This window comes from Crassostrea angulata, chromosome 9 (assembly GCF_025612915.1).
Source record: "Crassostrea angulata isolate pt1a10 chromosome 9, ASM2561291v2, whole genome shotgun sequence".
NCBI lineage: Eukaryota > Metazoa > Mollusca > Bivalvia > Ostreida > Ostreidae > Magallana > Magallana angulata.
Genome location: NC_069119.1, coordinates 14,343,313 through 14,415,401, shown reverse-complemented (window position 1 = coordinate 14,415,401; position 72,089 = coordinate 14,343,313). Strand labels below are relative to the sequence as shown.

At 33.3% G+C, this 72,089-nt stretch overlaps 3 protein-coding genes and 2 pseudogenes across 4 annotated transcripts in view; 3 read left to right on the top strand and 2 right to left on the bottom strand.

The window, feature by feature from the left end:
- The window catches only part of LOC128162135 (dentin sialophosphoprotein-like), a 5,822-nt gene extending 4,348 nt beyond the window's left edge, over positions 1-1,474 (bottom strand). Inside the window, exon 1 of the mRNA XM_052825329.1 lies at positions 1,462-1,474. Coding sequence (XP_052681289.1) covers positions 1,462-1,474 — 13 coding nt within the window. The remainder of the gene's footprint in view (positions 1-1,461) is intronic.
- A 5,694-nt stretch (positions 1,475-7,168) lies between these two features.
- LOC128162134 (uncharacterized) lies at positions 7,169-20,879 on the top strand (annotated as a pseudogene).
- A 17,007-nt stretch (positions 20,880-37,886) lies between these two features.
- LOC128163154 (uncharacterized) lies at positions 37,887-56,785 on the bottom strand. 2 transcript variants are annotated; one of them, XM_052826685.1, is made up of 2 exons: positions 52,311-54,411; positions 37,887-45,138 (listed from the first exon to the last, which is right to left on the bottom strand). In XM_052826685.1, exon 2 carries the CDS (start codon positions 42,831-42,833, stop codon positions 40,413-40,415), a length of 2,421 nt encoding a protein of 806 aa, XP_052682645.1. In that variant the 5' UTR covers positions 42,834-45,138; positions 52,311-54,411; the 3' UTR covers positions 37,887-40,412. The 2 variants fall into 2 exon arrangements, with proteins under 2 accessions (XP_052682645.1, XP_052682646.1); XM_052826686.1 differs by having other exon boundaries at positions 42,701-45,138; positions 52,311-56,785.
- Positions 56,786-57,297: 512 nt separating this feature from the next.
- Positions 57,298-62,360, top strand: LOC128162133 (uncharacterized; annotated as a pseudogene).
- Positions 62,361-67,052: 4,692 nt separating this feature from the next.
- Positions 67,053-72,089, top strand: part of LOC128162132 (uncharacterized) — a 6,603-nt gene continuing 1,566 nt past the window's right edge. Inside the window, exons 1-3 of the mRNA XM_052825328.1 lie at positions 67,053-67,131; positions 70,105-70,359; positions 70,539-70,610. Coding sequence (XP_052681288.1) covers positions 67,053-67,131; positions 70,105-70,359; positions 70,539-70,610 — 406 coding nt within the window. The remainder of the gene's footprint in view (positions 67,132-70,104; positions 70,360-70,538; positions 70,611-72,089) is intronic.

The following is a 72,089-nucleotide window of genomic DNA, read 5'->3' as shown; positions in this document are numbered from 1 at the left end:
TATTTTGTAAACGACAGAAAAATGTTTTTACCCAAGAGATATTATGAAAACCCAAATATTATAAAACTTAACGAGCTCATGAATACTTTTAATGTAGAAAAACTAAAAAACTTGTCAATATTTATTAAGAAAATTTTCAAAGTCTGTTCTTCCAGAAACCAACTTTAACAACCTATTGTATTGTGATTTTAACTTTTTTTTTTTGTCATTATTACTTTTACTGTACATATGATCCTTGACTGTATTCGTGTACATTTGTATATACTGATTTTGAACCTCAAATACCAGTGAACTGGTCTTGAGCGAATAAAGAATTGAATTGTACCGTGTGTATCAGGTCCTCAGTTTAGTGTATACTATATTTATGTGTAAGTCCCCAAAGTTGTACTGTGTGTATTAGGTCCTCAGTTAAGTGTATATTATATTTATGTGTAAGTCCCAAAGTTGTACCGTGTGTATTAGGTCCTCAGTTTAGTGTATACTATATTTATGTGTAAGTCCCCAAAGTTGTACCATGTGTATTAGGTCCTCAGTTTAGTGTATACTATATTTATGTGCCAATCCTCAAGTTTTACCGTGTGTATTAAGTCCTCAGTTTAGTGTATTCTATATTCATTGTGCAAGTCCCCAAAGTTGTAATGTTACTCAACATGATGGAAACAATTCAAAATTGAGCAATTGGTTAATCAGATGAAATAAATAAACTCATGCAAATATAATCAAAAGAAAAAAAAAACTCTTCACAATGCTTAAAAACTTTAAATTCAGCAGGATTTAGACTGCTACTGCATATATAGCTTTCAAATTGTCATATACAGTCTAGACTGCCATAGCAACTCTCTGTCTTTTATATTATCTTTTAAAAACTATTATTTTCACCATTCATGTCCTAGAAATTACAACTGCTCTATTCCTGAAATATTTAAATTGTTAATGCTAATATGAGTATACAAACCCATTTGTAATCTTTTAATTTCAACTTAACTGCACATGCAGAAAGACATTTGTATCTTTATTATAAAAACATGACTGGAATCGAAAGTTTATCCATGTTAAGCAGCCATTGCAATGTTTGTATGTACCGAGCTTGATATTTTTTCCCTGAAATACACTGGAGCGGGTCATTTTCAGAGAGGTGGGCGGGGATGAGAGTCTAAAAAGTAATTTTATGTTGCCTAATGGCCATGAATTTTAAAATACAGCTAATAATTAAATCCTAGTTTTAAGATAAAAGATACCGTACATAATATTTTATCTATTTGAAACAATGTACTAAGTTAATAATGATTAATGTTGGATTGTCACATAAGACAGTCTAGATTGTATATAGATTGACTTTACTCCAAAGGACAAGTACTGTGAAATCATTAGAATTTGTGGTGGCTAAATATTTGTAGTATTTGTGTGTAGCACTCCCCCACAAATTTACACTCTTGACGAAAACACATTTTGAAAGAGTACCTGGGTAAGTCATCATACTTAAACTGAAAACCAATGCATCTATGAAATTTCATCCCCACAAATGAGCAATAACCCATAGTTCATGAAAATTGGCCCTCACAAATTCAAATAATACCACAGTAGTCTAATGATAACGAGTTACAACCTGTAACAAAACAAATAACAGAATATAATGCACAAAAAATGAAAAACGTTTTAAGGATGTGTATTACATGCACCTCTTTTGGACATCTACAGAAAAAAAATATATGTTGTCATTGGACAGCAAAAAAAGAAGGCCACATGCTATATCTGGTAGTTTTTGCCTGACTTTATGACGTCAGGCATATCAAAGGTTTAAAAGTTGCCTTCGCAGAAACAGTGTAGACACTAAGAGCAAGAAATATCAAGATTTTAAAAAAAAAAAGATTGACAGACAGACTAACAGGGGTAACAACAATAACATTCTTTACAAAGTGTGGGTATAATTATGATTACTTAAAGTGTAAAATACATACAAATTTAAACATCAACATGTGAAAATCTTTCATCGACTATTAAATCACAAAAACTTCCACAATCAACATATGCAATGGAGTAATTACCTTTCCTCTCCAAGGATAGATGTTGCCTGGGCCATAGTCATATACCAGTTCTGTATTAGAGGATAATGGCCTTAGAGAGAAAAAACAAATGACTGGCTTTTCATCAATCTCCATCACTTTTGGTCTACAATTTGGATGGATATGATCATCATTTAACAGACGTCCAAATGATCCATCTTCTTTTAAAGCATCAACCCTTGATGAAAATAAAATAAGCAACATAAATTTGAACCTTGCATAACTGGTATTGTCACAGTGAAAGATATGAAGACAAAATATCTAAAATTGCAAATCACTTCATAAGTTCTACATATATATGTGTATGTAATAAAATATAAAAACAAGGCTTTATATACGTAAAAGGGTATACTGAAACATTTTTAGAGCTAGATAATCACAGTTCACTAGGGCTGTGTATTGGTAAAGATTTTCTGATACATTACGATACTCGCTAGACTTATTGAAAGCAACGGAGGTTGATGCAAACTATCCATGTAAACACTGAGGAGATCCAAAAAAATACAATAAACCAAGAGGTTTCTCACACAGCCCACAGATTTTTGCTCTCTCTGGATTTATCATACGTTTTCAGAACATCTCAGTGATTATATGGAGAATTTACGTCACTCAAAAGTAACCTTCCTATTGCTTTCGACAAGTTTGGCAAGTATCTAGTACATTTTGGAACGATGTGTTTATTATGCGACAGACAGATGTAGTTAGACGATAGGGATAATTCATTTGATCATTTTCCCACCTAGATCTCATCAGAAATCGTTGGAGATATTAATATAGAACTTGTTTAAAAACATATGTTGAAGTAGTGATGTTCTAATCATTAATTATAATCTAAAATTAGTAGATTATTACCGCATTCTAAGTGCTCGATTATAAAAAGTTTCATTACAATTAATTGGTTGGGTTTTTATTTCCCTCTCAACAAGCGCATATCATATAGCAGAATATTTGAGACCCGAACTATCAATACACCAAAAAGGAGCTGCGGTTTAAAAGTGGCTGATATGTCAGACGTGCGCTATCCCTACCCGTGAAATAAAGCACAATCTCTTGTTTGGACATTTTTTTGTTTCAAGAAATTGAGTGTTGAACCGTCTAGCTACTAAAGAACATCTTTTGAATACAGCATTTTTATGGCAAGAAATATTAAATAAATTGAAATATCAAAGGCCTATTAACAAGTCAGTTAATTGTATCTTGTTTCTTTACATTTTTTTTAACACTTAACTAAGAAATATGACAAATTTTGATTATTATCGATAATAAGTTAGTTGCAGAGAGTCGATTATTGATTATGAAAATCTCACCGATTCCTATCACTAGCTTGAAGTGAGGACCTCCTATAAATCCAAGACGGCGGGTGTCGTCCTTTTACTTTTCTAATTTACATTGAATATACTTTTTAACATGATTGAGACTGGGGTTTTCAGTGAATTTTATCTATTGCAATACACACACATTAGATTACCAATTTTAATCAATTTTTCCTTCAACAAATATCTAAAAACTCATTCTCCAACAACCAAGCCCTTGTATTCTTAACATAAACAATTAAACATGGTGAACATGATGTACAAATTAAGCAGCAAAAATTTCTTACCAATAAGGCTTTCCTTTGAATGTAAATTCAAAAATATATGTGTCATCTACATCTGGTTCTTTCTCTAATAACTCTCCTTCATACGGTAATAGGAATTCATTTTGTCCAAATTCTTTCTTTGTAAATACACCTCTTCCTGAAAATAAATAAAGAACTTCCATTAGGGGTTGAAATTTACAAGATATACTTGCTGTATGCAAATTAAAAAATGAAATTGTGCGCTAAAAGAGACATGTGGTTGCCAACTTTTGCGAGTTACAAAATAATGGTCTAGCTTTTTCGGATTTTGAGGTTTATGATTATCCATTCAGATTTTAATTCAGAAGCTTACACTAAAGAAACTGTAGATGTAGAAACATTAGTTAGGGTGTTTTGAACTATCCCAGAATTAACCCTGTTAAACACAATCAGTTGTTCTCTTTTATCTTTATCCTAAAACAAAGTCTCAATACAAACCCTAAAATCATTGAATTTCACAATTACAAACAAGTTCAAACTATACTCAGAAATACTAAATAGAATTCAAATGTTGGAATATTGACAGACTGTTTCCATGTACAAATTGTTAGGTTAAGAAATTATTTATACCTTCACAAATTAACAGAATCATGATATCACTGCATTTTTCACAGCCCCTTAGGCATCTGACAAACACTGCATTTTAACAGCCCCTTAGGCATCTGACAAACATTTTATTATTTTATGTAGTAAAATGATCAATTTTAAAATTATATACAAGAATGGGTTCCTCAAATTATACAAAAAAAAAGATTTTATTCCTATGCAACCTAGTTCAAAATCACTTTATTGTATCTAATTGTTAATGATATAAACAATTTTTAGGATTGGTCTAATGTGTGGAAAACATTTTTTCCTTAAATTTAAATTATTTTGCAGAATATTTTTGTTGTACTTAATCATTAGGGCCTATATATTTTTACAAAGTTCCCAAGATAATTTCATTGTTTCCTGACTTTTTTCTAAACATTTTTAGGGTTTCTAGACCCTTGAGATCAACATGGGACCTATCAATATGTAAACCATCAAATTGAATTAAAATATTTTATCCTGCAACTACTTCTTGCATTGACCAAATAAAGGTAACCCAATAAACCAAAGCTATATTCGGTAAATGCCCCAATATAGCCTCATGCATTTAACTAACGTTCAAATACACTATGACATCATTTTTCTTGCTTGGTTTACGCCATGGTGTCATGGTTTCAACTGCAGATAGGCAGCAAAATCTGACGAATTAAGCTTATTTGAGATGCAAAATGTGGTATTATGTTACAGGATAAACAAAATACATGATGACGTCTTAAAATATGGGCGATATTTGGGCTCAGTCCAAAAACATGAAGAACGCCTGGCAAGCTTTAATTCTTTCCCTTGCCCAAATACCATAGATTACTAATTAAATGGAGGAATTAATAGCCGCGTAAAATCGCAAGAAGCCCCCTCCGCAGAATTTATAGTCTCGTCATTATTTTCTGAGAGTTGAGAACCATAAAAAATATATATTTATTCGTGCAATTTGATTCAAACCAGTGGGATTGCATGGTCATGATCCATCACTTCTAGTGTTGTCAAATTGGTTGGAAATGATAATTGATTAATCGGTCAATCGGTTGTCTCTTACAAACTGATGATCGGCAAATAATTGAATCCATTACAAATTGTGTTCAATTCATTTAAATGAAACACTAAATAAAAGCTAATAAATAGGATGTATGCTGTATTGTTATCAATGAAAGTGTTACATATCTTTTGAGATTAAAAAAAAACTAGTTTGCAACGGTTTTTATTTCACTAAATATATAATTATTTTATTTATCTCAATAGGAACTCAAAAATATTGTTAACAATGAGATTTTTAAATACAATTGAAGGTCAAAGGTGATCATTGCATGCTTTTAACATTAGATTTGTTATCTCTGTCTAAAGATATCCTTGATTCACATTTTGCTTATTTACTTGATATTTGTTAAAACCTCTGGGTTCAAAACTAATGACATTCATTCAACAGTATGAAAAATTTCCAAGTTTTCTCCTTTGAAACACCCCCACAAGCTTATCAGGTTTCAACACACAGCTAAAAAATATGATGTCTATGGGGATTTTGTACTGCAAAGTGACCCGCATGACAATGTTGAAAATTCTGTGAGGTATTTAAAGTGACTTCCGAATGGATGTTAACATTCCCCTTTTGGCCCTATAATTATCTTGTTTACCATAACTGACCTTCTTTATATTTCATGCAAGAAGTAACTGGGAGGCCATTATACAATTGCCCCAAATTTTTTTGGAAGTTTGAATGCAAAGTCTATGAAAGAAACACAAATTGATGAGTACCCGTAATCTTTACATTGCATTGTTTACAGACACAGTTCAAAGTTGAAAACTATCACTGCTCTAAAAAGCGATTTTGTTTACATGCTGAAAAAAATACACATATATGAAAATTGTATGTCAAAATAACTAAACCAAGCTATTCTGAATAGCTTTATTATCTACATAAGTTTTAGAAGCTATACTGGCGTGCGACCAATTCTCGCCAAGTACCATTTCTCGCCAGTACATTGCGACATCATTTTTCATATACCGGTATTATTTTTTGTTTTGATAAAATGACTTCACAATGTACTTGCGAGAAAAAGTACTCAGCGACAACTGTTCGCACGCCAGTATAGCTAAATCAGGAGATTGTGTTGGAGCTGTATAAGCCATAAGAAATAAGTTTTGTTCCTGTGAATTTTTCTGAGTAACAAATGATATTGTTTCAATTAAATTATCTTGACTATTTTCCCTTTCATCTATTTTAATTGCACCTTTATCACAGGTATGTGTATTTCTATTAAAAACTGTCCAAATGTACTGCATAAATATATTTGGACAAACTATAGATAGATGTGGTATGTTCACAATTTTTAAACGTTTTAAATAAATTTCTAAGGCCTATCCCCCCCCCCCCCCCCTGGAAATTAAAATTTCTTAAATTTACACAGTAAGATGACCAAATGTATGCCTTGGAACCCTCCGCCCCAACCCCAGGGAAAACTAGGCCTAGCATACAACCGAGAAAAAATCCTGGATCGCACTTGAGCGTTATGCACAAAGATATTTCTTTCATGATTTGCAAGGGGATTTTAAAAAGTATACATTGTGCATTTCTCGGAAAGTTCACTATACAACCCGTCTTAATAAGATTTTCATTTCTAATGTTATGCAAATCGTTGGAAGAAAATCACCGAGTGCGAGTACCCCCCCCCCCTTCCACAGCACATCGTATTTCAAGTTTACATCATAAATGCCATCGAAACATGTAATCAACATACCTTTATTCGGAGTTTCTTTAATATAAAAGGCATCCCGGTCAATGATTCTTTGACCATGTTGACCTGGCCTTCCCCGTTCCCTCCGACTTCTTCTCGACATACTTTTCCCCCGCTTCAACAAAATGGCATTTCCGTTTTCTATACACACGCGCATGCGCATTTCGAACATGTGTATCGTCAGAGGTGCGTAAGTGAAGATGGCAACTACAATCCGCACGGTATCTGTGTAATCACATGTCTGATGAAAACCCGAAAATGGGACTAGATACTTTTCGATATTTTTTAGGTTTAGAACATGCTATTTTTTTGATTTAAGCAATAAAAAAATATGGGGACTTAAATCAAGTCCCCAGACTATTTGAGGTCCCCATTTTACGACTTGCGTATCTGAGGCAGGCCCCCAGTTTGGCAGAACCACACACGCACACACACACACACACACACACACACACACACACACACACACACGAGTATAGATATACATATAATGTACGCGATGCTATAAATTTAGTGTCTTTGTCTACCATTTAGCAGCAGGAATCCCTAGTAGATAAAACCTTTTGCAAAGTGTAGTCCATATATTGACTTTATATGACTTTATGATATTTTGTTTCTGTATCACAGACACCATGCTTTAATAACGTCATCGTCTGTATTTACTATAGACATATCACTGACTTGACTATATTGTTACAGCATCACATCTTGGCAGAACACAATCACCAACTGCCTTCACCAAGGGACAAACCAGCAACCTCCACCTGACCAATGGTCAATGGATCCTGTTTAAGAGGAAAATAACAGAGTTTGGCGCGAACTTTGACACCGAAGGAGCGTTTGTGTGTCAGACTCCTGGAATCTACGCCTTCACTTTTTATGCTTTGTCCGAAACAGGGAAAGAGCTATGGCTGGAAATGATGAAAAATGGTCAATTAATTGCTTCCAGTGAGTTGTAGTTAAAATGTTATAGTTTCTTCTTCTTGGATGTGTTATTTATCATTCCTTTTCGTATTGATGTGTTGGTGTTTTTCCTACAGTTTATGCTTACATAGTAAATGATTATGGTGCCGCCGGGAATGCCGCCATTTTACATTTGGATGTCGGTGACAGGGTTTACTTGAAGGCTCGCGACAATCGCGATCAAATTTTATATGGACAAGAACACCAGATCTACACTACTTTGACAGGCGAACTTTTGTATGCGGATAATAGTGCATCAGGCTTGAGTTTTATATTCTCTTTCGCTCATTCTATTTCTCTCTTTTTTTCTCTGTTGGTAGACTTCACAATTGTATATTCTAACATTTGATTTTTAATGTTGATCCTGTCAAACTAATGTACAAGTAGATACAAATAAGAAGATATGGTATTGGTATTTTTTTATATTCCTACCCAAGGATCGTAAAATTAAGGAAAATGGTTTACAATAACTGTAATCTTCATTGAATTTGTATTTAACTTAGAAATTGACGCAGTAAACACACACGAAGCTGTTGGGTTTTCAGCAGTGATGACAGTTAACGCTTCCATCAGCGACGGTTCGACTGTTATTTACAACAACGTTATCACGAACGTTGGCCATCCGTACGATACCACGTCAGGCACCTTCACCGCACCTCTTGAGGGAACCTATGTCTTCCATTTCCACGCTTTGAGCCATGTCAACAAAGTGAGTTATACAATGAAAGTATACCATCAAGGGTATTGGACAGACTGCAGTACCCCCAAAATCAAGCCTATTTTTCAAGTAATTTTTTACCCTACTTGCTCAAAGGGAACTTAGATATTGCTGACTCACTCAATGGGATACTTTAACTGTTTTATTGTACAAAACTTCATCAGAAAAGAAGTCAAATTATCAAAATTTAAAAGTTGTCATATACCAAAAAATTATTAGGAAAAAATCAAAACCGTACGGTTTACAAGTCGGTAACATAGTGTACAAGATACGTGTTGATAATGAATATTTTTATTTCTATTCTGAATATTTCGGATCTATTCCTTACATTTTAAAGAAATCGCCAAGTGTTCGGAATTGTCTGTTTTGCAGCGAATCGGTCTGCTTGGGGTGATTTACAGGGAATTAACAAATTATATTGATTTGGTGTTTTTCAGTGAAAAAAAAGTACAAGAATTGCGTAATACGTTTTACGGCGCTACGGTTGTATCATTATATTAAAAATGTATCATTGCCATACATAATAAAATAGCCTGGTTCACCAAATGGATGCAACATTAAAAATAAAATAAATTTTAAGCTTTTTATTTGGTTTTTAACAGTACTTTTATAACTTAAAGCTCTATTATATAAGCAATACCACGAGTGTTTGATTGATGAATGACTAAATTATACCTATTTATTTAAAACGTCTCTTACGCAATATCGTTGAATGAATGTTACTTCAAAGGTCTTTAACATTAAGTGCTAATGTCGTCTGGCATAACTCCCTTTAGAATTGTGTGTCACGGATGATGGAAATCTAAGGAAATTACCAGAGTCATTTAAAATTTATCAAATGTGAGCATTCATATTAATGCAAATGAGGAATAATCATGTTTCCTTTCTTATGCTTCTTAGTCTAAAGAATAAATCAAAGTAAATACTATCGTTCGTCTGAGAAGATCAGTGATTTCCACAGATTCTGGGTATTTGATACAATGCAAAAATATTTCTTCTTCTTTTAATTTATTTATAAATCAAATGTTCATTGGCATTCAAATTTAACTTTGAGTAATGTATGTATATACAGTTTTAAAAGCGTATAATATTTAAAAAAACCAACCAGTTTTATGGTTCTCATTTTACATAGTTTACTTTATTTTTCACGAGAACGCGAGATAAAATGTGACCATCTAGCCTCCTTTAAGAATAATAAGTAATTACAAAAAGATAATCTTTTAGTTTTATGTTCACGGTTGAACGTTTGAATGTTGCAGGAAGCCTGGCTTGAACTGTTTCACAACGACGAATACGTGGTGGCGTCCTATGGGTACGTTAAAGGTTACTACGCCGACTCCGGCAACTCCGTCGTCCTTCACCTTAAAAAATGGGATACCGTCAAGGTTAAGGCCAGATCAGGTTCTGACGTCAGACTGTATGGGAATTATGACGAGTTTTACACAACGTTTTGCGGGGCTCTTCTGGCTCCTACTATCCATGGAGTCGGAAGTAGTACGTCGGTTTGACCAATTCTTGTTGCATTTCTATAGACTATGTTCATGTTCATGTACCTTATAAAAAAGCTGTACTAATCAGTAAAATTTATACCAAATTGTTATTAATTAGTAAACATATTTAAAATTAAAATTTTATGGTCATTTATAGGTCATAATACACTTCAAGAGGTTGCTTTTTCCGTGGGTCTCACCCATAATGAGAGTTCAGCTATCGGTCCTAACATCATGTTCGACAGAGTTTTCACCAATGTCGGCAGGGGCTTTAATGTCAACACAGGAGTCTTCACAGCTTCCGTGGGCGGGATCTACGCCTTCCATTATCACGCCCTTACTCAGCAGGGGCAAGAAATATGGGCGGAGCTCTATCACAACTTCATCTACGTCAACTCTCTATATGCTCATTCTCCTGGAAACTATGGTTCTGGAGGAAATTCGGCCGTCCTGGAACTGATTGCCGGGGATACTGTGTATTTAGACATCAACCATCACAATTCGTTTCTGTTTGGTGACAAATGACATTTACAGCACATTTACAGGTTATTTGTTTGCGCCTAATATTGTAAGCAGTCCTACTGTGGAAGGAAGTTTGATTGGATAAAATTGGAAGAAGGCCATTAATGAAGACCATGTTTTTCGTTCCCACGCTGTTATGACAAAACCTAAATTCTGAAGAAGCTGATGATTGACTTCGTATAAGAAATAATTAAAAAAAAAAAATTCAAGGACGAGCAATCTCATGAATAAGTTGGTTTTTTTATTGCGAAATTGGTATGACCGGTCAGGAGATGACGCTCACTCCTCCATGACACCTGGTCCTACCTCTAATTTGTTTATGAGGTCCGTATTGCTCCTGTTTAGTTTTTAGCAATTTGTTTCCATTGTTATTCCAACAAATTATAGAAAAACTACATAGATGTTGTCTATAAGAACCTCAGACATTATTCAAAGTACTTCTGTGCACAATCCAAATGTTTTTTAACAAAATAGTTTTGCAAATGACAAGGTACATGTAAGTGAGGAAAGGTAAGTTTGATCTGACTATAAATCTGTGATAAACAATTACTACAACATAACATTTCTAATAAGGTAAAATTAGATGGTATAACACGTTTACTTTGAAGAGTTCCATTTGTGTCTACCATCGGGTCTGAATGAATTTATGTGGTGTCCGTCCAACGGGATTATAGTCAACTACTACTATCCGTTTTGGGAGTTGATTTTAATCAACTCTCCTATGCACTTACTCGGACAAAGCGAAAGTGAAACAGTGTTTGGACCTAAGCACAAATCAATACCGCTGACAACACTTAGTTCATGAAAATAATCGATAAATTCGATGCTAAGTATTCTAACGCATTGTTTTTCAAGAAAACTTATTTATTAATACCATAATAATAATAAGATTTTAAATTGTACAAACAGTTTAGATATTTTTTAAAGCCGAATGTACTGCTACGCTAGAGGTCAATGTAGTCTCGTTCAACCAGATGCTTGGCTGTCTCCGTTAATATCCGACAAAACAGAGTCTCTCTTGCTTGTCGGAGATAAACGGAGACAGCCGAGCGTTGGGTTGAAGAAGACAAGAGTTCAATCTTGCCTGGATCCATACAATTTCTCAGAAATATTTCGATTACTGATACTACTTGCCATGCAAAATCACATATTGTTGATTTTAAATAAATGATAATCGATAAAATCAACTCCCGTCAGTACTTCAAGTACTTTGATTATAGTTGGGGACCAACTTGTAGGTAATCGCATATGCTTGTCAAACAGATTTTACGGCTTAAGTATGAAACTCACCGGGAAATACATTAGAATGGCAGACAAACAAACATAGTACTGATATCATGCCTCTGACGTTCAAAGGTGGTCTTATATATTCAGACAAAGCATTATAAACATAAACTCCATTTTCAAAGTAGCAGTCGTGTCCTCACATCCAATATCATCGTCAAACTTATATGTACATGCGGTGTAATAATCCATTTCACTTCCTCTATCAGTTTCATTACAGTTCTCTCTTTAAACAGTAAAATGTGTATCCGCTCCATTTACAAATCTATTGTGAACTGGAAGCTTAAGTCTTGACGGTTAAAATCTTCAAATTTATTGACTGAGAAATATTTAGTCGGTGATCGTCGTGACCGAGGGATAGTCGAGTACTCGGGTACTAATTCCCTTCCCTCTATATATAACAACACCAAGCTAATTATGCTCAACAAAACAGCCAAACCAATAACAAACATACAAGGTAGAAAACCTGCGGAAAAAATATATCTATATGAGATCTTCATCCACAAAAATAATCGCCGTTTTTTTTCAATATCTAAGTGTTTTACAATTCTAGAATTGACGTCTATCATATTTTAACCAAACAGTACTGTAGCGATAATTTACCAAATTAGCATGATCGTTTTCAGTACGTACTGTGTGCGCTTCTTTGAGATATATCACGTGTATGTTTGGAACGTATCTGATAGGTATTAAACAGATTACAGGGCAATAGTTGCTCAGGCGGTAAGTAAGGATATTTAAAAAAAAAAAAAAAAAGAAGCAAACTTGTAATATTCTTGAGTAATGCTCAACACAGTGTAAAAACAATGTGACACTATAACATTGACTTTGCTCTTTATGGCCATTGGGTTGAAATAACACTTACTGCTTTTATTTTTAATATTCGCTACAAGTTGATTGTAACTTGAATTTTCTTCTCGAAACGTTTCTTAAAAAGAGCATCAACTCATTTTGTTTTTACCTTTCTTTGTATAGGATATTTATTCTAAAATTACATCATTTTTTTTTAATAATTCATAATTGTATGAAAGCATTTTTATGACAACCTTTGGATCGAATTGTTTGATACTGTTTGTCAAATTAGCATGAGGTAAAAGTTGATCAGAAAAATGTATTGTTGAATAGCAAGTAGGTTTATCATACATGTTCAACGGATTCATACTTGGGTTTTTGTTGCTCTTTATTGAAATCTATGAGTAGAATCTATGAGGAAAATATTTGGCCTTTAAAGGAAAAAAAAAACAAACGAAATTCATTAGACATACAATATAACAGCAATTTCTAATACATTTGATGCATAAGCAATTCTTTGGATATTAACTGGTGGTTTTTAAAGGCATTATTAAACAGTCTTAAATTAACAAAATTGGAGACTGGTTGGCTTTCAAAACTTGTTTACTTAAAATTTAAATTTGTGTGGGTTGAGATTATTGCAAGGTGTTCAAAGTAAAATGATTTAATGATTGGTATTTGAATTTGAATTAAAATAAAGAATACTGCAAGTCGGCACAAAGTTAAAAAAATATGGTCATGAATCGAAATTACTTGATGTCTGAGGTTATGCCGTCAGGCATATCTAAGGTTTGAAAGTTGCATTCTCCGAAACAGTGCAGATAACGGGAGCAAGCACCGTCATGATATTTCACAAAAAAGATTAATCGGTCCATGTTTCAATTTATGAAAATGTTATATGGGATATGATAACAACAGCGAGCGAAAGTTTGCAAGTAAATAGTATCCACAATCCACGACCGTTAATTATTAATCCAGAAGCTCACAAAGAAAACATGGTTTGTTGTCACACTGACAGTTTTTCTGCTGCCAAATACTTACAATGGAGTTTGTAGTCAGGACAAATTCGGAAAGTTCATTCACATTCCATATATATAGCAACAACGCACTGTTGCGTTTTCCAAAAAATAAGAAGAGAGAAACTGGTGGTTTTTAAAGGCATTATTAAACTTGCACTCATTATTTGCAAAATCTATTGGATATACGGTACTTCATTCTTTTGGATTAATAATTAACGGTCGTATATCCAATATTTTTTGCAAAAAATGAGTGCAAGTCAAACAGCTGATATATATCATAAATTATTAACAATATAATTCAAAGCTTTGATATATTAGTATGTACAATTGATCTGGAAATTGAAACTCTTTATCTTAAATACTGAATGAGGGGTTGTATGCATAAAAGAGATACCCTACGAGCGACATTTTGCAAACTATGACAAAGTTTAACAATGTATTTTTGGATAGACAATTAAATATCAAAATCTTAATTTATATGCAAATATCTGATACATATTAAATAAACATGCAAAACAATAGCATTGTATCCTGAAAACTGTAAGAGAAGTTACCCTTTGGGCAGCGGTCCCTTTCCCCCATTATTTTCACTATAACAGCATTGTAGCAATATACAAATGCATATATCTGGTGTGTACAAACATTTCTCATACCTAATTTTATTTGTACTTGCAATTTTGTTATTTTATATGTCGTTGTTTTTGGTTTGCCTCTGCACAAGATATTGTACTTGATGTAGATATGTTGACAAATACCATCGCAAACATTGTCTGACATAGATAATATGAATAGATACATCTTATTACTGAACCCAAACTGCTGATCTCACAGTTCTGTCTTGTCTTTTCTTTCTCTGGATATCATAAATGTTTACCAACAAAAGCATATGGTACATTACCGCCAGTTTTTTGTTGCCAAATTTTCACATTATCAACGTTAAAACATTTAAATCTACCCTCTCTAACCACGAAAACATAAATTAAAAAATCAGTTTTTTAGTTGTTTGTAATTAAAACAGAGACTACGTCAACATATATGATCATGGAGTTATCAAACCAAAACTTATGATAACAGAGTGTATACAAAACACGGCAGTTGAAATTCATGCAAATATCGTTATTTATACTTTACAGAGATGAGATGTTTGATAATTTATGATAATAATTCTTTAATTTGTTTATCAGTGCATGTTTGTTTTCTTACCTTTAGATGCAGGTGATAAAGGCAACACAACAAATTTAAATCGCATGACTAAAATTGATTTGAAGATATTTAATCATGTAAATAATTTAATTAATTTGAGTAGGCAATGCCTTGTCCTTAAAGCTATATTGTATATCCTTTAAAGGACTTTACACAATGTAAATCAAAAACTGACTATGTTCAAAAGTATAAATTTATAAATAACTTACATGTACCAATACATAATGCCGGTGACACAAACAAAGATAGATGTTGCTGAAAAGAATTCAAGAAACAACGTATGTTAAGAATGAAAAAATACAGATTGAAAAACGAAGTTGACGAACCGGGAGAAAAACATGAAAGTCAGATAACAAGGAATAATGATAAGTAATATTTATCGTTTACAGATTTAATAAAGTTAAAAATAAATAAGATAATACATAATAAAACCTCTAAAGGTAAATGATGCTTTTAGGGTTGAGCAAGTCTATGAAATGTATTTTCTTAGATTTTTTATAACAAACTCTCTCCCTCTCTCTCTCTCTCTCTCTCTCTCTCTCTCTCTCTCTCTCAAAATATCACGATGTTGACAATATTGCAATATATGTGCAGATTTTCTGCGCTCGCTTTATCGGTCGCCCCGCAAAACATAACTGTGGAATTATTAACATTTCTCTTTGCTTAGATATGAAAAATTAAATAAAACAAAAACATCCGGTGTCTATAAATCAGAATTATCGATGGGTTATGAATACATATTTATCTTCGGAAAAATCAATCCCCCAGAAGTCTCATAACTAAATATAAAACACGTTTTTATTGATGGTACATGAGGAAAAATTATATAATTAGTATGTAACCAACATTCTGTACTTTAAAAAAGAATGCAAAGGAAAGTTAACGAAGAGGAGGCATATATATTTGCACAAACTTGTTTTGTAAAATTCTGTCTACAAATCATGATTAATATTCATAAGATGGTCGTATTTAAGATCTAAGGCTTGGTAAGCAGCAATTTGAGAGACGAAGACATGAACCTGCTAGTAGTAATATATCTTCTCATTCCTCTTGCTTTGTGTCAAGACAAATTAGGTAAGTTGGAATTATATACTTAGTTATTTCACTCAGAAAACTATTACTTAAACATCAACGCATTTCAAACTATTGTTATTTCAAAACAGATTTGTTAACAATCATCCGAAATGTTGTTAAATAGTCAACGTTGAAAAAACATAGAGTATGACATGGATTCATAAAATTGTAAACGATTGTTATCATCTGTTTTCAACAAGATTTATGCTATGCTAATCTGGTATGGTATTTCATTTGCCTCGAACCCTAGTAAAAACATCTTTAGCATGATTGTCGTGAACGTAATTAGAATGTCTTTTATTAGTGTGATTTTTGATTTTTTTGATTTTCATGAATTTTGAAACAACATGATGTCAATTTGCTCTCTCGATTTATATTTATCCTATACATGTATTTATTATCAACATTGCGGGTTTTCTTACATCATAGTTCAGTATATTTGAACTGGAGCATTTATCCTAGATGATTTTACAGAATTCTTATTTCCCCTAATTTTATAAATATGTAGGAATACATTTAATAGAACCTTGTCACAGAATTAGACTTAGTCATGGTGTCAATATAATTCAATGATACGCATACAAAAAAGCCTCAAATTTATACAACATTTTTAAATTTCATAAACACTTGCAAACACAATCATATCAGATTTTTAAGTAAACTCTTTTAAAAATTCATACATTCTACAAGGCAGTCTCTCTCTTTCTCTCTCATATATTAATATATTATATTAATAAATGTACCTGCAATATTAGTGAAATCAAATTATTTATAAATTAATGTCTGAGAGTTGAGGCCTTGTTAGATTGGAAAAACATATAAAAAAAATGTAAAAAAAGATATGAAACTTAATATAGTCGGAGCAAAAATGTTAAAAAAAATCTCCCAACACATGTCTAGGCACACATTGTAAAATCTCATCATCAGGTGAAGATCCTTCACAAAATTGAAAAAAAAAATAAGTAGGACAATAAATGATACTTAACCAGATATTATAACTTATGAATGAAATCGTATTACAACCTGGGTGATGATTAAGAGTGGTTTGAAAATATTCATCCACATTCAATTGTGTTATTTATTTTATCGTATATTTGAAGTTCATAGCATATATAATAAATGTTATTTAATATCATAAGTTCATATTATACACTTCCTTATAAATAAAATTTAGTTGTTGTATCGCATACTTGTTGTGTATCAATGCCCATTATGACATTTTAATTGGAACTATACCTTTTCAATTTAAATAACTGAATATAGAACTTAAGTTTTATTTTTATTCTTGTAAACTTACACATATAGACAAGAAAGTTAAGCTTTAAAGGAATATACACATTCAATTGTTAGTACAAACACCTAATAAATCATAAACATCAAATTTAACATCATTCAATGAATCTTTTAGTACCTATCATTGAATTCAGTGCATTGCATCTTTGTAAGCTATTTAAATCAAACTCCACAGATTTATGATGTTAAAAATTTTGCTATATTTGAAGTACACGAATATTTCATTATATGATAAGTTATAATAATAATAATGCTGTTGAAATTTTAAATAAAATTATGAGATGCAGTTGAAAGTTATTTACATTTTTAGCTTCATCATTTAGGATTAATCACTATCAAGGAGGTGCATGTATATATCAATATCATTGTTAATAATTATTCTTTTTTCACAAAATCATTGAAAAACAAATGGTAATCTATTATTATTTTATTTAGACAATCTGGCCTACAAAAAACTAACATGGCAAACGTCCCAGATATATTCCTCAGAAAAGGCAGTGGATGGATTGTACACAGAACGATCGCCGGCTGGAAACCAGTGCGCCATATCTAAACCTTCCCCAACTAACGTCACGTGGTTGGTTGACCTCGGGGGCGTCAGAAGCATATCCGAGGCTCGAATATATTACCGACTCAACGTCGACTCTTCGAGTAAGTTTAATGTTACAATCACTGTATCATATCGAGTAGGTACAATGTTAGAACTGCTGTATTATATCAAGTAAATACAATGTTAGAACCACTGTATTATATCGAGGGCATTCACACTGTTAGAAACACTGTATGTTATCCAAGAAATAAATACCAACGTATATACAGACTTGATTACTTTCTGGTCGAAAAGTTTTCAACATATTGTGGAAGTAATAAAGACTTGCGATTTCTTACATCTTCTTGCAAAAAGTGCGAGAAATTATTCACGATTTATAAATGACTTTTTACAACTTATTTTAATTAATAGAGAGGTTAACAGCAACGACACACCTTAAGTATAAGGTTTTAACTGTTTCGGTCATAAATATGTAAGTATCCAAAGTGATACGGGACTCAAATGTCTGATGGCCAGATGTTCAAACGTCCGCGCTAAAATTTGATGGCGTGGCAAGCCAAATTTAGAATGTTCACAACGAGGTTCACTAGTGAATCTCTACAATACGGCGTTCATTTATTGTTCATTCTACGTTGACAGCAACTATGCTTTCAAGTTGCAGCAGTTCAGACAAAGACTTTGCTAAAGTGGGTGTTAAGATGACGGACATGACAGATATTGATGCGTATTTAAGTGACGGACATAAATTGGTGCGTGGTAAGGTGACGAACAGATCTTCGTGAGACAATCGAAATGTAATGCAACTATCGGAATTCGGTGCAAACATTTAACTTTGAGTCTAATTTAAATCTTCATATCGGAAGGACCCCCCACATTTGTGAAGTTTTCGCGAACGCATATGTACATTTTACAAATATTATCAGTAATATTTTTATTGCTCTTTCACCAAAAGACCAAACCCTGTTTGAAAGCAGATTCAGAAATTTTTCTCTGTTTCTGTCAAACACAACCATCAGAGAAGACGGGTTTATGTGTTTTCACGAAAACGGAGAAGTAAACGGTTCTAACCTTACACTGACAGTACGTTGTGAAGGAACTGGACAATTTGTGATCTTTTACAACAGTAGGGAAAGTAAATCTCCAGGAGACGGGTTTTCAGAGGAAGCTTATATTGAGCTTTGCGAGGTTCAAGTGATCGGTAATTATTTGCTGTTTTCTTGTAAAATTTTATTTAAAAAAGTTTACAGGAAAAAAAATTCAATGAAATAATATTAAAAAAGTAATAGTTTGATATAATTTAATGACTAAATTTCAATTCATTTCCTTTGAACAGGTTGCCCCCTCGGTTTCTGGGGTCATGGCTGTTCCAAACAATGTCCTAAAAACTGTCTTGAACACTGTAGATATTCCACAGGTGAATGCATTGGAATCTGTTCACAAGGTTTCACCGGAAAATCATGTGAAAATTATGAACGAGGTAAATATTTATTTTTCCGTTGATGGCTACCTTCCGTAAGATGTAATTTCTCCCTGGTACAAAGGTGACATGTAAGAAAAAAAATCGGTTAAATGTAACCGCATTCTATTTATGTTGACAGTAAATATGGCTCTACATCGCCCAACCTTTCAGTTGAATACAGTTTCTGAAAGACACCCAAGTTCCAGACTTGTTGACGGTAAACAGAGTGAACTACATATTAACAACAACCAGTGCTCCTCAACATGTAATTACCAGTGTTATGCCATGTGGAGAGTGGATTTACAGAACACCCGACGGATTGAACGTATTGTTGTTTACTCGAGAACGGATAACGTGGAATGGGGTAAGGGAAGAATACATTTAAATTTTAAAATCGGCGAATCAGTTAAATTGTCCTTACAAAATGTACTAAAGTAAGAAGGAAAGAAACTTGATGTGTCAATTCGAAAACACATATTAAGATTTAAAACAACGAGTAAAGACTAATAAAAAAAGGATATATATTTGCTTAGGGATTTTACAAATCGGCAAGTCTATTTCAAACAAATCGCTAAATAATGAGGAGACCAATTAGGTATTGTACCAAACTAGGCATATGTGTATTTTTATATTTATATAAGATAAATATAGAAATACACAAAATTATGCATACTTTGCCAAAATTATTTTCCTCGTTTCATTTACTATTTCATGTTTTGTTCTATTATACTTAAAAAAGCAACAACTTACCAGCAAGTTGTTAAGAATAGCATTATTATTTTCACTATCTTTATTTGCTTTGACTAAAATTAATATTGTTAATGTTCATTTACAAGTCTGTATGTTCTCTTTTTTTTTGTACATATGCATCGAAAATCCGAGATTAACATTTACATTTTTTACCTGATACACAAGAACGTCATATCTATACAAAACAAACATATACTTTGCTTCTGGAATTGTTTTTGTATTTCTTAAATAATACACAGGTTAAGCTTTTATAATTTGTATCTTTCTGTGTGAGCATCCTGACACATATAATTGAATTAACTCCTGCACAATTACTGTAGTACTGCTCTTTTGCAGGCAAAAATAACATAACTTGGTGAAATATGACATAATGTCAATTGTTTCATTCACTTCATTCAGTTATCTACTACCTAAATATCGGTGACATTTATCAAGAGAGCAGTTCCATGGTTATCGTGAATGGGTCTATACATACTAATGACGTAACTTTTGTAGGCGAAAATAACGAATTTGCTCGAAAATTACTCGGATTTTCTATCATCGTGTCCAACACAACCGATCTCAGAGATGGCGTTGTTTGTTATGATAATACGGATTACAACATCAGTACAACTCCGTCGGTGGTGGATATATTCTGTTCCGTCGTTGGACGGTATGTTATATATTACAATGAACGACTACCAGGAGTCACATACCCGGAACTCTACAGTCAGTACGCCTTTGCCGATCTCTGTGAAGTGGAGGTTTACGGTAAAAAAAAATAGCAAACCATTGCTAGAAATTTTAGTTTTATTAAAATTGGTTGTATTCTGTAAAATAAAATTAAATACTGTAAATCATATTTGTACGTTGGTTCAATGTTCGTGTGAAGCCAAAATATTCCCAGTTCGTGGTGACGTAATTTTGTTGGTTGCAAGTTCTATTTCGTAAATAAATAAATACTTTCGGTGGGATGTTTATTCGTTTGCAAGCCACGAACATTGGTCCCCCACAAACGATGAAGATTAAAACGTACATTAAACTATGGTAAAAATGGCATTTTTTAATATTGTAAGTCATTACTTTTTAAAAATAAAAAAATCAGAATAAATACGCGTAGGTAGAAATTGTTGCTCAAAATATCGTATTGTTTAAGGATCAGTGCTTAAAGTTCTCCTTTTCTGTAAGGAGTAGGTTGAGTACTGGGCCTATTTCTATTTGATATTTCAGGCTGTCCCGTTCCTGGGTATGGACATGAAGACTCTGCTTGCACAATTCCTTGTTCTCAGATGTGCAAAAACTGTATGTATTCAGTAGAAGCCATGCATGACTTTTTTAATGTAGACTAGTTTAATGGTTAAATAGTCTTCAGAGGCAGATACACGTAAACATTTCATTCAAGTGTTCTTATAAGGTGAAAAAGGATCTTGAAAAAGAATTTTTAGATTTAATTTTTTTAAATATATATTTTGGTTTAATGCATACATGTTTATGGCATCATTTCTATAAAAATGGTATGCCTTTGTCATAATTAGAGTTTAATCTAAATTCAAAAAATAATTTTAAGAGAAAGTCTCACACAAAAGGGTTTTGAAAGAAATTGTCATGTTTAAAAATCTAAGTAATCTATTTTTAATTGATTTGATATTAAATTATAAACAGTTAAACCAACAAAAAAACTTGTACATTACATAAACAATGAGTTCGGAAAACAAAAACCTTAATAAAGATTATAACGTCAGAATAAGGGCCATTTCGTAAATAAGTGTATAAGTGGTCACAAATTCCAGCATGCAGTAAAATTTGTACTTTGTCACTATTTTTTTCGTCACATTTTGGAGGTTGAAAACAGACAAAAAAGAATTTTAACTTGGTGGAAAATGTATCTTAAAATCAATAAATATAAGATCAAAGTAAACAAACGTTTGCAGATCTGGAAAATTTGAGCTACATGAAACAAACTTGGCTGTCTTCGCCATTTGACGGAAGTAGCGACAAGGCGGTTGATGGTAGATTCACCTCTCGAAGCATATCTGACCAACAATGCACAATATCTCAGCCAAATGCAACAATCACGTGGTGGGTTAACCTTGGAAAAGTTTACATGATCGACCACATCGTAATGTATTTTCGGACTGAAAACCTCGAATGGGGTAACTTGAGTTTTATATTAAAGTTTGACATCAAATGCAATTTAGGTCTATTCGAATATGATGTGATGTTGTTTGTCACAAAAATACAATGTAACTTTCGTCTTTAAAAGGTATCAACAATGGTTATACGGCAGCCTTTCTCGGGTTTTCGCTTTACATTTCGAACACCACCGAGAAGGAAGACGGAATCCTATGTCACCACGATACAACATACACAAGACAAACCATTCCTGATCACGTGTCTATTGAGTGTCCCTACCATGGACAATACGTCATCTTCTACAATGAGCGACTACCTGGAGTCACCTATCCTTCCGGTTATTCTTCCAAGGCTTATGGCGACCTCTGTGAAGTAGAGGTATATGGTGAGTCTTTTTTTGCCCGCCAACATAGTAGGTTACCTTATTCACTGTTTATGGTTAGTTTTCCTTTCAGTGTTTCAATTTTTTTTTTCGCTTAAACTGTTTTAAAAACAACTTTTTTCACAAGTTATAATTAAATATTTGCTTTATTTTCCTGTTTTACTTTTAAAAAAATTTAAAGACTTGTTCATGTAAAATATATATTTTTTAAATATGCTTAATTTTAAAACCAAAAACTTTTGATTCATACATAAAATCAAAGACTTTATGATACAACTTGAATTGAATTAAGATGTGACATTATAGGCGCGTTCGTTTTGAGACTAAATATTCGCATTTTTTTTCTTTTTGTTGCTAAGGTTGTCCCAGTCCTGTGGCGGACATTTCCCAGTGTTCAAATCCATGCCCTGAGAATTGCGAGGAATGCTTTCCTGGAACAGGATATTGCATTAGATGCAAGCGTGGATTTGAGGGCATTGCCTGTGAAATGGGTTAGCTTTTTTTACTCTGAATTCTTAAACGCAACTTATATACATGTAACAAAGGAGCATGTTATGCAGATCACATTTTTCTATTCGTCTTCCTGGGTCTGTATCTGAGTTTTGCCAAGTTTTGAAAGCTCTAGAAATTTGATCTCATACAAGAACTTTCGAGTCTTCCATTCTGAAGGGAGATCCAGATTATAAAAATCTGTGATCAGTCTGTTAAAAAAAGTAATGATGATAAAAAAAAATAACGACGTGAGAAGGTGTCTGACCCCTCCCTCTTCTTTTTAAACAATTTCAATAGCCACATATATCTTATAAGGAGGACAAAAGAAAATCGTGTCTTCTTGCAAATGAAAGGTTTATAAATATTAGGTGAATGGCATAGTTACGTGAAAAAAAACCCCACCTTTCCTGACCTTGTATATTTCGATTTTGTATGGCAGGGTTCAGCCTGTTTGCAACACTAAAGGTGGTATGGGACACTTGTCGATATTAACATTATAATCAAAATGGATAAAAAGTACACGAAAAAAGTACTTTCACTGGTTTAGAACCTCCAAATTTACAATTTTTGATCAAAAAATATGTTTTAAAAAAATTTTGAAAAGGCTAAATTCTAAAAGCTTAAAAGCCCCAGCAAGATTCGAAATTAGGATAAACAGATTTAGAATTTAGGTTCCAACCTATCGCGCTTTGCTGCTAAGAAGAAACTTTTTAAACTTGATTTTATTGTGTATTTCGAAGTACGTCACAACATGGGAGTATCACATACCTACTTGATTATTTACATCAGTGTCTATTCTTAACACCAGTGTCTATTCTTAACATCAGTGTCTATTCTTAACATCAGTGTCTATTCTTAACATCAGTGTCTATTCTTAACATCAGTGTCTATTCTTAACATCAGTGTCTATTCTTAACACCAGTGTCTATTCTTTACATCAGTGTCTATTCTTAACATCAGTGTCTATTCTTAACATCAGTGTCTATTCTTAACACCAATGTCTATTCTTAACATCAGTGTCTATTCTTAACATCAGTGTCTATTCTTAACATCAGGGCATGAGTACTCCTTTTAGCAGTTATCGCCCCTGAAAGTTTCTTAAGTTTGTTAAAACACTTACAACTTTTAAACCTTACATCGTAGGGTTATCAAACCTCTTTAAAATAAATGTTGACCATTACCAGTCAATGTAACATAATGGTCAAAAGTCAAGGTCAAACCAAATAATCCCATATTTAAGTTTTTTTCTGTCTTTTTTATAAAGTTACGCAGAGAGAATGTTTTATTAATCATATTGCAACAAAATCTATATTTGTTCTAGAACAATTAGTCTACTAGTTTTAAACTTGATTTTATTGTGTATTTCGAAGTACGTCACAACATGGGAGTGTCACATACCTACTTGATCATTTACATCAGTGTCTATTCTTAACATCAGTGTCTATTCTTAACATCAGTGTCTATTATTTACATCAGTGTCTTTTATTTACATCAGTGTCTATTCGGGTTTGCTAACGCTGGGCCCTGTGGAACGTTTCAAAGTAGACTGCGTAATGTATTTAAAATTTATGTTGAAAATACAAGTATTGCGAAAATTAATTTTTTTAAATATAAATTTGAATGTCTAATGGCTCTTTATTCATTTGTAGAGACACAGTATGAGTTCTTGTTCTTGAATGTACTTTGAACCGACTCAATTCATTAAAACTCTCTTTTTTATAATAACATTTACTTCCAGTATACATTGTATTTATAGAAGTATCCTGACAAAAAATATTCTTAATTACTAATTAATAAAGAAGTATCTTATTACTAGTATTTCAGTTCATTTACTAAACAGAAATATATATTTTCGAAATACAATGTTTATTATTTTTTCGAAAAGTACACTGATACCTCCTGTAATGCAACCACGTACATGTAAGTGCCAAGCCATTTTTGACATTTGAAAACTGTTGATCTCCATTAAATCTACTTATAATTTAACCCCTGATAAGACAACGTTGAAATACAACAATCTTAAATTCAATATCATAAAAAAGAAATCATGCTTCATTTTGTAATCGTACTACATACAACTTCTTAAAAAGGAAAAGATTTAATTGAAATTTGTAAATGTTGATTTACTGTTCCCATGGTTACTAAATAAGCAGCCAATTTTTAAAGACTCCATAAACATTAAACAAGATTATTTTAAACAGAATCATTTTTTAAATATGTATGAGGTTTACAATTTGATGAATCACAATTCTTATGTATTAATGATTATATTATTTGATCTCAATATATCCCATCAACGAAAATCTATTGATCATTTGTTGACTATATAAATCTATTTTTTTTGTAGTTTGCCAGGCGATGATAAAAAAATATAGCATAGAAAGACACAACAATTATACCGGATCATTGGAGGATCTACACACTTCTAAGGGGGTGACATTTTTCGGTGATTACAGAGTAAGCATCGATATGTTCTTGACAGAGGAGTCTAAAAACCTTGCTAGTATATCATTTACTGTACACAAGACAAGCGATGTCATGGTCACTACGGTAGAAGGTCGTGACTTCAAAGGACTGGCGGTAAGATTCCTTAAGATACTATGGTTGGATGTAATGTTCATCTATATCGCTAGTTAGATAAATGTACAAAAGCATATTTTGGTTTGCCACTCATCATATCAAGCCCACAGCAGGAGACAAATCTTAGACTTATGCAATATTTTAGTTGATATGCTCTTGACATCTAATATATTACATCTAGACTGCATTATCCTTGATTTTTTACTTTTAATTTTGAAACATTATTTACAGTTTTACTTTTAATTATGAAACATTATTTGTATGCCTTTTTTAACATTAATATATCAATATAAAAACATTCAGTCAATGTAAATTTTGTTGATATGCAGAAAAACATTTCACCACTGCCACAATATTAAATCTGTTTGTTTTTTTAATTGTGAGGACATATCTAAACGGGATTCATTTATAAACATTTTGATAATCCTCTTAGTATTAAAAAGGCTGTAATTTTAAAATAATGCGATTAAAATAATCACATTTTTGAAGTAAATTTCAAAATAATAATTGATTTTTTTTCTTGTTGATAATGTATTCTGTTTTTTACTGGTAACTCGGCATTGTTAGCATGAAATTGATCGAATAATTCAGCTCTATCTATTCTAATTACATATCTTTTCCTATACAGTTCAACAGGGTAACCAAAGAAAAAGAGCACTGGGATATGACAGTACCTACTAGCATATTTTCCACCGCTTATCTTGTTAGTATTGGACCGTTAGCTAGGCCTAGCTTCACTCTTTCCAACCTGAGACTTCCTCTTCGAAAATGCTACAAAAACACAAGATAGACGTGAGTACAGCATTTTTACAATTAAAAGGTTATACCCCTAGAACTGATATCAATAAGACTATACATAGATATGAATTAACAAAGGTCGCAGATATAGATATACACATATATATAATCGAATCTTTTTCGTCTTTTTTTCAGAACAACGCTTAAACAACCTTACATGGAGAAAGGACCAAGACAAGGACTTTTACGCCTATACATCATTCCAAAGTATATCTTTCGATAACATTTCGATGTACAAAAAGTATATATATTTGAATAAATCGTCTACATATTCAATTTTAAGCGATTTTATGATCCAATAATTTGTTGGTCAATTTGGCTATTTAAATATGACTTGCTATTAAATCCTTTTGACGACAGCATGAAATAAGTGTTTTGATTGTCACTACTATCTGTCTTCTTGATATGCTTTTTTATAAATTAAAATCAGCCACCGTATTTTTATTTAAAACAAGTTAGCATTTTTGGCACAGTTCATGAATTTTTCGGGCTGCTTCTGATGTTTGCCAATATTATCTTTGTTTTATTTAATAATAATATGTAACAATTGTGCATCGTAGACATACTATTAAAGAGTATGTTTACTTTCTTACCTACTTTTCATGCTAATGACGTCTGAATGTTTATCAGTAATCCGTCAAGACTGGTCCCTTTTTCCAAGTCATTTATTATTTTTAAATTATTACAAATAATGAAACGTTGTGAGTGTAGAAAACGGTAAAACGTGAAAAAATTGGTATTGATGTAAAAATATACACGATATTAACCATGTACAAACTCAATACATGCAAAATAATACTACAAAACCTACATTGACGATGATATTGGAACAAAAAAATTTATTACAGACCATAAAGCCTATGTAATTTTTATGAAGATATCCAAATTCATGATTTAAAATGAATTTCTTCCTGTCTCAATCAAGCAACCAAGTAAATGTATTGTCTGTAATCTTCCGAGCGAAGTCTTCTGATATTTGATACATATAACTTTATTAAAACATACATCCCGAATTAATTAAAACAAGTATAACAATATTGATTTGGTTCATTGTTTTGGCGGTCAACGAAACTATTTATCGGATCTACCGTAATAACTTTGATTTGTTAAGCTTTAAACTATTATATGTATTTAACGAAGAAATATCAGTTTATTTTATCTGTTAGATTTCGTATATGTATTATCTGATATTTATATATGGAGCTTTTCTTTTTAAACAGACCAGTGTAGTTTCAAAATTGTCAGGACCAACGATCCCTTTTCATAAACATAGGTAATCACAGATTAAAAAGCTCACCGAGACGAGACATCACCCATATGAGACTTCACCTTTATGAGACCACCTTTATCATAATAAATGAAAATCATACTTTATGATCTTGGATATAAATGGATTCTGTTTTGACAAAATATCGTATATCATCTGTTAAAAAATTGTATGATAATCATATGTTCATATGTTAATCAATACAATAATATAGAATTAAATATTGCATCCTATCATATTTTCAACATATATCATATAATACAATAAAATACCATAATAAACAATGATGAGATATGATATTGTAATGTATGATATGACATTGTATTGTGTTATATGTTATTGTATTTGATCACATAAGACAATATCATAATATATAAAACAATATCGTATTATATTACAATATCATATTACATAATACATCATAACATTGAAACATATGATATTATATTGTATAATATAGTATGATATTGTATGATACTGTATCATTTTTGAAACATAATATGATATTGTATCATATGATACAATAAAATTTGATACAAAATTGTATCATATCAAATGATACAATATTATGTGATATAGTAAAATATATAATACAACATTATATAAAACATATTATATCATATGATTCAATAATATATTTTACAATATCATACAATACAATTTCATGTGATGTGATAATATATCATATTATAAACCAATGTAATATTATACATATCGTATGATACGATATTATATAATATCACAGTATCATATTATACAATTTCATATGATATAATTCTATATAATAAAAACTAAAATCATATAATACACTATCGTATGATACAATATTATAGAATATACAATATTGTATCATAGGATACAATATTATATTTTGAAATATCTTATGGAATAGTATCATGTGATAAAATAATAAGTTAATAATACAAAATAATATAATACAATATTGTATCATAATATACAATTATACTATACATAACGATATCATGTTACAATATCATAACATAAAATATAAAAAAAAAAGATACAATATTATATTGTGTCATATAACTTTTTATAATATTACATATGATATTATATTGTAATATATCAAACAATATTGTTTCATACCATACAATACTATATCATAGGAATCATGTTATATCATTTATCAACAAACACATCTATCTATCGAGCAGGCTTGAGTGAAGTAGGAGATTTCTTTAGCATCCCTGAAAATGGAGATCAGGCTCTGCATCTGAAGCAACCTCTGCGTTTCATTTATAATATAGTTAAATCAACTATGCAAGCTATCATCTATAAAACATGTGACCTGTTCCGAAAAAACTAAACCTCATCCAGCATCCGAAACCTATGGCTCAGATTCAGCATTCAAGCCTGTCCGGTGCATCAGTATACATGAGATGCATCTCCATGCAAGTTTGGTGAAGTTCAGACCAGTAATAACTAAGAAATCATCATCAGAGGGCACTAGCAATTAAAACCTTAACCTGCTCCAGCATCCGCAACCTATGGCTCAGATTCAACACCCATGCCTGTCAGGTGCATCTGTATCATAAGACACACTATCCATTCAAGTTTGGTGAAGTTAGGACCTGTAATAACTAAGATATTTTTTAGCATCCTTGATAATGGAGATCAAGCTCTGCATCTGAAGCTTCCCCTGTGATTCATTCATATTACAGTTTAATCAGCTATGCAAGTTTGAAATAGTACTATTACATGTATCTATTAAACATGTGACCTGTTCCAAAAAATATAACCATATCCAGCATCTGAAACCTATGGCTCAGACTCAGCAATCATGCCCGTCAGGTGCATCAGTATCAAAAGACGCACTATCCATGAAAGTCTGGTGTAGTTAGGACAAGTAATAACAAAGATATAATCATCAGAGGGCACCTGTTTCAAGAACTTTAACTAGCTCTAAAAACTTTAACCTTATCCAACATCCGAAACCTATGGCTCAGATTCAGCATTCAAGCCTGTCAGGTGCATCGGTATCATAAGACGCACCATCCATTAAAGTCTGGTGTAGTTAGGACAAGTAAGAACTAAGATATTATGTGAGGGCACCTGTTTAAAAAATTTTAACCAGCTCTAAAAACCTTAACCTCCTCCAGCATCCGAAACCTATGGCTCAGATTCAGCATTCAAGCCTGTCTGGTGCATCAGTATCATAAGACGCACCATCCATGGAAGTCTGGTGAAGTTAGGACAAGTAGTAACTAAGATATAATCATCAGAGGGCACCTGCAACAAAAACTTTAACCAGCTCTAAAAACCTTAACCTCCTTCAGCATCTGTAACCTGTAGCTCAGATTCAGCATCCAAGCCTGCCTGGTGCATCAGTATCATAAAACACACGATCCATGCAAGTTTGGTGAAGTACGGACCAGCAGTAAGTTAGATATTGCTATCAAAGGGCACCTGCAACAAAAACTTTAACCTGCTCCAAAAACCTTAACCTCCTCCAGCATCCGAAACCTATAGCTCAGATTCAGCACTCAAGCCTGTCTGGTGCATCAGTATCATAAGACACACCATCCATGCAAGTTTGGTGAAGTACGGACCTGCAGTAACTTAGATATTGCTATCAAAGGGCACCTGCAACAAAAACTTTTACCTGGTTCAACAACCTTAACCTTCTCCAGCATCTGAAATTTAGGACTCAGATTCAGCATCCAAGTCTTTCAAGTCCATAAGTAGGTCCAGATGCATCATCCATGCAAGTTTGATGTAGATAGGACAAGTAATAGCTTAGATACAGGACCTGCAACAAAAACTTTAACCAGGTCAGGACGCCGACGCCGACGCCGAGGGTATAGCATAAGCTCCCCCTGACTTCGTCTCGGTGAGCTAAAACATTTAGTCAAAACACAACAACAAAACATAAAACAAAATCTGTATCAATATAAGAAAAAATATAGATATCGTGTACACAAGTACTGACAGAATTAACAAGGTTGTAAAAGGCGTCAAATTTCATGACCGATAAGTTTCTGATCATAACATCTAAAAAAAATTCATGTAGATAAACAAATTCATGAATTTAATTTAATTTCCTTCTGTTTCAATCTAGCAACTAAGTAGAGTAAAAAGACATGATAACGATGATAATGATAATGTCAAAGACGATCTATTCTACTTCGTCACAGTGTAACTCGTAATATCCGCCAAGTTTACAACATGTAATTAAGTCACAGGGTGCGATTAGCACTTCGCTGTAAGCATTATAAGCGTGTAAGCTTTACAGGGACCTGGACATGATTTTAGATAAAAAAAATTCTGCTTTTTTATGCATGAAATGGTTCACTTGCTCATTTTGAATGAATGACTAAATTTGATTGTTTGAAGTCAAATTTTAAGAGAGACACAGAGGTAAGAAATCATTGTAATGTAAAGAAAGTTCGAGTCTTATATTTGTTTACAAATTATGTAAAGTATGGAATTACTATTTCTTTTACCAAATGACTCGTTGCAATCAAGGTAAACTGATTCAATGTGTTCATAGATAATTTGGTAAGCAGAAAAAAGCAACATTTGATTTAGACTTATACCAATAAAACACATATGTAAACCATAACAAAGTTCGAGCTTTGTTTCCAAAACAAAGATTTTCAAACTCGGTATCTTGCTTATACCTCAATAGCTGACTTTCAAATTTTGATAAAGCATTAGAATTACCCATGTTAATCATTCGTAATATTAAAACTGGAAAAAAAAGTTTGAGCTCAAATTATGTCCCTTTAACCGTACGCGTTTTATTGTACATGTACTGAGGCCGTAATCATCAGAGCGATTCCTTCTGGTAGTGGATAGACCAGCCCAATTAATTCAAACAACATCTCGTGTGAGTCGAATGTCGGGCTACATTTCCTATATTACTAAGGAAAGAACAGATTTATGATTCTGATGAGACTGATGAATTGATGGATATCTTCAACATTATTCATTTTAATCGCTGTAGCAAAGTTATTCTATTTTGAAAAAATGGGATGGAAAATACGTTGGATATAAACTCGAATTTTCCTATAGAGCAGATTGTTAATCGTTTGATCTTTGGTCATGTTTCATATTTAATATGAAATTTCAATTTGCCTACACTTACTGTTTAAACGGGTAAATTATGTCACTGAATAAAGGAGATATACTATATGAGTATTGTTTAAAACATCTGTGGCGTGTTTTTGCTAACAAAGGAGGAATTGTCCATCAATGTAAACGTAACCCCCTCCTCTCAATAGATACACCCTGGAGTGTACATGGAGATAGGAATAAACGAAATATTTAACCTAATTCAAGAAGGATTATAATGGAAAGATATTTATGGTTAGTCTCTTCAATTACATTAATATTCCTAAATAATGCATTTCCCACCACACTATTTCATTCTGCGAGGAGATGCACCGCTTTGTGGTGCTCTTGTTTATACTACGTTTAAATTTTTTTTCAAATATTTATTCATTTTTTCTACCTCGATACATCAATATGCTTTGAATGGTTGAATAAAGTATATTTTTGAAAAATGGTTTGTCGAAAAAAAGATCGATATCGGCTTTTAGAGTATTTATATGCTGTTTTTTAGAACTGAATAACTAGCTTTGGTTGCGAGCTAGAAATTTTAAAGCTAAAGTATTGGTTTCAAGTGATGCATCATTTCAAAAATTCATATCAAAATCGGCATGATGGACTTAAGAAAATGAAATAAGATCTAATGGTCAAGTAATAATTTAAATGAACCTATAATATTGTTGTGTTGAAGAACCTTTAAAAAAGGAACAAAAACAGTTCTATAAAAAATAAACTCAAATTATAATTTCATTTTAGATAAACCCACTTAATTTTATTGGGCAGAATGTTTGAATATGCCAACTTTGGCTTAAAATATGCATATAAAAATGCAAATGTAAGCGTTTATTTAAAATGTTCATACTTTGTTTTAAATTCTTATACAACGAGAGATTGATACTGTAGTAAACTTTTTTTTTAAATTTCTTTATATGAATTCATGATGTATGCATAATATATATATTTTTTCATTATTTTCTTTTCAGTTAATTGCAACAATTAGAATTAAGTGAACGTACATGTATCCATTTCAAATTTTTCAACTCTAACCGGTCATCTAAATGTCTGGCCGTGCATTTTTTTTTATTTCAATTTTATAGAACATTTTATAAAAGCAATTAATTAAATTTCGGACACTGCATCTACAAAAATGAACACAGAAATGGCTTATCATAATTAAAAATGTATTATGTTAAGTGGTCAATCCCGCGCCTGTGCAGGATATCATTTTGTTATTTCAAAATAAAAGAATTCATTCTTATCACATGTAGGAGGTAATAATTTGGTCGGGGCATTATCAAATCCTCCCCCAAAAAACCCGAAGGGCTTTCTGATAGATTTGAATAACGCCCTAACCGAAATTATCATCCCAAAATATTTAAAGAATGACTCTTTGTTACTTATTTCTATCAAATTTTCAGTAATTGTATAATTAGATATTTTAATAAACATAATTAAACTTCGCTTTGGCAAAATTATACGTCATTTTAATTAATTGGACTCTATAGTACAAAATCGATATCACAAGCAAATTCAAGGCATAGAAAACTATATACTGTACAAATAAGAGACTATATTAAGACATAAAAACAAAACTAAGTCATTATTCAAATTAGACTTTTATTGAAATTTTGTGACGATGTATAAGGTTTCCAAGATTTTTTTTTTTTTAAATCAAAACATGTATAACCTGTTACATTAACAGGCAGTGTGAATGTAAGGTCAGGGACGTTATTGAAAGTGATGGCAGATACACGATTTCTGATTTTGCCAAAGCTGTTGTCATATCGTGGTCGGAAAATATAAAGTATTATTGCAAGATTGATCAGCATATATTAACACATGATCAAAAATTAAATCAAAGATTATTTGCAAATAGTATTACCGAAGAAAAAACATGGTTTCACTTTATAAGCCATTGTGAAAAATTAGAAAAAAAATTGCACTAACTGTAAACGGTGAAAGGTCTGTAGTTGACAAAAGAACCATGAGAACAAAGTTCTTTACTGCATATTCTTCTGATGTGATTGTTTAGCTGTATAATTTATGGAAATTATCACCTCATCACATTTAAAGAACGATTCATTATTACCTATATATATTTATTTCGTTTCTAATTAGTACATTTAAAACAAACATTTTAAAACCACATTTTTTCATGAAACACATGATATGCATTACTACGCGGCGAATAATGTTTGTCGGTATTGCAATGAGACACCGTGACGCCAATTTTAAATTTGTGTCGCTCATCTTTTAGGAAATTATTGGGCAATATGCTTCAAAATTGATTCGTAATGTTATCACAGTTGAAATTGTGAAAATATAGGAAAAAACGTTATTTAAAAATAAATTATATATAGACATTCATTTTAAATGTTGTTGAAAAATAAATTCGTCGTAAGTATATTTATGAAAAAAAAACTTTTGTTAAAAATCTGCATTCGTTTTAATAATACATGTTACTGAACGCAGGTAACACAAGTTAACTCGCAGTTTGGACAATATTAATCGCACTGTGTGCTAATTTCCACTATTTTTAAGACTTATTACATTTTGAACTGTTCAAAAAATCGTTTTAAAAAATCTAAACCTATGAATATTTCAATTGAAATCCTATGTTAACATGTTTTGACATAACTATTTTCACTGTTTTATTTTTTCTCACAATCAAACATTTTGGCATTAGTTTGTTTATCTGTAAAGTGTTTCAAAAGCCTTTTTATATTTTTCCTCTGTTCAGCTACATCAAAACCTAAAGGGTCTGTTAAAAAATGTGCATATCTTAAGTTATGGCGAAATAGCCCACAAACAACATTGATAAATTGCATCTAACAGGTATATATTGTGCCATCGGATGTTTAACTATTAAAATAAAAATTTATAAAATTTAAAATTATAAGAAAATATAAGGTTCACTGAATGTGACGTAATTGTGAAAAATCGATATTCAAAATTGTCATTCAAATGCGCACTGTATGTGCGTGAATTGATGAATAAGGTCAATTTTCATACATTGTTAAAAAAAAATCAAACATGATATTTGAAAAGTTCAAAATAACATGTTGATCTAGCTTTCTATCTTGTTTTTTTTCTCTCCGTTATCAGCGACTCGTTTTATGACTGGTGTGTATGGTTCGTTACGTCCAGTCTGCTTTGATGTGTAGGATCATTTTGGTAATGGATGTAAATAACAGTTAATTTGTTTACCGGCGTATGCTGTTCTTTTTCTTTACCTTATTGTGACGATGCAAATGTCAAATAATTCCATAAGAATTTTAATAATAACTTATAAGATAATATCGCGATTTTTCAATTTCTAAACATGTTTACTTCATTTTCTGAATATTTATCATTATAATATTTCTCACAAGACGCTCATTTACAGCTGGGCGTTTCTCAGATTGATAACAACTTTTCCAAATCACTGTTGAATATTTAATTGTCTGAATATATAAATAAAATTTAAAAAATAAATGTCTCTAATCACTGTTGGATATCTTAATGATCTGAATATATGAATAAGAACTGACAAATAATTATGGTGAAACCAACAACACTAGCTGTTGACCTAAAATTAAAAGAAGAAGTAAGCAAGTCCACTTTCCCCAAGCCCACCCATTTCCTGTCGATGCAACATAAAAGGACATTGTATACATTCAACTAACAATTTGAAGATTAGCAAAGAAGGATAACTCTGGAAATTACCAAATCATATCTGCTTGCAACTATTTATTTCTAAAAAATTTTGGCTTAAAAATCACCTATATTCACAAGAAATAATATCAAAATGTCCTTATTATTTACATATCAACACTTTGCGTCACAAAATCCTCAACATTTAACAAAATTCGAAGCGGCGGTGAAAGAGATGTTCTACCAAACCGTTCATCTCTGTATTCATAATATGACTAACACATTAAGTTTAAAAGGTTCGAAATTCAAAATTTAAATATAAAATAAATTTCTTAGTGTTTTTTTCTTCCATTTTCCACAGAAAAAAGATCCTTTTCTTTAAGTGGTCTTTTCTATTTGTTGTTTTCATTATCAAAGCATAAAAAAACCGAAAATCAGTGTAAACGTATTGTTATTTTTTTGTTGTTGTTGCATATTACACTTTATGAAGCCTTTTTCTATTGATTTTAAAACGTTCATTCTAGAAATTTTGTAGTTTAATAAAAAGATATGCGTGTTATTTAAAATACGTTATAATTATTTAAATGGCATTGCGATGCTGTTATTAATCTTGCTATCTCAAAGTAAATCTATTATCTTTATTCTTATCAGATATTTTAGATGTGTTTTGTACCTTATTTAAACCATGCAAAATCTTAGCCATGCCACATTAGTTGATAAACAAGAAAATAATCAAACTGAATTTAACCAAAACAAAATTTTTGCATAAACTTGTTTTGAAAAATGTTGAGAAGACATTATAATAAATATTCATAAGAGGGTTGTATTAAAGATCTAAGAATTGGTTAGCAGCGGTTGGAGAGACGAAGACATGAACCTGCTGGAAGTGATATATCTTTTCATTCCTTTTGCATTGTGTCAAAACCCGTTGGGTAAGTTGGTAGGCTACTTTTTAAGATTCCACTCTCAACCTTTTTTACTTAATAAATGGTCACTATGACCTTAAGTCACTTTATATAGTAAGGGATTATCGGAGTACTTGTTTGTTAACCTTGTGACCAAAAAAAGAGAAAAAGTTTCCCTCAATATTGATACATTTAGCTGTTAGCATATATAATTTCTAAACAACATGCATTCATCAGATCCTTTCGATATTTGCCAGTTATAAGACTTTTCATTTTCAATGCCTTAAAATTTATCGCTTCAACTTTTCAGTAAGTCTTGGGCATTACAGTTATGACATTTTAGTTTATTTATAAAACACACGATATTAAAAATGTGCTTTATTAAACTATATCTTAAATTGGATTATTTAATTTGCTTAGTGTCCCTTTTTATTATTTGAAAAAAGAGATGTTTTAATCAGCAGTTTTTTTTCTTTAATACCTTTTTTACAATATTTGTAGTTAAATGTTATGGATTTTAACAACCCTTTATTAAGTTTTAGGCTAATCATTTACATATGCTATTCCAACACGTGTGATATGATGTCCGCAAGCTATAATTGAAATTTACCTAGTAAGTAATGTACTATATTTTGTCCTGATTACCAACGAAATACAATGATAGGATAACCCCTGGAGCGTTCCGTAAATTAAAAACTGTTCATCTTGCGTTCACAGAGTGTTTACATAATGTTAACTAAGCGTTCAACCTTCACTTTGCGCTCCGTTTGCACTCTACATTCACTTACTTCACCGTTTATAAGCGCTTACCAAGTTTCGTTCAGCGTGCGCTCACCGTTCGCTCCTCACCGTTGAAGTGGAAAAAAGGAGTGTTTCGGGGACTTGACCATGTACATGTATTCAATGCACAAAATCCCGACAGTTTGACACGGCGATGTCCAATGGTTTTAATTAGAGTAATAAAGAAGTATTCGTTATGCATATTGTTTGTCTCGCAACTATAGTTGGCATGTTGGAAAAGTGTGCATTCTTATTGAATCGAGTCACCAAAGAGCGTTTATTAAATGATTAATATTGGGTTAGTTTTACTGTTAATGGTTGTTAACAATTTATAAGTTGTTAAATGATATTTTTTTAAAGAAAACAGTAAATACGTATCTAAATTTGATATATATTATCTAGATAATTTGGCCTATAAAAAACCAACATGGCAAACGTCAGAGGTAACTTCCTCTGATAATGCAGTAGACGGATTGTACACAAATCGAACAACAGCTGGGAACCAGTGCGCTGTATCTAAGCCAGATCCGATTAAGGTCACGTGGATAGTTGACCTCGGGGTCGAAAGAAGCATATATCGTACTAGGATTTTGCTTAATACAATATTTCCGATAATTTGATCCTCGGGATCTTATTCGTCCTTGACCAGACACCTGGCGTTGTCTGTGCCACGTTAATTAACCCAGAATTCTCTCCTCCTCAACCTGGGGAGTAGCCCTTTCCTGTATAAAAAGAGGAGGCAAAAGACAGCTTCCAGTTGACTACTTCTTTTATTCAAGTTTACTAATAAAACATTCCAATCAAATTCCGCAATATAATATAATGTATAATTAATAACAATAAACATTGATTACAAAAACTCTGAAAATAAGATATTATATTTACTTGAACCTTCTGAATCATTTTTGTTAACTTTTATTAAAACCGCGCAAGTATCTTACTATGATCTTACCTGTATAAAAAGAGGAGGCAAAAGACAGCTTCCAGTTGACTACTGGAGAGCCGCTTTCCCCGCACCTCCCTTTTATACGCACGGACACTACCTCCGATCTCCGGACCTTATAAGTAAATGCGATTAAGTGCATACTAATGATCTGACGCACCGTGGTCAGTAGAAGCGTTTTATTTAGATTTCTGACCCGGCATCGACAGGCTCATCACTGGACTTAATAACACATTTCTCCATGAACCTAAATAAACATACGTTATCTATTTACCGCATGTCCTTTAACCAATTTCTGTATAATTTCCGTTATGATAAATTCCCCCTACTAACAAAAAAAATCTTGTCCTCAAGATTCCGTGAATAGATTTTCCAAATAAAAATGATCAAGGTCAGGAAATTGAACAGTGTCCGGATGATATTTTAAAAACTCTGATTTTTGTAAAACAATCGTTGTGCTGAGCATTGGCCTTGGCACATGATAAATAAGGTGCCAGAAGGGTACCGTCCCACAGAATGCACACGGCGTGTCTGCGTTAATTTTGTCTAGACACTGCCTGTGCACCCGTGCAAAACAGCATTCGGTTGTTGCACACAGCTGTGTTGCTGGACAACCAAACATACACACAGCACAATGAATGTTAAACCTATCATCCGTAGGTTGATCATACCAAGATGACCTTAATTGTTCTCTCACCGATTTTTTTAATTTATTTTTTCTAAATCGCAGAGGTGTATATCCTTCCTCTAAAATTAAGTCGAATACGAATTGCTTAGGTAATCGATATAAATGAGAAACCTTTACCAAATAATTATTTGCAATCGGTGAAAGGCCAAAACATTCAAAATATAAAACGAGTAAGTCGAAGGTTGTTCCTTTACTGAGTGTTAACGTATATTCCTCTAATAAGGTAAAAAGTAAATCAAAACAAAAAAAATCAGCGAATGTAATCAACTGTTGATAAATATATTCAGTTTCACATTCTAAGTGAACATTACAGTAATAAATAAATTTAGTTAATTTCTTTATAGTAATATTTTTGAATAAATCAAAAAGTCTTTGAATTATTACAGGGTGTGTGATTGAATCGGGAATAGATGTATGTAAATATTTATGTTTTAATAATAAGTTATACCCAGAAACAACCTCGGACTGACGAATCATATATCTTGTAATCCGATATTTTAAATAACTCATGATTCAGGGGGTTCGTACAACCTACAAAGAGAAAAAAAACTATGTTAAGACAAAAATATACCACACAAGATTAAGTCAATGAAAGTTTTACAAAGAGTTACAATAAATCACACAACACCACGCAATAATATTTAATCGAAATTTAAAAATGTATGTACAAAGTATAGCCTGGGCATGAACGGGTAGAGACGGCTAGCCTCCTTAGAATAGTGTATTCTCAATAACAATGAACTTGTTTTTCTTTTATATCAATTGTTTAGTTTTATACGTAATCCAATTGTATTGACACTATCCGCTTAACCGCAATCAAAAATTTCAAACAATTATCAACGATGATGCATTTTAAAAAAAAAATTCCAAATGCAAAACGTTACGTCCTGTAAAAAAAATTGTACAAATAATACCTCAATTACTTTTACAGTAATTTTAAAAAAAAATAATATAAAATTAAATACAAACATGATATCAAAATTAATATCATACAAGTGTACGTCACTACCCCTGTAGTAAGGTACAATATAAAAAATTATCATGTTACGTATTCCCGAAGTAACAGTTGTAATTTACATCAACTCATTGCAAAATGTGAAAACAATAGGATGAAGACAAACATGTGTACATGTTAAAAGAATCCTATATGCCAACAGTTTTCACATTTCCAATGGAAATTAATTATTCTTGATATAATATCAATTATAAAAAAAAATTACAATAAAAAGTATGAATTCGAAAACCGTTAAACATACTCTGGTATGTACATGTATATCTATTATTATAAAGTATGAATTCGAAAACCGTTAAACATACTCTCATTGACTTAGGTGTTGTGTATATGTATAATGTGTAACAAAATTTTTTACAAAAAGTATCAAGATGTATAAGCACTTCATACTTGACCCAGGAAGATAAAAACTGAACATTGATATAGAAAACAAAACCTGAAAGAGGGCGTTCCAGAAATAAAGAAATTAATTTTAATTATAAAATTTAATTAAAAATAGATTATTAATTAAGATTATGTCGTTATTAATTTAAATATAATTAATGTGTTGATTTAATAATATAAGTAGGTGACCGAAAAAAAAATTAAAAAAAAATGAAAATTTTGAAATTTGGCATGGGAAACTCAGCCCATATTACTCGAACACATTAGGATACATGTGGTCATGAGTTGGAACAGAAGGCGGTTTAGGTAACTTATTTGTTTTCAAAGGGTAATATATATTTTTATGGGCCATTACAATGTATGCACAATACGATTCTTTTAAAATCTTTCTCAACCTGTATGCTTGATAGTAAGAGATACTGATTAATCCCGGTACTTGTAACGATGTGGAGGTCAATTTACTCGTAAAAGCAAATTTTGGCCAATTAACCGCAAGTTTAGGACGAAATGAACCTAAAACGATGATGTTATCAATCATAGCCGGTGGTTGCACGTGCCAATGAGATAAACAGAGAGGAACACTAAGTGCTTTAACAGTAACGCATGCCTTTCCATTAGTAATTTCTAAGTAAACATTCGTATGAATATTTCGTCTTCCAAAGATTTTTTTAACAATAACAGCAAGCAACAGAAGGTTGATTAGTAACAAAGTTATTGCAAAATGATCCCATTGAACTTGATCTTTTAGCAAAACATCCCAAAGTGTGTTTGTTTCGATTGTTGTAGTAGGCTGAGTGAAATAAAACGTTGGAGATGCACTTGTGGATTTCGTTAGTAATAAAGCGGTTGCTAATGTTTTGAATTTACAAAAGAGGAAGATAAGCCATATTGTATTAAAAATTGTGAGTCCAAACGCAATATAAGTTAAAATGTCATTTAAAGTTGGCCAGGGATTTTCTAGTTGAATTTCTCCATCAATTAAAGACTCTGCCAAATTAGAATAAATTTTATTATCTTCTTTTGTTCGTTTGATAACCTGTTTTAGACTAAGATCGATTACTTTATCATTTGCCAAAACGTCTTGCATTTTGTGTTTATAAAGTTTAAAATTGGGAACTTTGACATCAACAACGTTTTTAAATGTAGTATTTGTCATGATAGTAGCAATTGTATCTTCTGAAAAGAAATGTTGTAACAGTGCCAAATTAACTGGATGCAAGGTTGTTACGTTTTGCATTGTTGAATCACAACTGGCTACATGCGGTAAAAATTTGTTAGTTTCAGTTAATACCGTGCAATGACATGGTATATTAAGAATGCAAAAATTGCAACCATCTAACTCTGACAACTTTGATTGACATTGCATAGTTAATGACGGAGTTTGATAAACCAAAAGTTCTGTATCAGAAATTTGAATTAAATGAGGTTTTAATTTATTAGTTAAAAACCGAAAATCACATGCTTCTTTAATCAAAGTAGGATTGCCTTGAAATAAATTTAAGAGACAATTTTCTGTTGTATTGATAGAAAACAGATTAGGTTTTTGAAAACAGTGAACAACTTTTTCTGTTCGTTGACACTGGGACATTGTTTTATCTGAGATTGTTGCATAAAATTGATTATCCGTTGATAAAAGTAGATAATCATGTAAATCTAACAATTGCGAGGCGTGATTTTGAGAATTATTAATTGGAACTGGAAACGACAAAACTTTATACGTTGAAAATGAGTTTTTATACGTTGCTAAAGGAAATTGAACTGAAAGATACAAAACTGAAGTGTTACGCATCATCGTAAATTTTGCAAATTTATAGTAATATGCGGGATCTGTAGTTACTATTTTGTACCCTAATTTGTCTTGATCCAAAATTGTTTGGATTTCCGTAGTTGTATTGATTAAAACTTCTGGAGATATTATCCATGGAGAAAGTTTTCCTTCAGCCAAATCAGACAACGAGGCTCTTAAATTTGTTAAAAATGTTTCCAATAAAAACGCATCATTTAAATGCCTCATGAGATATCCCGTAAATATAGAAGTTATGGCAGGCAATTCGGATTCCACTTGTTTTAATTCGGTGATCATTCTATTAATTGTAACGCTTTCCGCTTTCATTCCTTTCATGGCGTTTGACAATCGCTCATCAATATGTGTTACAAACGAGGAAAAATCTCCCCCATACCGTTTTAATGCTTTAGCAACTTTGTTATTATTTTTAGTCAATTGGTTTATATGTTGAGCCAATACATTGACATCGTTCGATGTTGCGACCCCAAAAAGACTTTTTGACAATTCCCCAACAAACGGTAATAAAGCGCGTTTAGAGCGCGATTTTAACGGCATTTTTATTTCTGGAATTAAGGCATACACCAATTGTTTAGCCGAGTCAAGATGACTTTTTAGCTTAGTTCTGATGACCTTGATATTGACCGACAACTGATGCAACGTGAAACAATACTTTGGATTTCTTAACGTACACTTAGAAAGCTCAGGAAGTGTAACATCTAAGAACAAAGGTATTTCAAAAGTATGTACCCATGTATCTGATGCAAAATCAACATCAATCTGCTTTTGAAACATCACCCCATAATTGAGTCTGTGCTCATCTTGCATCGAAAAAGGTATGAAACTCGCAAAAATAAGGAAGACGAAGAGCCAAATCGTGCCCACCATACCTACAATGAAATGAAAATAGTTTGATAAGAAAGCGGGCGCCCTGATAGAAGAAATAATGGAAGAAAAATGATAATGAATGGGCTCAAAATAATTCTTGTCAACCTTCAACGATATCCCTTTTTCTTAAAATGCATAAATTAATGATTATCTTTATATCTTTCATACATATTAAATCATTTCGTGTATATTTCTTTTTTTCTTTCTTTTTCATTATGCTTTTTACTTAGCTAAATTGTATTAATATCGTCTTCTTTTTCTTGGTTTTACCGATGAGTGATACAATTGTTTTAAAAACTGTGATATATTATTTGACGGTTCCCATGTGGGTTTTGAGCCATCCGCCCATTTAACTAAATAATGTCTTTTGTTATTTATGTATTTTGATTTCAACAATTTTTCAACTTCATGCCATTGTCCATTTGGCTTGTTTTTATTTTTATCTTGATTAGCTCTGTCATTTACATTACTCTGACAGTTTTGCTTATTTCCCTTATCTCGAGTTACATTATTTTGATTGTTGTTTTGTACTTCACCATCGTTATCATTACCAGGTGGTGGTCTGAAATCTCGCGGATCCTTATAAAACTTTAAGCGATTCGCATGCACCGATGATTTCAATTCTACGTGAGTATCACATCGGCGCAACCTAAAGGAATGATTTGGGTTAACCTTAATTATATAATAAGGACCCTCCCATTTAGGTTGAAGTTTATGTTTTTTTCCTGGGGTACGTTTCATGACTTTGAGTAGTACTTGGTCCCTTATCCGAAATTGTGGTACCTTTGTTTTCTTATCATACCGTTCTTTATTTACTTTTTGGACATCTTTTACATTTTGTTTTGCGAGTTCTTGAATAATTTTTACTTTATGGACCAATTCCTTTACGTATGCATCAGGCGCTTTGTTTAATTCCTCAGTTGGCAATAACGCAACATCCAACGGTAAGGACATTTCTTTTCCAAATACCATATAGTATGGCGAAAACCCCGTTGATTGCGTTGAGGGACTCATTCTAAATGCCATCAAAATACTGGGCAAAATTTCATCCCATTGTGTTTGTTCTTTTTGACAATAAGCCCGTAAAGATTGCGCAAGCGTGGAATTAATTCTTTCACAAGCTACATTACTTTGTGGGTGATAGGAACTTGTGACATGTCGTGTAACTTGAAAAATTTTACACAAGATTTGCACTATTTTTGACATAAAATTTTGTCCCCTATCACTGACTAAAGTCCTAGGAGCCCCATACCTAGTAAAAATTTCTTTGTATAATACATTAGCAACTTCAGTAGCCTCCTGAGTTTTCATTGGCAAAGCTTCTGACCAATGCGACAAGGAATCTGTTACCAATAGAATGTATTGAAAGCCTTGTTTTGTTTTTGGTAATCCTGCCAAAATGTCCATATGCCATCTATCAAAGGTACCTTGGACTGGCAAGGGATGTAATGGTGCATTTCGAGCTGACGTATCTCGTTTGACCCTTTGACAGATGTCACATGACGTTACATAATCGTAGATATTTTGATACATTTTAGGCCAAAAGTATTTTTGTTTTATTGCCACATATGTCCTTTGAACGCCTAAATGACAACCGCCTGCAATTGAATCATGATATGACCTTATCACATCATTTCTTAGTTTTTCCGGAACAGCCAATTGTTTTAAAATTACTTCCGTTTTTGCCTTATTTTTAGTTCTTGGTTGGAATATATGAAACAATACATCATTTATAATTTCATACTGATTTGCTTCATACGGAATTGCTTTTGCACGATTTTTATCTGCTGGAAGAAGTCCTTGTTGTATATACTCATAAATATGCTTAAAATATGGACAATTTTGTTGTTCATTCTTAATTTGAGTTTGAATTGATAGTACATTTATTGTGGTGTTTTGACATTTTGTTTTCTTTTCAGCCATTTTTAAAATGTCTTCAGAATTTTCATTTGCATAGATGAATGTTATTTCTGTTTTTTCTGACGGTAACAAATCATCATCTTGGGAGAACTCGTTTGTGTTTTGACACATGTCTTGATCTGGGTATGGCCTTCTTGAAAGAGCATCACAATTTTGATGTTTTATTCCTGGTCGATGTTTAATATCAAATGTATATTCTTGCAATTTTAAAGCCCATCGAATTAATCTTGCATTTGTATGTTTTATCGTTTTTAACCAGGTAAGCGCCTTGTGGTCGGTATTAACAATGAATTTATTGTTAATTAAATAAACGCGAAAATGATCAATAGCTGATATTAATGCTAGCATTTCCTGTTCCGTAACAGAATATGATTTTTCTGTATTGCTAAGTGTGAGCGAGTCACATATTTTTATAATATTAGAATGTATTCCGGATTTCTTCCTATTTCTGTAGCTCCGGTTTTGTTTTCTATTATACGCCGGAAAAAGCGGTAAAAAAGAACGCTGGCACAACTATTGTTCTTCAACAGATATATTTGCTGAATTTATAGGTAATACATTACATGTTGTTTAGTTATTATTGTTATTCATACATAACTTACAGCAACACTATTTTTATATATTTAATCTGTCAATGTAAACATGCAGTCTATATTCACGGTCGATCACGTGTACACAACAGTATTACACCCGTGTTATTTTCTCGAGTTTATGGTCATGATATTTGAAGTATGATACAGTTATTGCATAGATTTGTAGAGTAGGTCTATTCTGATTTGTGTATCAGTTGCATGTTGTTACTTTAATACGTATTTTGCATATTTGCACTCATTTGAACTAGTTTTAGGTACCCATATCATCGAGATGTATTTGAAGGCATCAGTGTTCACAATTTAATTTGTAATATGATATTTTGTACATGTGTGTGCACATCATTAAGTAACCCATCATTTGTGCAAATGTATGGAACATAGATCTAGTCATAATGTTTTGATTCAGTAAACTTCTTGTAAAAGATCTGGTTTAGGATGTTGTTCCACCTATGTATCTTGTGATCTACCGGAACATGTATAGTGCTGTTAATACATGTAGATGCAATGTAATGTTGTAATGAGTAGGTTCAATTAGACAGGTGATGACCGTTTATTTTAGTTGCACACTTGACAAGAAATTCTTAACTGAAACTTGTTTCTTGTGAAAATGAATGTTTATTGTACAATTTATCACATAATTGTGTTCACTTACGAAGGTATATGTACCTTGTATATAGCTATTGTATTACTTATTGTGTTCTTGTTTATATTGCAGATTGTTATCCTGCCACCTTTTTCATCCAATAAATATGGAAATGTCTTTCGTGTCTACTTGGTCACAAATGGCGTCGCCGGTAGGATAGTTTCCATTGCCAAAGAAGACTCTATGAAAGGTGGTAGACGTAAGCGACGACAAGCTCAAAACCGGACATGGCTGAAGAGAAGGTACAATCCTTGGAGAAGGAACTTGCGGATTTGAAACTGAAATTGGCCCATGTGATGGCCAGAGATGCTGCAGAACCAAAAGTGGTATTTACTCCAAGGGAGAGGAAGATCAATAACTTTTCGGGGAAACGGGACAGTGATATAACCGTCGATGAGTTTATTGAGGACATTGAACTTGCATTGAAGACACGACCAACGTCGGACATTGAAAAAGTGAATTTCATCATCAGCCATCTGGAGGGTCCAGCAAGAGAAGAAGTGCGTTACAGGTCGACAGCCGAAAAAAAGAAGCCAAAAGATATTTTAGATATCCTCAGGGAAGTGTTTGGAGACAGAGGAACCATATCTGAACTCCTCTCAGACTTTTATCAGTGTAAACAAGAGGATGAAACTTTACAAGAGTATTGTCACAAACTCATGTGCAAACTAGACCGAGTTTGCAAGAGAGATCAAAAAGTCATCACGGATCGCGACACGACCCTGAGAAACCAGTTGGCAGAAAATGTCAAAGAGGTATGGTTGAGAAGAGAGCTGAAGAAAAGAATCCGAAGCACACCATCTATTACCTTTAGTGACATTAGGGAAGAGGCAACACTTTTGGTTGAGGACTCAAAGGACACCGCAGTGGCAACAACCAATGACTACGAATATGAGGTACCAGTTTTGGCCACTCAGTCTGTACCCAAAACTACAGAGTCAACCGACTTGTCCAAACTCCTGCTCGATCTTAAATCTGAAATGAAGAACATGAGAGAGGAAATGGAATTTCTGAAAACGCAGAACAAAAGTCAGAAAACTGGTAACACAAGACAGTGCTACTATTGCGGGAAACCAGGCCACATGAAGAGAGAATGTCGTAAACGCCAAAAAGATTCTGAAGCATCAGCTAACACTCAGGATTTAAACGGATCAGGCCTACGGCTGAGAGCCGACTTGTAGGCAGTGACAAAAAAGGCTCGCCACTAGTACAGAAACTGATAGGAGATAGTCCAGTTATAGACTTAAAAATTGGTGACATAATTGTGCCATTTATTTTAGACACTGGATCTATGGTAACAACAATTAACGAATCATTTTTTAACCAATTTTTGAAACCTACATTTGAAGTACAGTCCGGTCGTAATTGGCTCAGACTTAAGGCTGCAAATGGACTGGATATCCCATATATTGGATATATCGAGACAGATGTATACATACCTTTGCTTGAAAAGACCATTGAGGGCAGGGGCATTCTAATTGTCAAGGATTGTCCGGAGAAGGAGGGTAGGATTGACAAACCTGGCCTAATGGGGATGAACATCATTTCGCAATGTATGGAGATATTCAAGAGTTTCTTGCCGAACATTGGAAAACATGTGAGGTCAGAGGTCAAGGGATTTGCCAGAGTGGCAGGGAGAAGTGAAGTGTGTGTTCCTGCAAATTCCGTGAGTGTTGTGAATGTGGTTGGGCCGACACAGAAAACTCTGTCTGATAAAGTTGTGAACATTGAACCACTCTCAGTTAATGCAGAAGTAATGGTCATAAACTCTGTGTCTACAACTTCTAAGAACTTATTTCCAGTCAGGATAGCTAACCTCAAACCAACAGACCTTTGGTTGAAACCGAACATGAGGATTGGAATCATAAGGGAGGTGAACTGTGTTTTTGATAGAGATTCAGAGATAGAGTTTTTTCAGACTGGTGAGAATGAAGAGACTGTCGTCTTGAAAGCTGATTTCGAGGAGGTAAAAGAGAATGACCCTGTCCCTATGGATTTCCTGGAGGAACTAGATATCAATGAAAGTGAAAAACAGAAAATCCGACACCTGATAGAAAAACACAGAAATGTTTTCATATCTGACGACCTAGACCTTGGCTATACGACCAAAACACAGCACCGTATCCAGCTGTCAGATGACCAGCCAATAGCTCAACCATACAGACGGATCCCACCGAGTCAATTTGAAGAAGTGAAAAACCACATACAGGATCTCTTACACAAGGGCATCATTAAAGAAAGCACAAGTCCCTATGCTGCGCCTATTGTGGTAGTCCGGAAGAAGGACAGTTCCATTCGCCTGTGCGTGGATTATAGAAAATTAAATTTGAAGACAGTACGGGATGCGTTCCCACTACCTCGGATAGACGAATCCTTGGATGCCTTGCTTGGTGCGAAATATTTTACAACGTTGGACCTAGCTAGTGGGTATCACCAAATCGCAATGCACCCAGATGACCAACATAAAACAGCATTCAGCACACCTTTTGGACTGTACGAGTTCACTCGAATGCCCTTCGGCCTGTGTAACAGCCCGGCTACGTTTCAGCGGTTGATGCAGAATATTTTCAATGACTCTGTTTTCCAAATCTTGCTCGTATACCTTGATGACTTGATTATATATTCATCAACATTGGAGGAACATTTGACTCGCTTGGATAAGGTATTGGGAAGATTGGAAGAACATAACTTAAAGCTTAAAGGGCGAAAGTGTCATTTTTTTAAGGATCAAGTTAGATACCTGGGCTATGTAATCTCAGCTAAGGGTATAGCCACGGACCCCGAAAAAGTAAACGTAGTGGAGACTTGGCCAAAGTCAAATACTGTAAAAGACCTTCGTTCCTTCCTTGGGTTTGCAAGCTACTACCGGAGGTTTGTACCCAAGTTTGCACAAGTGGCAGGACCACTCTACCACTTGATAGGAGTGTGTAACAAGGAAAAGACTACACCTAAAGCTAACTGTAAGCTACAGGCATCATGGACACAAGATTGCACAGAGGCATTTGACAAGTTGAAGGAGAAACTGACCTCCTCCCCCGTTTTAGGATACGCAGATTACAAATCAGAATTTATCCTTGAGACCGACGCCAGCCTCCAAGGACTTGGTGCAGTGCTAATGCAGAAGCAGAATGATGTTCTACGTGTGATAGCCTATGCAAGTCGGACTCTTCGACCCAGTGAACGGAACGATTCCAACTATAGTTCGGCTAAATTAGAACTGTTAGCAGTCAAATGGGCTGTAACAGAGAAATTCAGAGACTACTTGCTTGGTTCCAAGTTTAAGGTCATTACAGATAACAACCCTTTATCTTACTTGCAAACCAGTGCAAAGCTCGGAGCTGTGGAGCAAAGATGGGCTGCCCAATTGGCTCAATTCAACTTCACCATAGAATATCGCTCTGGAAAACTGAATCAGGCTGCAGATGCTTTATCAAGGTTGCCAAAGACCACAACAGAAATTCCACCTACACTCCAGGTGACCGCCTATCAGAACGCTATAACATTGCAAGAGGAAGAAGTAGACAAACAACGGAACACATGTGAACAAGACACACTCTCTGTGTTCTGTGGAGCAATTCATACATTACCAAGATACAGTCGGAAAGATATTATTTCCATACAAGAAAGTGACAGTACCATTAAACAGTTTCTTGTGTACTTTAAAAGTGGACGGACACCTTCTGCCAAAGAAAGAGGTGGAGAATCTCCCAAAGTTATTGCCATGCTGAGGCAGAGGGATCGCATTTTCCTTACGGGTGGACTACTGTTTCGAAAAGTGACTGACCCACACCTTGGCGAATTACAACAGCTCATTGTACCAGATATACTGCAAAAGCAAGTGTTGGAGATGCTCCATGACCAACAAGGGCATCAAGGAATAGAAAGAACCACAAACTTGGTCTGTTCCAGATTTTATTGGACTGGAATGCGCAAGGATGTTGAAGAATACTGCAAAACATGTAAACGTTGCAATGTTGCCAAAATGCCATCACCTCGCGTGTCTGTCCCTATGAACCACTTGTTAGCTAATGAACCGAATGAAATTCTAGCAATGGACTTCACTCTTTTGGAGCCAGCAAGTGATGGGCGAGAAAACGTACTAGTGATAACAGATGTGTTTTCAAAGTTCACCGTAGCTATCCCTACTCGTGATCAGACTGCAGCAACTACAGCAAAAACTCTCGTGATGTCATGGTTTATGCACTATGGTGTACCACAGCGTTTACACTCTGATCAAGGGAGGAACTTTGAGTCAGAATTAGTTGCTGAACTCTGTAAGATCTACAGTTTGAAGAAAAGCCGAACTACGCCTTACCACCCTCAAGGAAACGGCCAATGCGAGAGGTTTAATAGAACATTGCACGACTTACTCAGGACCCTCCCACCAGAACAGAAACGACAATGGCCGCAACTTCTACCGGAGTTGTTGTTTACATACAACTCCACTGTCCATGCTTCCACCGGGTTCACACCGTTTTATTTGATGATGGGTAGACACCCAAGGCTCCCAATAGACTCACTTTTAGACCTGGATGAGGAGGGACAGAAAGACAACCATTTCCAGTATGTCACCCAACATCTAGAAAAAATGAAGATGGCATACAGAAAAGCAGGGGAGCGCCTTCAGAAAGAAGCTATTTCGCGTGAAGCAGCACACAAGGTGAAGCCCAAGTCTTCTCAACAGCTACTAGAAAATGGAACTCAAGTGTTGACAAGAAACCGAGTCCAGGGGCGAAACAAAATACAGGATAAGTGGAATTCCTCTCCGTTTGTGGTTGTGAAATGCCTAGACCCTGAGAGACACATCTACTTAATTGAACCTCTTGGCAAGTCTGGACCACGTCGGGTTGAAAATAGGACGAATCTACAACTGCTTCGTGTCAGAGAGCAAAGTGACAGTTCTGACGAAGATGATCTTCCATCCGCTCTTGGATACAATGGATACCGCGAACTAAGAAGATCCACCCGTTCTACCCTAGGGAAACATACCAATGTACATCATGAACCAAGATCTACCCTGTGAAATATGTTAGATCTATCCTGTAACCTAGTTGTGTTTTACATGCATGTATATATGAATAGGTGTACTGACATCTCTGGTTTATGGATGACTGTTTTTGCTGTACTTTGCATTTTTAAGTTTTTTTCTGCTGAACAATATTTTTTTACAAAATTTTCTGGGTGCTTTAAGTTTTTTTTCACTGTAACAAAGGCTCTGCACTCTATCTAGTCAAGGGATGCTGATTCTGACTTTGATGAGGCTCATTTTGTGTAACATAGTTGATTATTACATTTTTGCTACAGTAACGAGGACGTTACCTGTTTTAGCAGGGGAGTATGTGAGCGAGTCACATATTTTTATAATATTAGAATGTATTCCGGATTTCTTCCTATTTCTGTAGCTCCGGTTTTGTTTTCTATTATACGCCGGAAAAAGCGGTAAAAAAGAACGCTGGCACAACTATTGTTCTTCAACAGATATATTTGCTGAATTTATAGGTAATACATTACATGTTGTTTAGTTATTATTGTTATTCATACATAACTTACAGCAACACTATTTTTATATATTTAATCTGTCAATGTAAACATGCAGTCTATATTCACGGTCGATCACGTGTACACAACAGTATTACACCCGTGTTATTTTCTCGAGTTTATGGTCATGATATTTGAAGTATGATACAGTTATTGCATAGATTTGTAGAGTAGGTCTATTCTGATTTGTGTATCAGTTGCATGTTGTTACTTTAATACGTATTTTGCATATTTGCACTCATTTGAACTAGTTTTAGGTACCCATATCATCGAGATGTATTTGAAGGCATCAGTGTTCACAATTTAATTTGTAATATGATATTTTGTACATGTGTGTGCACATCATTAAGTAACCCATCATTTGTGCAAATGTATGGAACATAGATCTAGTCATAATGTTTTGATTCAGTAAACTTCTTGTAAAAGATCTGGTTTAGGATGTTGTTCCACCTATGTATCTTGTGATCTACCGGAACATGTATAGTGCTGTTAATACATGTAGATGCAATGTAATGTTGTCATGAGTAGGTTCAATTAGACAGGTGATGACCGTTTATTTTAGTTGCACACTTGACAAGAAATTCTTAACTGAAACTTGTTTCTTGTGAAAATGAATGTTTATTGTACAATTTATCACATAATTGTGTTCACTTACGAAGGTATATGTACCTTGTATATAGCTATTGTATTACTTATTGTGTTCTTGTTTATATTGCAGATTGTTATCCTGCCACCTTTTTCATCCAATAAATATGGAAATGTCTTTCGTGTCTACTTGGTCACATAAGCGCTCTTCCCCCATATGCAATTACATGTTCCTTATCATCATCCCCAATTTGTGACAGAACATAACCTATTGCCATTCCAGATGCATCGCAAGATACAATAAATTGTTTTTGAAAATCTGGATACGCCAAGATAGGAGTATTCGTTAAAGCTTGTTTTAATGAATCAAAAGCAGTTTGACAATCTTGTGTCCATTTAAACAGCGTGTTCTTTGTTAATAATCTATTTAAAGGCATCGCAATTTTGGAATAACCTTTGACAAATTTCCGATAATAATTTGCAAGACCCAGAAAACTGCGAACATCATGCTGATTTTTGGGTAAAGGATAAGATTTTACCGCGTCAATTTTGGATGGATTTACTTTTATTCCGTCTTTTGCTATAATATGTCCCAAATAATTTACTTCTGATTTTGCAAATGAACATTTGAGCGGTTTTAATGTCAAATTTGCGTCTCGTAATCTTTGAAAAATTAAAGAAAGATGTTTTAAATGATTTTCAAAATTATCTGACCATACAATGATGTCATCAATATAAACCAAACAATGTTTCCACGTAAGACCTTTTAGAATCATATTCATGAGCATTTGAAACGTCGCAGGTGCATTAACTAATCCAAAAGGCATTCGTTTAAACTGATATAAATTATCATGCGTAATAAAAGCAGTTTTATGTTTTGTTCGTTCATCCAAGGCAATTTGCCAATAACCCGAAGCCAAATCTAGAGTTGAAAATATCTGAGCTTTGGTTTGACCTACCGCATCGAATACATCATCTAAACGCATAGATGGAAAAGTTTGAAGTTGAGTGACCGCGTTCAATTTTCTATAATCTATTGCAAATCTATATTCATTATTTGGCTTTTTAACTAAGACAACCGGAGAAGCATACGCGGAAATGCTTTCTTCAATTATATCGTATTTCAACATTTGTTTAACTTGTTTTTCAATTTCCAACTTTGCTTTTGGCGATGTTCTATAGGGCTGCGATTGAATAGGTTTTTCCGTTTCTGTTATAATGGAATGATAATAATTGTTGCATTTACCTAATTCTGATAAATCAGTTGCAAAGACATCACTGTTTTGATTGATAAATTCTTGAAATAATTGCTTTTGCTGATCTGATAACACAGTTGATGTTAAGTCTAACGGTACATGTTTATATTTCGATTTTATAGTTGTGTTATTTTCGTCTATGGAATAAATAGCTTTTGTCCGGATCGTACTCACTGTAGCTATTATCGTGCCCGCGGTCAAGCATACGTTCTTATTGGATGCATTGGCTACTTGTATAAACACGCGCTTCGGCCGATTAATTACAAGACACTTTGCAATTGCGAGCTGCTTTTGTATATTGCCAGTCGGTTCTAATAACACGGTATGGTTTTTCTGAGTGCGCGAGAGTTTTATTGGAATATTTGCAAATCCGTTTGGTTGTACGGTAATTGCTTTTGAGACTCTGGCCAAACCATTACTTACGTTAATTATATTAACATAAGTAGAAAACTCTTGTAAATACAATGCTTTCGTACCCCAATCAATGCATGCTTTTTGTTTTTTCATAAAATCAGTTCCCAAAATTAAAGGATGACACAAGTCTTGAATGACATAAAATATTTGCCTAAATTTAAGACCTCCTATTTTTATTTCCAATTCGATTTTCCCATTTACTGTATGTGTCGTTCCCCCAGCACCGGTGATAAACGAAATTTCAGAATTTTTAAGTTTATTTTCATGAATTTTGATTTTGTTCAAAGTGTCGGAATTAATGGCTGAAATTGTTGATCCTGTATCTAAAAGAGCATTAAACCGAGTGGTATGTACATATACAGGAATAGAACATTTTTCTTTAAAAGAAATTAAAACATCAACAGAATCTGTCTCTTGCCCATCTCCAAATTTGTTTTGATTGAAATTTTGATTTTTCTTTTGTTTTAAATTAGAATTTTGTGTTGATTTGAAATTGTGAATTTGATTTTTCTTTAAATTTAAGTATTGATCGTTAAAATTTTGAAAATGGTTTTGTTGCCAACGTAATTGTTTTTTCTGATGATAATTTTGAACAGTGGATCTGGGAATGAACGTTTTGGAGATAGGCGCGATTTCCTATTGTTGTACAACATATGACTGTCTACACGCCCTTGAAAAATGGCCCACTCTGTTACAAGTATGACAGAGAGCATTTCGTGCGGGGCATCTGGATCTATCCATGCACATGCCTAGACAAAAATAACATTGCGGAGCGATCATGCGGGGGTGTTGGGTTGACTGCTGCTGTGTATTAGGTGTTATATTGACATCGGGCAACGCGTATCTGACCGTTCTTGATCTATTTAGCCTGATAGTTTGCCGTCTTGGCCGATAAATAGGTGCCTGCTGTGGCGGCGAATGAAATCTAACCCTTTGCTGAAAAACAGGTGGTTGTTGCGTTACAAATTGTGGGGAATAATCTTGAGTTTGCGGCATAACACGGTTAATTTCATTAACTTCTGTCTTTGTCTCAATTTTTTCTTTTAAGTTTTTAATCTCCGACAACAAATTTTCATACGTCTCTAACGTTGTAATTTGACTTGGTTGAGATTTTTCCGCCAAAATTGCAATTTGCCTTAACTGTTCCATTGTTTTGGGGTTCTGGGTAACAACGTATGTTTTAATATCAGATCTTAAACCATTCATTGCAACTGAAAGTAAAACTTTTTCTGGAATATTTTTAATAGAAGCTAAACTGACCAGTCTGGACAAAAATTCTCCCACAGGTTCTGTCCCCTTTTGTTTCATTTGAAGTACTGACAAATCCAAAAAGTTTTCTAATTCTTTAAACCTTTCTTGAAACAAGTTTGTAAGTGTCGCAGGATTTACTTTTTGTTCAGGTGACAAAGAATCATACCAAATTTTTGCATGCCCCTCTAAATAAAACGGAAAAGCATCAATAATTTTAGAATCAGGCAAATCATGAAATTTTGCCCATTGCCCAAAATTTGTAAACCATGCATTTACGTCCTGAGAGCCATCTCCTTTAAATTTGTCTAATTTAATGTTAGAAGACATTTTAAAGGTAGAGAAAAATGAGTTTCTACCTGCTGTCTGTGAGTTGGCAGCCGTATTTTCTGGTATTACAAATTCCTGGCTGGTTCGAGGTAGGTTCTGCGGTGGGTTGCTTGTCTTGGAGGCCTGGGATGCGTTCGGGGCGTTGTGCGCGTTCGAAGGGTCCGGGGCGTTGAATCCGTCCTTGACGTTATGTGCGCTCAGAAGGTTTTGGGCGTTGTGTGCGTCCGAAAGGTCCGGGGCGTTGAATTCGTTGTTGATGTTGTTTGCGTTCGGAGTGTTATAGTCGTCCGGAGCGTTGTGTGCGTCCGACGGGTCCGGGACTCTGCTGATTTCGTGTCTATCGAAGGGCGGAAATGTAGTTCCTCCGAAGGAAGCCGCCTGGGATGAAGATGCCTCGTGTGGATTTAGTACCACAGATGGATAGTTGAAATTTAAATCATCATTAGAATAAAACAAAGGCGGGGAAGTTTGCGAAATGTTTTTATAGTTCTTGCTCGATCCTGATGCAAAATCTGGTCTCGATTCTGATACGAAATCTGGTCTATATGTGTTAGCGTTAAATTCAATGTGTGAATCTTCAAAATCAGGCTGAATAAATTTCGAGCCAGATGTTACCGAAAGTCTTGACACAGCTCTTTTAAGTTTTTGAAACGGCGTTAATTTGGCCATTAACAAAGTTCTCTAACTGGAAGAATTGACGTTACCGTGGCTTGGACGAAGACCGGATTTCCACCACTATATCGTACTAGGATTTTGCTTAATACAATATTTCCGATAATTTGATCCTCGGGATCTTATTCGTCCTTGACCAGACACCTGGCGTTGTCTGTGCCACGTTAATTAACCCAGAATTCTCTCCTCCTCAACCTGGGGAGTAGCCCTTTCCTGTATAAAAAGAGGAGGCAAAAGACAGCTTCCAGTTGACTACTTCTTTTATTCAAGTTTACTAATAAAACATTCCAATCAAATTCCGCAATATAATATAATGTATAATTAATAACAATAAACATTGATTACAAAAACTCTGAAAATAAGATATTATATTTACTTGAACCTTCTGAATCATTTTTGTTAACTTTTATTAAAACCGCGCAAGTATCTTACTATGATCTTACCTGTATAAAAAGAGGAGGCAAAAGACAGCTTCCAGTTGACTACTGGAGAGCCGCTTTCCCCGCACCTCCCTTTTATACGCACGGACACTACCTCCGATCTCCGGACCTTATAAGTAAATGCGATTAAGTGCATACTAATGATCTGACGCACCGTGGTCAGTAGAAGCGTTTTATTTAGATTTCTGACCCGGCATCGACAGGCTCATCACTGGACTTAATAACACATTTCTCCATGAACCTAAATAAACATACGTTATCTATTTACCGCATGTCCTTTAACCAATTTCTGTATAATTTCCGTTATGATACATATCTGAAGTTCGAATATATTACCAGTCTCATTATGATCCATGGAGTGAGTTTTTTTCATTTTCATAAATAATTTTTGATATCAAAGAAATTAAAACAATTATATATACAGTCTTTATCAATTCATAAAAACGTCCATTGAATTATGTTTCTGCAGTCATTACATGTAACTGTTGTAGGTAGTTACGGTAATTATAATCTCACAACCAAAAAAGGAGATAAAAAGGATATACAGGCTATTTTTTCTCCAACTTTACAGGTTTCATCCGATTGTAGGTTTAAGCTCCGTATAATATCCAAGAGAAAGGAAAGCTTTTGATTAAAAACAAAAAATAAGAAAATATCTAAGGAAAACCTTTGCAAGCATTTTAAAACCATTTATTTAAATGGAATATGTGTGTGTGGGGGGGGGGGGGGGGGGGGGGGGTTCTCAGTCTTATTTAACATCTAATATCCATGTATCAACAACTTAATCATTAAAAATTCACTATTCAGAATCGGCGTAGTACAAAAATGACAAAAAAGAACAATACAAACTGTATGACTGTTCCTACAAGTGTTACTGTTACATTGTTTACGAACAGAAACTAAAATCTCTAGTGTGGCCTACATGTAGTTGTAAAATATTTGGATTGTGCAAGGTAAATAAAATAATACAAAACAATCATTAACAACTGTACGCATTGAAGCGACACAATGTCTTCACAAACTTATAAGCTTTCTATGTTTTTCTCAAGCGCAGAAATAGTACAATGTATACCGTCGCCCTTCTAACCTAACGCTCAATCTTTTTTTTTTCATTAAAAGCCCAAATAGAGTTAGGGTCAAGATTCAGGAACTTTTCTCTGTACCTGTCCAACACCATCAGGAAAGAAGACGGGCTCGTGTGTTTTCATGAATCCAATGAAGTAGGGTTTAACAACCTAGAGCTGACCACACGTTGTGAAGGAATTGGCAGATTTGTGATCTATTACAACAACAGGGAAACTAAATCGTTTGGAGACGGCCTTTCAAGAGAAGCTTATATTGAGCTTTGCGAGGTGCAAGTGATCGGTGAATACGTGCTCCTTGTTTTTCAGTTCAACTCTTAACAGTTTAAGTAAAATTCTTCAAGTTATAAAAGATAATATTAAATGATATATAATTCATCAATATTTCAAAACCACATAAAATTACCCACTTGGGAAATACTTGGAATTACCGGATATCAATGTCATATGTTGTAGTAAGTTCCTGTTTAAAATAATATATTTTTCATCATTTTCTGCGAATAGGTTGCCCTCTTGGTTTCTGGGGACGTGGCTGTTCCAAAGAATGTTCTAAAAACTGTCCTAAGCACTGTAGATATTCCTCAGGAGTATGCACTGGAATCTGTTCCGAAGGTTTCACCGGAAAATCCTGTGAAAATTATGAGCGAGGTAGTAATATACATGTACTTTTCTGCATCACCGCATTCCTTTAAGTCATCTACATTTGCCTTGCTTTGTTTGCGGTACTCGGGTAAAAAAACAGAATAAAAGTTCTCAGGTTTGTTGTTGGTTTTTTTTTACAGTAAATATGGCTCTGCATCGCCCAACATATCAATTAAACACACTTTGGTATAGACACCCAAGTTCCAGACTTGTTGACGGTAAACATAGTGAGCTACATATAAACAACAACCAGTGCTCATCAACAAGTAATTACCAGTGTTATGCTATGTGGAGAGTGGATTTACAGAAGATCAGACGGATTGAACGCATTGTAGTGTTTTCTAGAACGGATGGAGTAACATGGGGTAAGAGACAATAGAAAAAAAGAAATAAATTCAAAATAGAAAAGCTGATAAACATTTATTCGACAGATATTCAAAGACTACGCGAACCGTACGCGCATAATTTACGCGCATGTAACAATTCGTTGTGTTACCCGTTGCCAAGTGTGTTTCTAACGCTGAGGGTAATAGAACGGATTACCAACTGCGTCAAAACCAATCAGATTTCAGTATTTAACATGAAAATATAATAAACTATTATGTTCTTTTGGAGACTTCTGGGACGGAAAGCAGCAACACATTACCCCCTTCCTTCTTCGAACGCGAATAACCTGTAGTATCAATTTTTGTATTAAAATACACCTTAAAATTAAGGGACATCTTTAAAATCAAAGGAACATGATATAAAGACTGTACTGTAATAAGTATTCAATGTAAATATACGTGGTCTGCATGTCATTCCAATCTCTGCATGATATAAGTGAAAATGCTGAGCTTCTAGTAGAGAAGAAGTAGGATTGTTTTTTAATATTACAGGTGGTAGAGAACTGTTGTTTGAATATAAAGGCCTCTGTTTAATATAGCATCGGTTTGTATCTTTCACAAGATAATTTTCTTGTACTTCTGCTATCTGTCAGGACTTCATAAGTTAAAAAACAGGTAAGTAAATTACCCAGTACATACTATTGACATATATTTGTCTATTTTGCAGGTGCCAATAGCGAATTTACGCAACAAATGCGTGGATTTTCCATTATTATATCCAACACCACAAATCCTAAAAATGGCGTTGTTTGTTATCATGACAGACAAGACGCCACCCATACAATACCTTCTAAAGTGGATATATTCTGTTCCGTCGTTGGACGTTATGTTATATATTACAATGAACGTCTACCAGGAATAACATACAAAGAAACTACAGCCAGTACGCATTTGCTGATCTCTGTGAAGTGGAAGTTTACGGTAAAACATAAACCCTTCAATAATATTAATTGTTATTATTCATACTGGTAAGTCTATTTTATGTTCTGTAATTTAAACCAGAAAAAAAACCCCAATAAAAATGGGAGCTAGTTGACTGATTTGTATTTTAAGTCATCATGCTATGGAAAAGAATCATAGAGTAACAATAAGTAGGAAGAAATTGCAGCACATTATTAAGTGAATCCGATGAGTACTGTGTTTATTTTTTTTTTAATTTTAGGCTGTCCTATTCCAGGTTATGGACAGGAACACTCTGATTGCACAGTTCCTTGTTTTGAGATGTGTAGAAATTGTATGTATTACGAAGATTGTATGTATTTATTAGTTGCCGTGCATAATGTTTCCTTACTTTATTCCTCCACACTACTGTGAGTGATTTTGATATTTTATCCAAAGTCAGTAAATGCAATTGCATACGTAGATAAATATTAAGTTGTTTATCGACAATTTGCAAAATTTAAGTCTCTACATTTGTAAACCAATAAAGTGTTAATTAAAGTAATTCATCCATAACTCATGTGAATTTAACAATTTTAATTTATCTAAACGAAATTCAAACTATTACAAGGATGACATAATCAAGACTCAGGAGAGTGTATGGAACAGATTGGGGTTTTTTGTGTTAAAATCATGAGAATGACACATTTTAAATTACATATACAGTGTTCGAACAATGACAATTTTATGTCAAGACTTTCAAAATGTGGATTGTTTTACTACCAGAATGCAACTAACGCTTTTGCATCACTTTCGTTGAAAACTTTGATGTAAACCAAATAATCAATGAATATAAGCTCAAAGTAGACAGTTTGTAGATCTGGAAAATATAAGCTTCATGAAACAAACATGGCTGTCTTCGCCGTCAAATTCTGGGGGTAGCGACTTGGCGGTTGATGGCAGATTCACCTCTCGAGGGTTGACTGGCCAACAATGTACGATATCGAAACCTGATACAACTATCACATGGTGGGTAAACCTTGGAAAGATATACAGGATCCAACACATTGTAATTTATTACCGGAAAGAAAACATCGATTGGGGTACTTTGAATTGTGTATTGCATTAAAAAGCACTATTTGATATTACATCAAATGATATGAATTTAAGGTGAGGTTTAGTCACAAAAATACAAGGTAGTTTTTTTTCAAAAGGTCTCGATTTTGGTTATAAGGCAGCTTTTCTTGGGTTTTCTCTGTATATTTCGAACACCACCAACAGGGAAGACGGAATTCTATGTCACTACGATACAACATACACCAGACAAACTGTTCCTGATCACGTGTCTATCGATTGTCCTTACCATGGACAATACGTCATCTTCTACAATGAACGTCTGCCCGGAGTTACCTACCCTACCGGATATTCTTCCAAGGCCTATGGCGACCTCTGTGAAGTAGAGGTGTATGGTGTGTTCTCCTTCCTATTTATTACCTGATGCGTAAACTAACAAATGAAAAATGTCCTGATACCTATAACTTTTATCTCCGTTTATTAAGGTTGTCCTAGTCCTGTTGCAAACAGTCTCCAGTGTTCAAATCCATGTCCTGAAAATTGCGAGGAATGCTTTCCTGGGACAGGAATTTGTATCAAATGCAAGCATGGACTTGAGGGCTATGCCTGTGAAACTGGTGAGCCTTATAATTTCATTTAAAAGTTTGTGTGAACGATTTGATTTATTTGTTTATATCACAAATGAGAAACAAATGTAGAGTGACGAAAATAATTACTAACGCAATCAACTTTCGCACATAAACTACCGTAAAACGTATAAAAAATGATAAGATCACAACTTGATGTACAATATGATTTAAAAAGTGAAAACTTGCCCTTATATATATATATATATATATATATATATATATATATATATATATATATATAAGTATATATGTATATATATATATATATATATATATATATATATATATATATATATATATATTTTTTTTTTTTTTTTTTGGGGGGGGGGGGGGGGGGGTGTATGTCCTTGAAATGATTGCGTGTTACCTTGTTTATATGTGGTGCATTGTGCAGTTTTGTATGTGGACTTTGTCACTATTTTAACTATGGTAACTTTTAATACTTGGAAAGTTTGAATGTTTACAATTTCCCTTTTCTTATTAAAATTTACATTCGTGAGCTAAATTTTTCATTTTAATCAAAAAGAGAAATTTCCAAAAGAGTTTCATTATCTTTCAGTTTGTCGTGCAATGGTAAAAAATATAAGGGCTCAACAACACCACATTATTTCTGGATCAATTGACGATATTCAGAATTCCAAGGGAGTCACATTTGTTGGTAATAAAACCCAAGTAATGATTGGCGTACCTTTAACGGGGGACTCTACAAACATTGCGGGCGTGTCCTTTTCAATTTATAACACGGAATATGTGTTCGTTACATTTTACGATACATCTTTATCAGTTGCGCAAAAGGTAAGACTAACAATGATAATACGATAGATACTAAAGGAAAATTGTTAATTAAATTTAACAATAAATCATCACACATTGTTTTGGGTTTTTTTTTCATTACACGGTACATGAGCTTTTGGATCACAATGTTTGTATGGAGGAAAAAGTAAATTGTTTATATGTGTTTTATGACAAAAGTATCCCTTTTGGGATAAAAGTATTACAGAAAAATCAACGATTTAGAATATTGGAACGTCACTGTGGAGAACCCCGTATTTTCAAGAATTTCCGATGTTACAATCTCAGTTAGATCTCCGTCTAGCTTCATTATCTCAAATCTTGAATTTCCTCTTCGAGTATGCTTCAAAACTGGCGGTTAAATGTAAGTAGTCAAATGGTCATAATTAAACTATCATAACAAATCACAGATAAAGAGAAAGTAAAATGATTATTTAAAGTTATTTACTCTCTTTTCAGACAAATGCTGGGGCACCTTCACATAAAAGAAATATACCTTTTTTATACAGCACAACAATAACTAATGAAATAAAGCTTTTACATCTTTAAAGTAGTGTTATCATTTATCAAAACCGGGCGGTAGTTTGGTAAATTAAGACAAGTGTTGTCACGTAATTACACCAAATGACCGCATTATTACACATATTTTGAAAGCAATTTAACTTCATTTGTTAAAATGTTTAATAAACATAAAATTTTGCTTATTCCGTACACAGTGCAATATGTTATTTTAGATAAAAGTAATTATGAACAATTATGGAAATTTTGGCTTTTGTCTTAATACAAGTTTATAGCGACAGACTGTCCCTGGTGTAGACGGTTTACAGATGTTAGCAAACAACAGGTAAATTCGTTCTACGCACAAGATTGTAGTATCAATTAAAAGACAACGTAATGAAAAAAATGTAAAGTATGTCATATATTGTTATGTCATTCTTAATACTCCGAATTGCGATGTAAATTTGTTTAAAGGCTCAATTCATTGTTTACTTTGATAACCTAGGTTATTCTATAATATGATATCCCGTAAACAGGCAGAGTGTACAAATTGTTACGGGATTTGTTCCATGAGCCAGCAGTAGTACATTTAAGCACATATTAGAGTTAAGTATTTGACTTTCATACGATTTATTTTGTCAATATCGATGCAATATGACCGATATTTTTATCAACTCCGTTAAATATTTATTATTATAATTTCCTAACAATAACAGATTTATACAACAACACATTTTGATTGAAACATGCACACTGATGGCATCTAACTCTACTATACAATCGACGCCAAAACAGCGTCTTCTGCGCACCCCCTGTGGTCCAAACCGCAACAAACGCAACTTCTCGGGCCTTTCCGGCGGCAGACTCGGAAAAACACCTCGAATGTATTAACATCACCGGATGTTAGAATTTTACACAAAATGGAGTCGCTTCCTATTAAAATAAGTATCGGCTAGACAGCCTTGTGTGTCGCTTTTGTGGTATATTTTAGGGTATATCATGTACTTTAACGTAGTCTAGGTGAAATCTCAACAGATCGTAAAATGTGTTGTATTTATATCAAATTTTATAAAAAGGGGGGGGGGGGGTTGTCATGGACGTTTAGGTAATACATTCGAGGTGTTTTTCCTAGCCTGCTGGAAAGGCCCGAGAAGTTGGGAATTGAAACCGCAAAGCACTCTAGAACAGAGTAGATTAGACCTTGTAGACGGGTTGTGGGGCAAAACAAATCCTACAGTATAAACGATCGAATACACATCAAGTCAAGTGTCGAATTAGAGTTATCTCCCTCCTTCTACATATCGTCAATATTCATTAGAAGAACTGTATAGCTTCTATTGTCCAATCGGCAAAACGGAAGTTTTTTTTTCATATATATTTATATTTTCTCTATATTTTTATTACTTACGCGTAAGCCTATCCTATGTAAAATTTCATTAAAAATACCGCATTGTGTGTAATGCAAACCCATGTGTTCCTATGACTACCGGGTATCTTTGTCTTAGATTGCGTCATGACGAAAGGAAAAAGAGACTGTAATGAGACTGTAATGAAGTAAAATTAGTAAATATAGAACCAAACCCTAATCAGTGTCAGAACAGGAAATAGAGGGTTAAGAAGCAAAGCTAGTAAATATAGTACATGTACCAAACTGAAATCAGTGTCCATTAAAAGTAGCGTCTTTTAAGTCCATATATTTTTATGATATATAAGAATCGTTGATTGTTAAGATACTTAATCTCATCGGAAGAAAACATCTGGTATGGAGAAAAAGTACTAAGAAAATCAACCTAATAATGTTATTCATAAAGTACAAAGATATATTATTTAGTTATTTCAAAGCAACATTTCTTATTGAGGTGATGAAGAGCACGTAAAACGAGGATTTTATTGAGGCGAGTGAAAATATTTATTGCACATAATGTTTTTATTGCTATTTTATGGTTTAATTGGCTATTTACTTAGTTTTCATGTAAAAATTCGTACTTTTAAATTAAAAGTCCAAACAAACGACATAATACCCGCGGTGGACTTCTTTTCGAAGCCAACCTGTCGCCAGAATTGTTTATTGGTAATGATTTTGTTTAAAGAAACGTTTTTTTTTTTTTTTTAACAAAGTTTTGTTCATAATAGTAGAACCCAATCATTTGGATCTTGTTAATGGATAAAAAAAAGTTCGTCATTAAGATTTCTAATGTAATATTAATGTTAACATAATATAACGTAATATAAAACAGAATAATACTATTCTACATGGCTAAAATTAACGCACTTATGCATTTAAGCTGTGTGTCATTCTTTTCAACAAAGTTTTGCAAAATTACAGTGCAACACACACAATAATAAATTATGCATTGATATTTCAGAAGTTTGTATAAAATTTAGCTATCAGTAACACGTCGTCATTAGACTGTGAAATCTATAAGTACATTACAATCAAATGTTGACAAAAAACACAAAACACCAATAAATTATGCTGAATCTTCTAATATCGTTAAAAATGCACAAAGGTGTTTGTACTTTGCGAAACACATATTATTACAAAATGAGAAAAATATGAGTTGAAACCCGGGTATATAAGATCTCATACATAGATAACGACGGTTTGAGAGAAGCCGAAGATGAAGCAGTTGGGAGTAATACAGATATTCCTAATTCGGCTTGCAGTATGTCAGGGCGAATTGGGTTAGTATTTTTTTTTTGGAAATACATGTAACGCCTTTGACCTTTTTATTTAATTATTGTTAAACAAAAATTTTTTAAATAATATTTGTCCTTAACACATAATTACCGAGTAAAATTTTCGGTAGTTAGTCAATTCGTTTGGCGATACATGTAAACACGATCTGGAAATTGTAGTGTCTGTGGGAATCATTAAAAAGAATGCATTTGTAGTTAAACCATTCGGATTTATTTTTAAAATATAATTTCATAGGCATTTAAAGTTTGCTAGCATTTATTAATTTGATATGTTCAGTTTAATTTTAGACAGGACTATACGTTCAGGTTATCGGGCATCGAAAAAAATATATGAGACGTGCAAAGTACACACAAACAATGTCTGTTTCCTGCTTATAAGTCTATAAAGTGTCCGCTTATGAATTCAATTGAGTTTTTTTAATTGTTTAAGACTTTAAATCAGGTAATCATATTTATCATTGTGTGACAACGAATCTCTACAGTAACTCCATACTAATGTAAGAATTGACAAACTTGTAGCACCTGTCACATTGTAAATTTAAGGAAAATCTCAATTTCCAACATGACATTTTATTTTTTCTCTAATTCTTTGTTAATTGAAAACATTTACTTCAGTTCCCTCGAGGGCCGGGGACAAAGCTAAAGAGTATAGGTGTTGTTTGTTTTGCTCAAGATCAGTGTCATTCCTTTCATCAAAGAATCACCGGTGTGAGAGTGTTATAATTCCTTAATTTTGTTAATTGAATGTTTGAGTGAAAGATGCGCGTTGTGTGAAAGAGTCTGTTTTGAGTTCCGCCGTGGAGTTTCCCGGACGTGATTTACATGTACATGTAGATGTACTGGATTTTCCGTCATCAAAGAAATAACTAAGTCTTTTAACTCTGTACAATTCCGAGTAACAAAACTAGTGTGAATAGTACGAGTGCACTTTGTAAGAAAGCGAGAATATTTTCATGACCTCTGTTTTTAGTTTGGCCATTCAACAAAATACAATTATACTTCAACTTTATTATTGTGTTCCTTTAATATTACGCTAAATAAAGGTTGTGACACATCGAATAGAGTACATCCATTTACTGCACCGTTTTGTTAATATAATACCTTAATGATTATTCTTAAATGATTTAACTTGTAAAAAAATTAAAATGACATTGCGAATTTCTTATTTCCTTAATTTGTTTTCGCAAAATCACTCTGAAATTTAAAATCGAATCTGAGTGGCTACAGGATGCAGAATAGGATAAATGTTGTTAAGAATATAACTTTTATATTGATATCATATAACCTTGTCACCATTTATGATGACAGCACTGTATCATATAGGTAAATACAATTAAGGTGAACATTTTAGGTTTGTTATATATGAAAAAAAACTATTGCTCACTGAGGATTTATGATTTATGAAAAACATTTATGGACCTCTTGTTTTCAAATTTGAAGGGTAGTTCCTTTTAATGAATAGTCTCTTGGAGGTTTTGTACAAATAAACACATTTTAGTCAGCAAATATTTAGATATTAAATTATTGTATTTTTAAAACTATTTCTTGAAGTCATATGGAATATAATCTACATAATTTTATCAAAACCATCCATGACCGGTTTTATTTGATCGAGCTCGAGTAATTGCGGAATAACATGATCGCATTTTACGTATCTTACGTTTTGCATTTTACTTATGTTAGAAGTTTTGCTATTTGGTAAGTTATTTATGCATTTTGATTTTATTTTATGGTTTATACTTTTTTTTATGACAGTAAATATGGCTCTGCATCGTCCAACGTTTCAACTAAACACACTTTCGAAATATCCAAGTTCACGGCTTGTTGATGGCAAAAAGAGTAACCTACATCTAAATGGCGATCAGTGCTCGTCAACAATGAATAACCAGTGTTATGCTATGTGGAGAGTGGATTTACTGAACACCCGACGGATTGAACGTATTGTAGTTTACTCTAGAACGGATAACCTGGAATGGGGTAAGAAAAAGGTGAATGTGAAGTTGCAAACATGGGGTGTGACCAATCAACACTCTAATTCCATTTTTAACCCACGATACATGTCTTTCATTTCATCCCAAAGCATCCTCCGCTTAGCACCTCATCTCCGTCAAAAAGGTTTGAATATTTAAATAATGAAATTACAAAGACAAAAATATAATAAAAACCAAATTTGGGCAAATGATGATCTTGATGTAACAGAAGATGAAAAAGGTAAATAAATAGTATACAACTAAACATTTTTTTTCTTCCTAGAAAAAAAAGATGACCAACAACTACGGACCGTATAAAATTCTATGCATACTTTTTATATCCCCTCAAACAATTTGTTTTTGATGAGGGGGGGGGGGGGGGGGTTAAATAGAAATCACCTATTTCGACCGCCCCCCCCCCCCCCTTTGTCTGTCAGTGCAAAAGTCGTGTTCGGTCCATTTCTTTTTAATGGAGAAACATTGTAAATTTTTTTTTCATTCATAGATTGCTTGTGACATGTCATGACCTTGATCTTAGGTCATTCGGTCAAGGTCAATGTCCCTGGCATGAAATGTGCAAAATTCATGTTCGGTCCATACCTTTCTTATGGAAAAACATTACAAGTTTATCCTTCACACAAATATTTCTTATGATCTGTCGGTGTGTCATGACTTTGACCCTTTTGGGCAAGTTTAAGGCCATTGTTCAAAAATGCGTATTTCCTGTCTGTATCATGTCTTGTATTAATGGAAATGATTAGAGGGTAAAATTTCAGACAAAGCTTGTATTTGTAGGGTCACATTAAATTAATTGTTTGATTCTCATCCCTGCCCGCTCCTATGAAAATGACCCGTCACGATGTAGTTATTTTTTTTTTTTAAATAAATGGTGGAATGAAAAGAATTCATTAAAAAGAGCTCTGTTTACCAATAATTCAAAACATTTAATGGCTGCTTGACATGTAGATAATTGTTTGATTCCAGTCATGTTTGTTATTATAAAGATGCAATATATTCATGGATAAACAGTTAAGTTGAAATAAAATGGAATTTAAAGTATAGAAATTGGTTTGTGTACTTACATTAGTATTAACAAATTGAAAAAAAATGGACCAGTTGTTATTCATAGAACATTGGCGGTTAAATAGATAGCATCCATTAATTCTATACAATGTTATAAAATGGAACTTAAGTAATGATTTTTTAGCGCGGGTATCATTTGTGAGCTTGCTCACAGTATCTTTAGAATGTAATATTATGATTCAAAGAAAAGAGTCTTGTCTGGAGTGTGACCTTTCAAAAAGATAAACATATGTTCGAAATAATAACCATGAAATAACATGTTTCGTCACCACGGCGCTCTGTAATGTTGGAAAATGACGTCAAGAAGACGCACAATTAATTGGTATACTCAATATTGATTTTATTCTTAACTAGACTTTGACCCGTGCATGCACGGGTTGACATTGTATATGATATCGGATATTTACGAAATAGATGCATCGACAGAGAATAATCGAAATGTGTCTCTGGACAGGCCTATACCACAGTTAAAATGCCTCCGATATACCCGTAATGTGTATAGAAATGTATGTGTCTTGAAGAAAATTAATGAAGCTGCATTGAAAATAACAGTCAAATTATTCATGATAAACCATTTTGAGGCTGTAGATACCTTTCATCTAAAAATTTAATTTATATTAATGAAGAATTCAACACTCTCTCCAGCAACGTTTTTCACTCACTTCGAGCTGACATTCGAAAATATCGGGATTTTTCATATTAAATGCACTGAGTTTGAGTTATCTCCCGTATTTCCTTTGAGGAACAGAATCTATATGACAAATTTTCAATGAAAATTTACACATATATGTAAAATCGTTTCTAAGTTTATCCATGCTAATGTGATATTCTGGAAATAAAAACTAAAGAGCCTCCCGTGATTTAGCGTGAATGTAATGCGCATGCGCAAGATTGTAAAATCCAAAAAATTCATATGATTTCCGGATTTTTTAAAGGAATTTTCGTTGATTATTAATTAGCGAAGCTTGATTAAGAAAAAGTAAAAACAAATTGGTAATCTTCAATTGCCAATAATGTTTAAAATATATAAAAACAAATGACAGTACTCTTCCGATTTCTCGGTATTAAAGACAAAAAATTCGAGTCTATTATTTTAATATAGTAGTATAGATGTTCCTCAGTATATAGCTGATATCGGCACTTTATCACTTGACATCAAATTTGTTCACATTTGTTTGAGAAAGTTTGTTCTTCGAAGTTGTCAGTTTTTACCGCATGTTTCTTCGTTTACTGTAAGGAGATCCCTGAACGTCAGTTGACGTTGTTTACTCTCTTGAGCAAATATGTACATCTATTATAATATTTTCCGTACTTTAATGTTAAAAAAACATTACCATCACCCTCCAAAAATGTAATACAGATTAAAACAAACGCGCTAATAATTTTTGACTTAATTTTCCCAGCACTGAGCATTTTTACTGAGTTGTATCTATACAGCTTATACTTTCTGTTGCGCCGTGACCTCCGGCGATGTCAATGTTTAAGTCGAGTTTAAAGATGATTATCTGTCTTTACTTATTGATATCTGTTCAACAAAACTATTCATTCCGTCATTATTTTGTACATAGAATGCCATGAATATTCGTAAATCGGGGTTTCAATATTATCTGGTTTTAAGCCCAATTATAGAGATATTATTGTCGACATAATATGGTTTATTGTTGACATAACACAACTTTTGATCGTGCGCTTTGACCTCGTTTTGCAGTATATATTCTAAATAACTCTTAAAAGTAGTGGAATATTTTTTATTGTTGGTTTTCAAATGGTTTGAAACTATTACTAAACTAATTATACTAAATTTAACAATTATTTGACGTTAAGTAACATGACTATGAAAAAAGTTTCGTTTTTTTTTTACTTTCGTATACATGGTTATTTGATTTTTTTATCATAGACTCAACCAACGAATTTACAAAAAAATTGCGCGGATTTTCTTTTATTGTATCCAACACCACCGATCCCTGGGATGGTGTCGTTTGTTATCACAACACAAATACCACCATAGAGACCATTCCTGCTGTGGTGGATATACCGTGCTCTGTTGTTGGACGTTACGTTATATACTACAATGAACGACTAACAGGAATCACTTACTCCAACAATCACAGTCAATTTGCATTTGCTGATTTATGTGAAGTGGAGGTTCTTGGTAAACTCATATTCTTTTCAAATGACGAATTTTGTTTTCTTTCTGTTTTAGTAGGTACTACATAGTACAATCTATCACTGTTAAATCTGCCTATCTGAATGAGTGCGTTTTTCATTTCTATATAATCATACATGTAAATCAGGCTGTCCTGTTTTTATTTCATTTTTCTTAAATTTCAGGCTGTCCAATTCCTATTTATGGACATGAGGACTCTTCTTGCACAGTTCCTTGTTTAAAGATGTGCAAAAATTGTACGTATTACGTAGATTTCTGTCCGTTCATCTAACGTTATCTTCAATATACTATATCTTTGCAACGGGTGATATACTCTATACAGGGTTATTGTCACCCCATGTAATTTTCGCCCTTCTTCACTTGAAAAGAATTAGGTCCCGTTTAAAATTCGCCCAGACACAGAGATTGTTTGAGACTGTGGAATTCGTCAAGACTTTATCATGCCAACTGACCACGAGGGCGAAACGAACAAAAATAAAACGGGTGCAAAGATTTCCCTTTATAACGTAGACAAAATGTTGATTTTGAATATAACTTTTATTGAGATCTAGATCTACATTGTGATTGTCTAAATTAAATTATTTTAGTTATCTTAAAATATACGACAACTTAAGGTCATGATCTAGTGATTGATATCAGAGTGTCTTTTGGATGCTAGAACCATTATGGCGTCATAATTGGTTTGATGAGAATTGTTCCCGTACTTTTCGCCTACAAAGGAATTATGTAGAAAATGAAACTGTTTCTTGACATTTTTAATCAAATCAAGTAATCCTAACTTATATTTGATTTGACATCATTTTAAAGAAGAGGTCAAGAGCTTGTTTGATGTCATTTTTTAAGAGACTGTAGGCGCTTTAGATATATACCATTAGTAAAAATTGGTCAAAACACTGAGATTTGTTACTTATTTCCCTCATATTTCATAGAAAATGACATTTCAAAATAAAAATTTTCATTGTGTTAAACAAAACTCTAGGCCCCGTACACCTTGTCAAACAATGCTATTGTTGTGAAGCCTCAATGAAAGAATTTAGATCTTGAATTTCATAAACCTGAAGCAACTCTCATTTTCTAGATCTTGACCTTAACTCATACAAAATTGTTGTCATGGTAAACGCGTGTATTGTGTATTTTTTTTATATAAATCTTTTTTTTTTTAAGAAACCCTATTAAAAAAAGAAATTCAAATTCTAAAATAACGTAACTATTAACAAGAATGTAATTAAATAGCAAACATTGTTAATTTATCCAAAAAAAGCCTTTTGAAACAAAATGTAGAAAAATTGTAGATCTGGAAAATTTAAGCTATATGAAACAGACTTGGCTGTCTTCACCTGAGGGGGCTAGCGACAAGGCTGTTGATGGGAAAATAGGCTCTATGGGTATGTCTCACGAACAATGTACAATATCGGAGCCAGATACAACAGTCACGTGGTGGGTAAACCTTGGAAAAACATACAGGCTCGACCACGTAATCATCTATTTCAAAACAGGTAACCTTACTTGGGATACATGACTCGATAAAATACACTTTTATAAAAATTGATGCGATTTATATGATGCAATTTGACGAGATTATAATTGCGTGAACCCTGAGGTCCACGCCGAAAATATATAAGCGAGGTTAAACCGGATGATATGGGGAAAATTCAGCCTGTGCATGAGCTAGCCGGGTTCCTGTGCGTAATGGGTAGCTCAGGGAGCCAGGCTAG

Excerpts from the sequence above, each read along its gene's own strand:
- LOC128163154 (XM_052826685.1), bottom strand. The coding sequence starts at position 42,833 with ATGGTGGGCACGATTTGGCTCTTCGTCTTCCTTATTTTTGCGAGTTTC.